This window comes from Carassius auratus, chromosome 27 (assembly GCF_003368295.1).
Source record: "Carassius auratus strain Wakin chromosome 27, ASM336829v1, whole genome shotgun sequence".
Taxonomy (NCBI): domain Eukaryota; kingdom Metazoa; phylum Chordata; class Actinopteri; order Cypriniformes; family Cyprinidae; genus Carassius; species Carassius auratus.
Window position 1 is genome coordinate 5,665,917 of NC_039269.1, and position 72,089 is coordinate 5,738,005.

At 41.8% G+C, this 72,089-nt stretch overlaps 5 protein-coding genes across 6 annotated transcripts in view; all 5 read left to right on the forward strand.

Moving 5' to 3' along the window:
- The first annotated feature begins 500 nt into the window (after window positions 1-500).
- LOC113045199 (GTPase IMAP family member 4-like) lies at window positions 501-10,735 on the forward strand. Of its 2 annotated transcripts, none has more exons than XM_026205414.1 (2): window positions 501-580; window positions 9,139-10,735. In XM_026205414.1, exons 1-2 carry the CDS (start codon window positions 568-570, stop codon window positions 10,539-10,541), a joined length of 1,416 nt encoding a protein of 471 aa, XP_026061199.1. In that variant the 5' UTR covers window positions 501-567; the 3' UTR covers window positions 10,542-10,735. The 2 variants fall into 2 exon arrangements, with proteins under 2 accessions (XP_026061199.1, XP_026061198.1); XM_026205413.1 differs by lacking the exon at window positions 501-580 and adding an exon at window positions 3,750-3,795.
- A 21,313-nt stretch (window positions 10,736-32,048) lies between these two features.
- LOC113045195 (tripartite motif-containing protein 16-like) lies at window positions 32,049-38,134 on the forward strand. The gene is made up of 6 exons (XM_026205408.1): window positions 32,049-33,301; window positions 33,803-33,898; window positions 33,978-34,211; window positions 36,794-36,953; window positions 37,094-37,141; window positions 37,336-38,134. The coding sequence occupies exons 1-6, from the start codon at window positions 32,729-32,731 to the stop codon at window positions 37,854-37,856; spliced, it is 1,632 nt and encodes a 543-aa protein (XP_026061193.1). The 5' UTR covers window positions 32,049-32,728; the 3' UTR covers window positions 37,857-38,134.
- Window positions 38,135-38,967: 833 nt separating this feature from the next.
- On the forward strand, window positions 38,968-44,284 carry LOC113045197 (GTPase IMAP family member 4-like). Its single transcript, XM_026205411.1, has 2 exons — window positions 38,968-39,120; window positions 42,697-44,284. The coding sequence occupies exons 1-2, from the start codon at window positions 39,108-39,110 to the stop codon at window positions 44,097-44,099; spliced, it is 1,416 nt and encodes a 471-aa protein (XP_026061196.1). The 5' UTR covers window positions 38,968-39,107; the 3' UTR covers window positions 44,100-44,284.
- Window positions 44,285-52,157: 7,873 nt separating this feature from the next.
- On the forward strand, window positions 52,158-57,439 carry LOC113045193 (tripartite motif-containing protein 16-like). Its single transcript, XM_026205407.1, has 6 exons — window positions 52,158-52,810; window positions 53,093-53,188; window positions 53,268-53,501; window positions 55,741-55,900; window positions 56,041-56,088; window positions 56,282-57,439. The coding sequence occupies exons 1-6, from the start codon at window positions 52,238-52,240 to the stop codon at window positions 56,803-56,805; spliced, it is 1,635 nt and encodes a 544-aa protein (XP_026061192.1). The 5' UTR covers window positions 52,158-52,237; the 3' UTR covers window positions 56,806-57,439.
- A 13,998-nt stretch (window positions 57,440-71,437) lies between these two features.
- The window catches only part of LOC113045191 (tripartite motif-containing protein 16-like), a 5,646-nt gene continuing 4,994 nt past the window's right edge, over window positions 71,438-72,089 (forward strand). The window contains exon 1 of the mRNA XM_026205405.1: window positions 71,438-72,089. This exon is cut by the window's right edge and continues 1,397 nt beyond it. The gene's annotated coding sequence lies outside the window, so the exon portion shown is untranslated.

The window sequence follows — 72,089 nt, forward strand, 5'->3', positions numbered from 1 at the left end:
ATAGCAGCAGTAATAACAGTAATAATAGTAATACTAAATATGGTGATGATGATAATATTTTGTATTGAATGTACAACTGCAATAGTTATATTAATAATAATATAATAACAACAACAATAGTAATAATAATAATAATAATAACAACAATAGTAAAAAAAAAAAGTATAATAATAGTAATGCTAAACACTTTGCGTTGACGGCGACAGTGATATCAATAATAATTATTGTAGTAATAATGATAATAATGATAATGATATGTCAGTTTATTTCTGAAGCAGGCTCTCTGTATCCCTCTAGTGGATGCATCTAGTGGAGTCAAAGGAAAAAACACGTAATAAACCCGTGTGTGCATATCTTACATGAAGCATGTTTATAAATAAATATAAATGCATTTATTTTTCATTGTTCTTAAGCATCTGATTCTGTTGCATTCCTGTTTGAGCTCGTGCCCAGTTTTGTTTCTGCAGAAGTCCTGCCTCTCACAAAACTAGTCCAACATCATTACAAACGTGTCACACACTCACAGCAAGGCGTTTAATACTGAACTGAGAAACCAAACTACACGACATGATCAACCAAGGTAATGTAACTAACCTATTACATGAGTTTAATCGTTAAAGTGACATTCATTTAGTTATTTAGATGATTATATTTATGTAAACAGATGCAGTTCTTATATTTTGTACAAATTCAACATCTGTTTTTTTTTTGTTTCGGAACCTCTATATCCAGCAGATATAGAGGTTATGTTTATTTCAAGCTATTTGTATGCTATGCATCTGTAACGCGCCCTTCCTTCTCAACACGGGATCCTCTCACTCCATTCGACAGCGGGTGCGACTCCAGTCGAAGTCTTATGAACATAACAGGAACACAACATTCATTGTCGTTCTCCTTTTCAAAAGGTATCATTTAGTCAGTTCACGTAAACTATACTGGCTCGCCGCCAGTGGTTCTCCTGTTCACGTCCGTGACACACTTTAAAATAAAACTTGAACTTCGCGGTCACGCTTAACCAGAATTAACTCAGTTCAAAGTCCACTCTAATATCCTCTAGATAAACTATAAAACACACATTTGTATACACAATTCAAACTTTCGGAAGGTTGTCAAACCCCGCCCTTCCTTCATATCCTTTTACCTAATAGGTTATAAGTAGGCTACCCAATCACATAATAAAGACAATAAAAATGGCAGACCCAGCAGTTTAGGTTATCTCCAAGCATATTTTAGGTTATCTTAAGCATATAACCTAACTTTATACAGATTTACAGCTTTACATAAATAAATAAAAAAAACATAATAGATTCCCATATGGGCTACACTCTCCCCCACTTTAAATGGTCCTCATGCACATATTAGATGGCAATTCAATCTTAACCTATTTTAATAAATATTCCCTCATGCACAATAGTCAGAGGATTATTTGTGGTCTTCCCCATTCATCATAAGTAAGTTTAAGAACAGGTTTTACTTTCCTCTGAGATCTTCTTGGGATATTCATCTCAATTTGTTCTTCTACATCAGATAGTGAACCATCTCTTTCTAAATGTAGGGGTTCTGATATACTCTCTTGCACACCTGTTTTTCTTTCATCCTGAAAGTATTCTACATCATCACACGTATATGCAGTATTGTCTGGAAGAATCACATCTGCATTATGGATTTCTACATGTTCTTCTTCCTCAGAAGTCTCATTCTCATTTGTCTCAGGAACTTGTTTTTCAAGAGTTCCATGATGCTCTTTTCTGTGAAAACATGGTCCAATTATTGTTTCTGCCTCACTATTCTCTTCAACATCTTTCAGACTCTGTGATACTGAATAATGCATGTTATAATCATCATCATAACAGGTACCTCTCTGATGTCGGGTCATAGGCCTATTTATGGAAGGCGGTGGGTCATTCTGTTGGGAGATCCTAACCGTCTGCCCAATAGGCAGTAAGTGATCTCTGTGAATGACTCTTGTGCGACCCATCCCACTTTCCAGCTTGACCATATATCTTGGTATTTCTTTACCACCACATATGGCAAATGATTCCATCTACTTTGCAGCTTATGTTTTGCACGAAGACCAAGATTTTCCTCCTTCAATCCTCCTCCTATGACATCGTCCACATCTTGAGCCCTCTTCAAATCACCTCTAGTGAAATTAGTTGCAAATGAATATAGCTTGGGAATAACTTCTGCAGGCACTCCTAACCTGTCAACTAATCTCTCTGCATTGGCTGAGTTTCCCAACTGGATACAATTGTATATTCATTTTACCTCAAAGTCTGAAAGATGTTTCCACATTTCAAGATGTGAGTCATTCCAGCACCTTGATAGTAGATCCTCATCAATGTTTGTATGACCAGGACGATACTTGACCTCAAAATCATATGACACCAAGGCTGCAAGCCATCTATGCCCAGTGGCATTAAGCTTTCCAGTGCTCAACACATAATTGTTCATAACAGTAAATTTCACATCATACAAATAATGGTGAAATTTCTCTACCACTGCCCACTTAAGGGAGAGAATTCAAGCTGGTGAATATGATACTTCTGTTCAGTGGCACTGAGCCCTCGGGTAGCGAAAGCAACAGGATGTAAGCCCTCAAGATACACCTGATTCAACACAGCCCCCAGCCCTTTCAGGCTGGCATCCACATGCAAGACATATGGCCTTGTGAGATCAGCAAACGCTAATACAGGTGCATGAGTCAAACAGTCAATGATCTTATGGAAGGCTTCAGTACAGGAATCAGTCCATCTAGAGCCAAATGGTTCTGAGTCATCATGGTATGTCTGACCAGAAAGAAACTTTAGTTTCTTTGCTTTCCGAACCACAGTATACCCCTTGGTAAGCTCTGTCAAAGGTTTAACTATAGCGGAGTAGTTTGTCACAAACCTCCTATAAAAACCACAGAACCCCGGAAAAGAGCGAAGGGACTTCTGATCAATTGGCTGTGGCCACTTAGCAATGGCATAAATTTTATCTGGGTCGGTTGATATTCCATCTGCTGAGACTATATGACCAACATATTTTACCTGGTCCCTACATAACTGACACTTGTCTAATGAAACCTTGAGACCTACCTCCTCCAAACGATCTAACACCTTGAGGAGTCTTTCCTCATTCTCCTCCAATGTAACTCCAAATACAATGAGGTCATCAAGATATACTAATACCTGGAGCAAGTTCATGTCTCCAACAGCCTTTTCCATGAGACGTTGAAATGAAACAGGGGCCCCCGTGACCCCCTGCGGCATTCTCTCAAATTGATAAAACCCTAACGGGCAGATAAAGACTGTTTTCTCTTTATCCTGTTCAGACATGGCTATTTGATTAATACCCATTTCAAAGGTCTAATACAGAGAACCAGTTGCTTACAGCTAAACAATCTAGAGCGTCATCAATCCGTGGGGTTGTATAATGATCAGGTATAGTCTTACTGTTGAGGGTTCTGTACTCTAGACACATTCAGATTTTGCAATTCTTCTTCCTAACAATTACTATAGGAGAAGCATATGGGCTCCTAGACTCCTTGATTATCCCTGCCTCTAACAAATCCTTCAAGTGTCTACGTACATCCTCTATATCTGCAGGAGTGATCCTCCTTGATCTTGTATATATCTTGTAGATAAATATATATATTCATTTTTATTAAGCATCTGATCGTGCTCAGTTTCGTTTCTGCAGAAGTCCTGCCTCTCATAAAACTAGTCCAACATCATTACAAAGGTGACACACACTCACAGCAAGGGTTAATACTGAACTGAGAAACCAAACTACACGACATGATCAACCAAGGTACTGTAACTAACCTATTACATGAGTTTAATTGTTAAAGTATCATTCATTTAGTTATTTGGACAATTATATTTATTTAAACAGATGAAGTTCTTGTATTTTGTACAAATTCAACATCTGTTTTTTTTTTGTTTCTGAAAAAAGCTTTGATGTAAAGGTTATGTTTATTTCAAGCTTTTTTTTATGCTATGCATCTGTAATTGCCCTTCCTGTAACTGTGTTTTACTGAATTAAATTTGTAAGTAAAATGAATTACCACAAAACAACAAAAAATTAAATCAGACTTGAATTTACTTGAATGTCTTCAAAGGCAAAAAGAAGAAAATAAAAAAATCTAAAATATAAAATGTATTCTTTTCAATAAAGCTTCTGTCGAAACACAAGTGTGTGATTCCCTTTTTCAAAATGACATTTATGTATAAATCAACAGTATCAAAGGGAAAAAATAAAAACGTTTCTAAGTCGGCAAATAAATAAAATAATTTCACGCTGTCTAGTCTCTGTTTTCCTGGGTGTCCACTAGTGGGCTCACTTCCCCTTAGGCACTTCACCGAAGGCACTAGAATTCCTCTAGTCTTGTCCTGTCATCACAGTAATTGCACTCTTGTTAATTGCATCAGGTGCAGTCACTTTATTGTCATTAGCCTCCCTATCAATTCCAGTCTTTTCCTGTTGTTTGTATGGAGTCCTTACCCTTCATGTATCCAGCATTCTCGTTCCCAGAGATTCTTCCCAGTCTGCTCGTCCTCCGAGTCCTCTCGTTTCCCGAGCTCCTTTTCCTGTTCCTTTCCTTTTGTTTGTTTATTTTGGACTGTCTTTTTGGTGTTGACCTTTGCTTGTTTTTGACTATGATTTGGATTACCTTATAATAAAGACATCTGCAATTGGATCTCTCGCTCTCCCTGTGTCTCTCTGGATACACGATCGTCACAGAAGGACTCCATCACTGAGATCCAGCATTATGTCTGTTCATATTTCCTCCCCAGTCACCGAGCGGGAGAGGAATGGTTTCGAGGGTACCCGCCTGGTCGTGTTTCATGGGACCAGGGGAGATCGCTCAGGAATGAGTGGTCGTGAGGAGGTCCGGAATCTCTCTCCAGTATGGCCCCCCATCGACCCTGGGTTCGGGAGGAACGGATGGGAGCCGCCATCTCACCATTGTGGACGGAGAGGGGAAAGGAGGCGCAAGTCTGCCAAGCCAGCGTCGCTGCACAAGATGGCTGCCGGCCCAGTGCCGCTGCACAAGATGGCCGCCAGCTCAGCTCAGCGCTGCTGCGCAGAATGGCCGCCGACCCAGCGCCATTGCACAGGATGGCCGCCAACCCAGCACCACGAGGCAAGATGGAAGCCAGCCCAACACCACAGCACAAGATGGCCACCAAACCAGCGCCACTAGGCATGATGGACGCCAGCCCAGCGTCACAGCACAAGATGGGCACCAGCCCAGAGCCACTGCGCAGAATGGCCACCGGTCCCGCACCACTGCCCATGATGGCCGCAGGTCCAGTCACACTGCACAAGATGGTCATCAGCCCAGCACCACGAGGCAAGATGGATGCCTGCTCAGCACCAACGCCCAAGATGGCCGCTGAGACGTTTTTGGATTATTTCTCCATGCTGTCAAAAATCCTAGAGATTCCCAGGAGTGTTCACGTCACGTTTGCTGATCCAGAGACTGTTCACGTCACGTCTGCTGAACCAGCACCACAGTACAAGATGGCCACCAACCCAGCGCCACTGCACAAGGTGGCCGCCAGCCCGGAGCCACTGCAGAGGATGGCAGCTACAGTGGGCTTTCCTGAGTTGAGTCAGGTTCCCGTTGACTCTCCAGAGTTGAGTCAGGTTCCGGTTGACCCTCCAGAGCCGAGTCATATTCCCGTTGCCCCTCTAGAGTTGAGTCAGGTTCCAGTTGACCCTCCAGAGTTGAGTCAGTTTCGGTTGACCCTCCAGAGTTGAGTCATATTCCTGTTGACCCTCCAGAGTTGAGTCAGGTTCCAGTTAACCCTCCAAAGTTGAGTCAGGTTCCAGTTGACTATCCAGAGTTGAGTCAGATTCCTGTTGACCATCCAGAGTCAAGTCATGTTCCAGTTGATCCTTTAGAATCAAGTCAGATTCTTGTTGACCTTCCAGATTCGAGTCAGGTGCCAGTTGACTTTCCAAAGTCGAGTCAGGTGCTCGTGGACCCTCCAAAGTCGAGTCAGGTGCTCGTGGACCCTCCAGAGTCGAGTCAGGTGCTCATGGACCCTCAAGAGTCAGGGTTAGTCACCGTTGACCTTCCAGAGTCAGGGTTAGTCACCGTTGACCTTCCAGAGTCAGGGCTAGTTCCTGTTGACCTTCCAGAGTCGAGTCAGGTGCTTGTTGATTTTCCAGAGTTGTGTCAGGTTCCGGTTGACCCTCCAGAGTCGAGTCAGATGCTCGTGGACCCTACAGAGTCGGGTCAGGTGTTCGTGGACCCTCCAGAGTCAGGGTTAGTCACCGTTGACCTTCCAGAGTCAGGGTTAGTCACCGTTGACCTTCCAGAGTCAGGGCTAGTTCCTGTTGACCTTCCAGAGTCGAGTCAGGTGCTTGTTGATTTTCCAGAGTTGTGTCAGGTTCCGGTTGACCCTCCAGAGTCGAGTCAGATGCTCGTGGACCCTACAGAGTCGGGTCAGGTGTTCGTGGACCCTCCAGAGTCAGGGTTAGTCACCGTCGACCTTGCGGAGTCAGGGCTAGTCACCATCGACTTTCCAGAGTCAGGGTCAGTCACTATTGACCTTCCAGAGTCAGGGCTAGCTCCTGTTGATCTTCCAGAGTCGAGTCAGGTGCTCGTGGACCCTCCAGAGTCGAATCAGGTGCTCGTGGACCCTCCAGAGTCGAATCAGTTGCTCACTGACCCTCCAGAGTCAGGGTTAGTCACCGTTGACCTTCCAGAGTCAGGGTTAGTCAACGTTGACCTTCCAGAATCAGGGCTAGTCACCGTTGACCTTCCAGAATCAGGGCTAGTCAACATTGACCTTCCAGAGTCAGGGTTAGTTACCGTGGACTTTCCAGAGTCAAGGCTAGTCACCATTGACCTTCCAAAGTCAGGACTACTCACCATTGACCTTCCAGAGTCAAGGCTAGTCAACGTTGACCTTTCAGAGTCAAGTCAAGTCACTGGTGATCTTCAAGGCCAGAGTCAAGTCACTGGTGATCTTCAAGGACAGAGTCAAGTCACTGGTGATCTTCAAGGACAGAGTCAAATCACCGGTGATCTTCAGGGACAGAGTCAAGTCACCGGTGACCTTCAAGGACCGAGTCAAGTCACCGGGGTTCTTCATGGGAGAATTCAAGTCACCAGTGATCTTCATGAACAAAGGCAAGTCACCATTGATCTTCATGAACAAATGCAAGTCACCAATAATCTTCATGAGCAGATTCAAGTCAGCATTGATCTTCTGGAACCCAGTAGAAACACCATGGCAGTACCAGAGTCTCATAATTTTTCTGTTGAACTATCAGAGCCTCTCCACGCCTCTGCTGAACTACCAGAGCCGTTCCACGGCTCTGCTGAACTACTAGAGTCTCCCCTCAGCTCGGCAGATCTACCAGAGTCTCTCCTCGCCTCTGCAGAACTTCCAGAGTCTCGTCATGTCTCAGTCGAACTCTCTGATCCTCCGCCGGTCCACCACCGTCCTGGACTCCTTGTTTTGTGTTGCACTTCTCTTGTCTCTGTTTTCCCATTGTACCTGGTTCTCTTGTCTCTGTTTTCACCATTTTACCTGGCCCTCCATCCCTCCCCCTGGTCCTCCGCCGCTCCACCTCCCTCCTGGTCTCTTTGTGTTTTTGGTTTTCCCTTGTGTTCGGGTGGAGCATCTGGCAGCTGCTCTGTGGAGGAGGGGGTAATGTCATGCTTCTAGTCTCTGTTTTCCTGGGTGTCCACTAGTGGGCTCACTTCCCCTTAGGCACTTCACCGTAGGCACTAGAATTCCTCTAGTCTTGTCCTGTCATCACAGTAATTGCCCTACTGTTAATTGCATCAGGTGCAGTCACTTTATTGTCATTAGCCTCCCTATAAATTCCACTCTTTTCCTGTTGTTTATATGGAGTCCTTACCCTTCATGTATCCAGCATTCTCGTTCCCAGAGATTCTTCCCAGTCTGCTCGTCCTCCGAGTCCTCTCATTTCCCGAGTCCCCTTTCCTGTTCCTTTCATTTTGTTTGTTTATTTTGGACTGTCATTTTGGTGTTGACCTTTGCTTGTTTCTGACTACGATTTGGATTACCCTATAATAAAGACATCTGCAATTGGATCTCTCGCTCTCCCTGTGTCTCTCTGGATACACAATCGTCACAAATATCCCCCATAGTTTCTGTTGCAGGCCTGTTTTGCTGCTTAGGATCGTAAAGGCCAAAAACACACGGCCACTTCACTCAATTGAGCCACAAATTAAATAAAATAAACAGGTCCTTTTGAGAAAATGTTGTTCTTTGTGATCAGGATCAGTTAAAGTCCGTCAGGTGTCTACACGAAATCCATCGGTCGCGAGACGCGCTCAGCAGCTGTCGGGTATTTTCATCCAGCAGCTCAGCTTCTCAACACGGTATCCTCTCACTCCATTCAACAGCGGGTGCGACTCCAGTCGAAGTCTTATGAACATAACATGAACACAACATCCATTGTCGTTCTCCTTTTCAAACGGTATGATTTAGTCAGTTCACGTAAAATGTAATGGCTCGCCGCCAGTGGTTCTCCTGTTCACATCTGTGACATACTTTAACTTCGCGGTCACACTAAGCCAGCATTAACTCAGTTCAAAGTCCACTCTAATATCCTCGAGATGAACTATAAAACACACATTTGTATACACAATTCACACTTTCAGAGAGTTGTCTTACCCCGCCCTTCCTTCATATCCTTTTACCTGATAGGTTATTCTTCACAAAGTACCCAATCACATAAAGAAAATAAAAATTACAGACCCAGCAGTTAAGGTTATCTCCAAGCACATTTTTCTACAGTACATTTTAACTTGATACAGATTTACAGCTTTACATAAATCAAAAAAGAAAGAAAAAACATAATAGATTCCCATATGGGCTACACATCTTTCACAGTAAACTAAATAAATGTCTCCAATAAGCTGTCCATTATTCTGAGCACGACAGATCGTCTAGACCACTTTTAAAGCATGGCCTGGGTCTGAGTTTTAGTCTTGTCTTATGCACAAATAAGGTTTATTTTATAAAGATAGTTTCCTCAGGCAAGTGCATTATTATAATTCTCTTAAAGATGGGAATTGGATTACTAGAGAAACTTAAAATCTAACTGTATTAAATGATTATCAATGCCATTTCTCTCAACAACAAACACTTTTTTCCTCAGGAGCAGGTCACCGCAGGCAGCGGTCCAACAGAAGCTCAAACGGGGGAAACAGAGACACCCAAAATGTTTGTTCTCCCTCTCAAACTCAGATTCCTCCAAACACGATGATACGAGGTTCACCTGGCAGCGATCCGCTCACAGTAAATCCAGCTCTGAATGAACTGAGACTGGTTCTGCTGGGAAAAACCGGTGCAGGGAAAAGTGCAACGGGAAACAGCATCCTGGGAAACAGATGCTTTAATGATGAACTGAGCATGGGTTCAGTCACGAAAGAGTGCAAGAGAGCGTGTGGAACGGTGGAAGGACGAAATCTCATTCTTGTGGACACACCTGGGTTTTTTGACACGGACTTAACAGAAGAACAATTAAAACAAGAAGCAATTCATTGCCTGGCCATGAGTTCTCCTGGTCCTCATGCATTTCTGCTCATTATTCCAATAGAGCGATATACAGAGGAGCAGCAGCGCACCGTAGACATGATTCTGGAGATGTTTCGTGAGGACATCAGCAATCACAGCATCCTGATATTCTCACACGCCGACAGACTCAGAGGAGAACCCATCGAAAGCTTCGTTTCAAAACAAAATCGAAAAGTTCAAGACCTCGTGAAGAGATTTGGGAGGCGTTTCGTGGCCTTTGACAACACAAACCTTACAAACCCAAAACAAGTGAGTCGACTCCTGCAGAAAGTAGATGAGCTGTTGGTCATGAATCAGAATCGTCACTTCACTAATGAAGTTACAGAAGTAATGCAAAATGCCCAGAAGATAATAAAAGATAGAATACAAGCAGAAATGGCTAAAAGAATGGGGAAAGTAAAGCAGGAAGTCAGAAAAATGGCTGATGCTCGTTGGCATGACTTTTTAGCTTACATTAATGAAGAGAGGCAAGAAACGGAACAAGGAAAGAAACGCATTCAACGCAGGATTGATCAGATTGAGACAGATATAAAGAAGGAACAACAGAATGTGCAACCGATTCCAGAAAGACTGAGACGGTTCATAGAGTCTCTGCAGACGGAGATGGAGAACATGGGACGACTGGAGGAAAGATGGATGGAGGAGGAGAGAGAGAGAAAGGAAAGAGAAGAGCGGGAACATAATGACCTGGAGATCTGGATCCAAGAAGAGGAGCAGAGGAGAATGAGCGAAGGAGGACAGAATAATCTTCCTACTCCAGATTATAATAAAATGCTATTTATGCTGACCATGTTTATGTTGGGGATTGGGGCTTCATTTGCACCCGCTCTCTTACTGTTCCTGTTCCCTGCAGCTCCAGTGGTGGAAACTGGATTTGCAGCAGGGTTATTAACCAAATTGTTGGCTGCAGAAGGATGGAGTTTCGTTTGGGTGGTTACTGGAGTCGCCAAAGCTGTGGTTCTGACCCGCTGCTCCATCCAGTGAAATCAAGATATAGGCCAACCGCGAATAAGTGAAGAGCGAACAACTTCAAGCTTTAAAAACAAGACACAAAAAAAGTATCACATAATGGCCCCATGAAGCGACGGTATATTCTGAAGTGTTATATATACATATACATTCTGTTCCATTAGCCACAGAAGATATCATTCTTTTTTGTTTTGTTTTTTAAATTCCGATTGAAATTAGGATCAAATCCATCTCTTTTATAAATGAGACCCCAGTTTATTTAGTTATTTAGTTTTTTATTATTAATGTCCTCCTTGAGAATGCCAAAGAAGGATTCTTTAAAAAGCATCCATGAAAAACAAAAAACAGATCTGAGATCATTCACAACATTACTAATGTTTAATATGAAGGACATTTTTTTGAAAAAGAATAAAAATAAATAATTGGAAAAAAAAACATTAAAGAACATGCCCATTAAGTCATTAAAAGGTTTCAAACATTTGGTTATGTTAAAAGTTAATGGAACAATTAATTGTATCATTTCGCAAACAAGAATGTTATGTTTAAATGTTCTCTGAACATTCTAACGGGAAACTTTTACAAATTGTTACATGTGACCTGTGCATGTCTGATTTTCTGATATAATTGTTTTTCACTATTGTCTGTTTCAGTCATTTCTAGTTTATTATATAACTATCTATTCCTTGATTTTTGTAATGTACACTTTTCCTTTATGTTTAGACAATTGCATTCACTACAGTATTGAACTATAAGAGATGCAGATCAAAACGTGTTTAGAGTCTTTGGACTTTGAGTTTTCTGATCTGTGTAATCAAACATTTCTTATTGTGTTTATGCATTTGTTATTCATTTGTTTGATATAACTGAGTTACTTTAATTGTGTTAATTTTTATTTTGCTTATTTTAAGTTTAGCAATTTTATCCACCTGTATTCATCTAAATAAAGTGAAATCATATTAATGCTATGTGTTTGTCATCTCTAGACATTATTGTGATTTGTGGCATATTACATCTAATAATTAATATATGCACTTAAGATCATACGCACACACACACACACACACGGTTGTAACGCGATGTCACCGGCGGGTGTCGCTGTGGAGCGGTGGCAGCAGCGAGTCTCGCGCCGAACAAGAGAGATCCAAACCGGAAGTTAACAAGCAATGCTTCAGCTTCAGGGGGGCAGGGTTTCATATTTTATTGAAGCATCCCTGGGTGTCTCCATTGGCTAGCGGTCCCCACCTGCTGTTAGCATTCCATTGACTCCCATTCATTTTGGCGTCACTTTGACAGTGAATAACTTTACATCTGAGTCGTTTAAAGACTCCATTTTTCCATTCATCATTTCTAAAGAAACAAGAAAATGTATAATAGGCTCCATTACCTTGTATCTCACGTTGTGGCCCCTTAGAAGCAGTTTTTGTAAAAATAGGCTAATGATTGCATCATAACCTGCGACTCTCTGTCGCACATTAGAGTAATTACCATATGGACAGGAGGAAAAGCTCGCAGGCAATCTTTTACTGTCTATGAGCCTATGGGGGGGCTTGGAGGCATAAAGTCAAGGGAGAAGCCCATAGAGAATCCATAAATGACGGGACAAAATTGTTCAAAAACGTCTGCAAGATTCGATGGGTGATTCAGATTTCTCTTGGCACAGGGATTAGAAGACTTACAACTGTCAGACAGGTTGCTCATGTGGCATCTACGTCATCAAGCTCAGTTTAAGTCTGTGCAGTTTGCTCGACCCCCAGGAAGTGCGTGCTTCTAATTAACTTCATTTGTGGGGTTGAAGGTTGAGAGGAGGCGCTGAGGAGCTGTCGGCGACTGGTTGGCAAACGGCTGGATTGTGACTGGTGTACGGATGGTAGGAACTGACGTAGATTCTGGAAGCGTTTGGAAATGGAGGATGATAGGATTGAGGAAGATAGTGAGGGAAATTCAAATTTAGGGTGGAACATAGTTAAAACAAAGAAAAGGATAAAAAGTCGTGATTTAATTTCAGACACAGAAAGTGACAAGGGATGTCAACTGGAACAAAGGAAGAAGAAGGAATATAAAGTCATGATAAAGTTTGCTACCGACACTGTGAGTAACATCAACCCTTTGAAACTTACAAAAGCAAATAAAGAAAGTGTTGGGGTTGTAGTGAAGTGAAGTGAAGTGACATTCAGCCAAGTATGGTGACCCATACTCAGAATTTGTGCTCTGCATTTAACCCATCCGAAATGCACACACACAGAGCAGTGAACACACACACACACACACACACTGTGAGCACACACCCGGAGCAGTGGGCAGCCATTTATGCTGTGGCGCCCGGGGAGCAGTTGGGGGTTCGATGCCTTGCTCAAGGGCACCTAAGTCGTGGTATTGAGACTAGAACCCTTCGATTGGGAGTCCAACCCTCTAACTATTAGGCCACGAGAATATATTGTAGAGAATATAAAATCTATGAAGGATGGAACACTGTTGTTGTTTTGTAAAGATAGTAGGCAACAAACAGCAGCTTTGGGAATTAAATCAATGATTAGACATAAAATAGAATGCTCAATTCCAGAAGAGAGAAACTGGAGTAGAGGTGTAATATCTGGATTTCCTTTAGATCTTTCAGATGAGATGATTAAAAGAAGTGTAAAGGGAGCAGCAGTTAAAGGGGGGGTGAAATGCTCGTTTTCACTCAATATCCTGTTAATCTTGAGTACCTACAGAGTAGTACTGCATCCTTCATAACTCCAAAAAGTCTTTAGTTTTATTATATTCATAAGAGAAAGATAGTCTGTACCGATTTTTCCCGGGAAAACACCAGCCGCTGGAGGCGTGACGTGTGGGCGGAGCTAAAGAATCATGAGCGCCAGTAGGCTTTTGAGTTGATAGTGTTCGGAAGCTGACATTACCTTGAGGAAAAAATCATCATCCAAAACAAGCCATGGCTTACAGTCAGATTCAGCCGTTTATTTATGATCCAGAATCAGATCCCGAGGCTGAAACTGAACGAGAGCAGCAGCTGCAACGACTCGCTCCGAGCGGGGCTCGAACCCGGGTCTCCAGCATGGGAGGGGACGCACTAACAAGGAGGCAGAGATATTTGAAGCAGTTTTACTCACCGCCTGCGGTTCCAACACACGATCGTGACCCTTTTTCGTTGGGATTGCATCATCCTTAAGAAATAAACGATACGTAAATCCGTCGTCAAACTATGCCTTGTTTGTAAAACAAGCATCTTTGAAATGCATGGAACAAACACAAACACTTGCACAACTCCGTTGATGCTCTGTAAAAATAAACTCCATCCACTGGTCCCTTAATGCTGTTTCTCTTTTGGTAATCTGTGCAGGGTTGTCTTGCCCTGGCAACCAAAATACACTTCTTTTGTGACATTTGGCGACGCTCTCGCTCTGGTCAGTGAATGTCTGTGCTCTCAGTGCTCTGCTATACGGGAGCGCGCTCTTCCGGCAGAAGTGCCTCAGGACCCATATAAGGAAATTCCGCTCCATCTAACGTCACATAGAGCCATACTCGAAAAAAACTTTCCGAAACTTGTGACAAACCGGAAGGAGTATTTTGGGAACAAAAATACTCCTTCAAACGTACAACTTAATTTTTGAAACTTTGTCCATGTTTAGCATGGGAATCCAACTCTTTAACAGTGTAAAAAACTCAGTATGCATGAAATAGCATCCCCCCCCCCCTTTAAGGAAGTAAGATGATTGAAATGTTTCAGAAACAATGAGAAAACTGAAAGTCTTTCAGTTATATTGGCCTGTGATGATTCCAAATGACCAGAAAGATTATTTTTGGGATTTGTCAGCTATGGAGTCAGATTATACATTCCTCCAACATTAAGGTGTTTCAAATGCCAAAAATATGGACATGTGGCTGCTGTATGTAGAGTCAAACAAAGATGTGCAAGATGTGGAGGCGATCATGAGTATGTTAAATGCGGACAAGGTAAAACCCCAAAATGCTGTAATTGTGGGGGGTGGGGGGGAGCACAGTGCAGCTTATAGAGGTTGTGAAGTAAGGAAAGATGCAATTAAGGTTCAAAACGTAAGAATGGAAGAAGAAATATCATATGCTCAAGCACTTAAAAAAGTAAAATAAACCCCCAAAGCAAGCATAGTAGAGGAGGTCCCTGTTAGGATACAACCACAACCAAGTTGTGGTTGTATCCTAACACAACCACAACCACAACCAGCCATCCTTTACATCGCTGGCGCCGATACAGGATGGCTGCCTCCGTGACGAGCTCCGCATATGTTTTTGTGTTTTTGTTAGTTTGTCCTGTCTTAAGTTATATTCCTGCCATCAGTTTCACCAGGGAAGAACTGCTGAACATTCGGCAGAACGCACCACAAGATGTTTTCCCGGATTTCAATTATTCAGATGTTTTAGTGAACGTTGTTATCGGAGGAGCAGCGGTGCTGATCAAGCGCTTCAGGACGCGCAGACGGGGGAAGCGAGCGGGAGCGCTCGTCAGACTCAGGAAGCGCGGATTTCGAACGCCGTTGCCTAGCATCCATCTGGCAAATCTCCGCTCTCTACCCAACAAAACGGACGAACTCCTTCTGCTTTCTCGGACTAATAAGGATTTCACACACTCTGCAGCTCTGTGTTTCACGGAAACCTGGCTGAATGACACCATACCGGACAGCGCGCTCCATCTGCCGGGCTTTCATCTGTTCAGAGCGGATCGCGAATCAGAATCTACTGGGAAATCGCGCAGCGGCGGGACATGCTTTTACATCAATGAACGGTGGTGTACAGATGTAACTGTGTTAAAGAAGACGTGCTGCTCAAATCTCGAAACACTCTTCATTAACTGCAAGCCGTTCTATTCGCCGCGGGAGTTTCACTCGTTCATTCTGGTCAGTGTTTACATCCATCCGCAAGCGCACGTGAGCTCAGCTTTACAGAAACTCGCTGATCAGATTACAGAGACAGAACAACAACACCCGGACTCTGTTTTAATCATTCTCGGGGACTTTAATAAAGCCAATCTCTCCCGTGAACTGCCAAAATACAGACAGCATGTTACATGTCCCACAAGAGACAGTAATATATTGGATCACTGTTACACCACAATAAAGGATGCATTTCACTCTGTTCCACGAGCAGCTTTGGGACGTTCTGATCACCTTCTGGTTCATCTTATACCGTCCTACAGGCAAAAACTAAAATCAGCTAAACCTGTATCAAGGACTGTAAAAAGATGGACTAATGAAGCAGAGCAGGATTTACAATCTTGTTTTGACCTCACTGATTGGAGTGTTTTTGAAGCTGCTGCCACCGATCTGGATGAACTCACAGAGACAGTAACATCATACATCAGTTTCTGTGAGGATATGTGTATTCCTACAAAGACGCAACTAATTTACAATAATGACAAACCGTGGTTCACTGCAAAACTCAGACAGCTCCGTCAGGCCAAAGAAGATGCTTACGTGAAGGGGGACAATGTCTTGTATAAACAGGCTAAATACACATTGGAAAAGGAGATCAAAGTGGCAAAGAGGAATTATTCTGAAAAAATAAGGACTCAGTTCACTTCCAACGACTCCGCATCAGTGTGGAAAAGTCTAAAGAAGATCACCAATTACAAGACACCACCCCCCAGCACCGTAGAGAATCAACGACTGGCAAACGATCTGAACGAGTTTTACTGCAGGTTTGAAAGAACACCCATCACCTGCCCTGAACGCCTCCCCACAAAACCATTCACACCCTTCACAACTCCTGCAACCAGCCCCAAATGCCTCTCCAAACTACCGTTCACACCATTAACAGCTCCTGCAACCCATCCTGAACACCTCTCCAATCAAGCACTCTCACCATTCTCACCTCCTGCATCCCCCCTCTCCCCCACACCTGCAATTCAGATCAGCGAGGATGCGGTGCGCCAGGTCTTCCGGAAGCAGAAAAGGAAAAAAGCACCAGGCCCAGATTGTGTTACACCAGCCTGTCTGAAATCCTGTGCTGACCAGCTGGCCCCCATCTTCACACAGATCTTCAACAGATCGCTGGAGCTGTGCGAAGTCCCTTCATGCCTCAAACGTTCCACCATCATCCCCATCCCTAAGAAACCCAAAATTACAGGACTAAATGACTACAGGCCTGTGGCTCTAACGTCTGTAGTCATGAAGTCATTTGAAAAACTGGTGCTGGCCCACCTGAAGGACATCACTGGGCCCTTGCTGGATCCTCTTCAGTTTGCCTACAGAGCAAACAGGTCTGTGGACGATGCAGTAAACATTGGACTGCATTATGTTCTGCAACACCTAGACAGACCGGGGACTTATGTGAGGATCCTGTTTGTGGACTTCAGCTCGGCCTTCAACACGATCATCCCAAACCTCCTCCTGCCCAAACTAAATCAGCTCTCCGTGCCCACCTCCGTCTGTCAGTGGATCAACAGCTTCCTGACAGACAGGCAGCAGCTAGTGAGGCTGGGAAAATACACATCCAGCACCCGTTCAATCAGCACCGGAGCTCCCCAGGGCTGTGTCCTCTCCCCACTGCTCTTCTCCCTGTACACCAACGATTGCACATCTAAGGACCCCTCTGTCAAGCTCCTGAAGTTTGCAGATGACACCACACTCATCGGCCTCATTCAGGATGGTGACGAGTCTGCTTACAGACAGGAGGTAAAAGAGCTGGCTGTCTGGTGCAGTCTCAACAACCTGGAGCTTAACACCCTCAAAACAGTGGAGATGATCGTGGACTTCAGGAGAAACCCCCCTGCACTCCCCCCACTCACCATCATGAACAGCCCTGTGACTGCAGTGGAGTCATTCAGGTTCCTGGGAACCACCATCTCTCAGGACCTGAAGTGGGACATTCACATTGACTCCATCGTAAAAAAGGCCCAGCAGAGGTTGTACTTTCTCCGCCAGCTGAGGAAGTTTAACCTGCCACAGGAGCTGCTGAAACAGTTCTACTCCACCATCATTGAATCCATCCTCTGCACTTCAGTAACTGTCTGGTTCAGCTCAGCTTCTAAATCTGACCTCAGAAGACTACAGAGGGTAGTCCGGACTGCTGAGCGAATCATCGGTTCAACCCTCCCATCTATTCAAGAACTGTACTTATCCAGAGTGAGAAAAAGGGCTGTCAAAATCACTTTGGACCCCTCACATCCAGCACACTCCCTCTTTGAACTGTTGCAATCTGGTCGACGCTACAGAGCACTGAGCACTAGAACGACCAGACACAGGACCAGTTTCTTCCCTCAGGCAATCCATCTTACACTCTAAAAACTGCTGGGTTGAAAACAACCCAATTTGGGTTATTTTGACAACCCAGCGCTGGGTCAAAAAGGGACGAACCCAGCGCTGGGTTATTTTAACCCAACCAGTTGGGTTGTCATATTTAACCCAGCCTGCTGGGTTGCCATTTTTTATGGTTTAAAATGACTATATTGCAGGGTTTCAAAAACCAGAGCGGGTGTTTTTTATCACTGTATTTCAGAAGGAAAACTACTGTATTTAGAAAATGTTCGATATAATTTCGCATGTGCTTGATAAGGCAGCGTTTGTGAGCTCAGCACCGCTCTGCAGCCGTTACCGGAGAAACCTACCTCTCCCGCTCTTAGCGCCTCCTGCTGGCAGAAAATGAACTCGCAGAGTGCAGCCATGTGGGGAAACAATGCATTTCTACGTTAAAATTAACCCAAATTGAGCTAGGCATTAAACCTACAAATGTTGTTCATTTTAAATATCACTTTTACACACAAATAATAATTACCAAAAGGAAAATATTTATTAAAAACAAGAGAAAAGTCAAAAAGTAACATGTTAGAAGAAATGCAGAAAAGGATGGCATTAACAGCTACAGAGTTCATAAACAAAGCATTGAACATTTGATGAATATAACTTAAGATCAAATTGGACTTTGTTCATTTGTATATATTGTATAAAAATATACGAAAACACATACAATAAATTTACAATTAGTTAGGTTCTTTACCAACTATTCTGGCATGACAGTACACAAATAAATCACAACATTAACTTTGATATTATAACATTTAACAGACGCGTGTGTGTGTGTGTGAAAGAATGTGAGCAGGTGTATGAATGACAGAGTGTAAACTCTTCTACTAAACAACACAGAAAAAGCATTTAACTTTTTTTTTTTTTTTTTAATTATACACTTACAGTTTGTTTCATAGTCCATTAATACAGATCATGCATCACAGTCAATTTTCATGATCTGTTTAGCATAACTGATGTAATCATGAAGAAGCCCCATCAGCACAGCATGTGACATCTTCTACCTCCATCCAGGGCAGCGTCCTCCTTTAAAACCAACGCTGCATCAGTTTAGGGGAAAGAAGATTCTCCTCTCTGACCAGGATTCATCCCAGTCAACGCCTGTTCTTCATCAGTGGCCTAAGAGAAACACATTTGAAAAAATTAAACATTTAATTAAACTATCGATTTTCAGGTAAAGGTGTATTCACATCCGTAAGGATAGGTAAATAATCGGTTAAAGTTTCAACACTTTGTGTGGTTGTTTAATGTCTGTCTATCACAGCTCTCATGAAGTCTATAATGGCAGCACTAGTGTGAGGACAGGTGATATTGTTTGAATAAATATTGCTTTCAGAAAGCTTCTTTACTGAAACATTAAAACAGACATGACATTCATATACCTCACAATATTCATGTACGTGGAGGGCTGCTCTTCAAACCGTTAGTTCACCAAATAATTAAAATGTTCATAATTTACTCTCCCCATGTTTTTCCAGACTCATACAAAATCTGCTAATTTTTTGGAAAACGTATGAATATATTTAATATTCTCTTTTTGTGTCCTCCATTGCTGGTCTGGGAGACCAGTATTTTATTTTGAACATACATGTTTGCTATCATATAATTTAAGATGTATTCATATATAAATATCAGAATTTACTTCTACAATAACTCTATATTTATGAAGCTTGAAAATACTGATTATCTAAACTATAAATGGATTAACAAATATTATGAGAAAACTAAAAATATATTAATTTATGTTGTAAAGACAGACAAAAGTCTTATAGGTTTGGAATGACTTGAGGGCAAGTAAATGATTTTTTGTGTGAACTTTACCTCTAAGAGCGAAGACCAAGAATGATGACTCTCCAAATCAGACAAGACAACTCCAAACTTGGTTTGATTTCTGCAATAAAAAACACAGACATCAATGGTCTTAATGAAATGAGCAAGTAATCACACTGTTGTTGCATCAAAATGTGAAGTAAACCGGCAGAAGACAACAGAAAAATTTATTTTCTAAAAATAACTTACATAAAATCTCAAAGGAATGATGCTCTCCCATGTCTCTTGCTTTTAACATCTACAAAAACAAAAAACAAACATTATTTTACTCTTAGTAAAACACAACAACAACTGATAACATGAAATTATGAAGTTTACTTGCCTTAAACGATCTTTCCCTCTCTTCAGAAGAAGCTGAGAAAACCTCCTCTTCACACAAGCAGACTTCTGTGTCCTTAACTCCAGTTAGTTTGAGTTCTGCAAAGAGGGGCATCAACGGTTTCAATAAAATATTAACATATACATACATATATATACATACATATATATATATACACACACATACAGACAGACATATATATATATATATATATAAAATCACACTGTTTTTGCATCAAAATGTGAAGTTAACAGGCAGGACACAACATAAACATTAATTTTCTAAAAAAGTAATAATAACTTAACTTACATCAGTCTCAAAAGAATGAAGTTATCTTGTCTCTGGATTGCAACATCTAAAAAAACACACACATTATTTTAGTCTTAGTAAAAATAAAGATAACTTGATGTTATTCTGAAGTTTACTCTCCTTAAACCGTCTGTCCCTCTCTTCAGAAGAACACCTCCTCCTCATCCTCACACAGGTCTGTGACTCCTCACACAAACAGCTTCTGTGTCTTTAACTCTCAGCGCGAGGACAATGAAGACAGGAGCTGGACAAGTCTGAAATATTACATGTAAAACATACTTTTAACAGTTACCACTTCAACAGCCTCAAAATAATTATGCTAGTCTTTACTACACAATGCCGTTTCCTTTAGGAGACAAACACACATTCAGTTTAACCGCGAAAAAAAAAGACAAATTCACATGAGCGTAACCGTGACCATAACCGTCTGTTAACGCCTCAAAAAGTACAGATAATGTAAAATCTTATGTAAATATGACAAAATACATTCACAGACGTTATATTAAAAGTACATCCTCCGTTCAGTACCGTTACATGAGGCAGTTAAGACCTCCGTGTCTGAGGCGAAAACCGCGTCTGTTTTTTTATATATATATATATAACGTTAAGCTCCTTTGTTCCCTATCATAGGTCACTTCGATGCTGCGGTGACGTCACCACGTATGGGAACACCTCTGGTGTGACGAATGTCTGAAGCCCTATACCATCCCGCCAATCCTATTGGCCAAATGGCGCATAGCACCACCCTGCGCATGCGCGCGCATGATATACCTGGGTGCAGCGCGCCATTTCGCTCAGATTTCATTCCTTCAGGAATAGCGAATCATCTGTGCCCTATCGTCTCGCGTTCTCCAGCGATCTCTTCGAGCAGTGTTAACTCCTCTTCGCGGACGCGATGAGCTTTCGAAAATGTAAGGAGCCATGTACCAGGTACATCACGGCGGGGGACACTCATGACAGGTGCGTAGTATGTCTTGGTTTACATCACGCACAGGCGGCGCTTAGCGGCCTTTCTTCCTGTCCCCATTGTGATGGCCTGCGGCTCAGAGTACTGCGCTCCAGGGTGGAAGTTTTCTCTAATGTCGCCCTCGAGTCTAACCCCCGTCAGGTCACCTCTGCGACTGCCGAGGCACCGCACGAGGCGAGGGCCTGGGGTGACACGTGCGACATGGATTTTGTGGACAGCGCAGCGCTGGAATATTCTCCACATCGCTCGCTCTCCCCTACCCTGCTGCAGAATAAAACTTATACTGAGCCCGTCGTCTTCTCTAATGAGGATTTACTTCCCACACCGGAGGCATGCACCGCCATCTCCTTCGGTTGTGGACGCTATGACGACGACGTTTTATCCACCGCGGCCTCGGGGTCTGAGGACTTCGCGACTGACACTAGCCCTCTTCCTCCTAGCGGACAGGAGAGGCGTGTTTCCCCCTCCTACAGTGAGCTGTTGGATGTGGTTTCTCGTGCGGTGGGTAAATTGGGGCTAGACTGGGAGGTTGACAAGGCCGAGGCCCAACCTTCTTCCAAGCTGGACGACCGTTTTCTAACCAGTCGGACACCTACACAGCCCCGGAGGCCTTTGCCTTTTTTCCCGGACCTCCACCAGGAGGTTTCGAGGTCCTGGAAACAGCCGTTTTCGGCGCGGATTACTAACGCCGCGGCCGCGGATTTCGCCACCGTTTCTGATATGGCGAACCATGGCTATACTATGATGCCCCCGGTGGAAGAGACTCTCGCCGAACACCTTGCGCCTAGTTCGGCCGCGGCTTGGAAGTCTCGCCCCCTTCTTCCTTCGAAGGCGTGTCGAGTCACGTCTAGTTTGGTGGGTAAATCCTACATGGCGGCTGGTCAGGCGGCTGCGTCGCTCCACTCTATGGCGGTCCTTCAGGCCTACCAAGCTGAGTTATTGAAGGAATTGGATGAAGGTGAGGGCATCACACCGGAGGCAGTTAAAGAACTGCGTAGAGCTACGGATTTGGCGCTACGCGCTACCAAACATACCGCTCGTGCAGTGGGCCGTACTATGGCCGGTTTGATTTCGGTTGAGCGCCACCTCTGGCTTAATCTCACCGATATTAAGGAGAAGGATAAATCTTTCCTTATGGATGCCCCTGTCTCCAGGGATGGATTGTTCGGTGAGGCTGTCACGTCAGTAGTGGAGAAGTTCAGGGCAGCGAAACAGCAATCAGCCGCTTTCCGCCAGCTGATTCCCCGCAGACCCAGGGAGGTCGAACGCCGGCAAGCGCCCGCGCGTTCTCGCTCAACCTCCTCTCACCGCCAGCGAGCAGCCTCTCGAGAGGAACCCACACCCATGGCGCCTCCTCGTAAGGACTGGGGCCCTAGGGTTTTTGCCTCCGGCGCACCAGCGTCAACGTAAGCGATTGAACCTGACCTCGACGGCTAAAGCCTCTCGTTCTCGGGTGCCGAATAGCAGCTCCTGATCTTTTTGCTGCTTGCCAGGGACTGTGCCCTCCGCTAGAGAGCGCTGTCGGACCGCTTTCGCGCATCCCACACTCTCATTGCAGTCCCCATGCTCAAACATTGATTGTCTCGCCGCTAACAGCGCCTCGAGCAACATTGGATCGAGCCGTAATAATAGACGCTTCCTCAGACACTCTGCGCAATCCTGCTTTTGGAGTTCGAGGGACGACTCAAGGACCCTGCACAAACGGCCCGTTTATGACGGCTCACACAGCCGCCGCTTTTTCACTAGCGGCAGAGCCCGATGTTCCATCTGTTGGCCTAATTCCTGCCGTGGACACGTTTCAGGATTATACTCAACGGAACGCAACGACTCTGGCGCATACGCTTCCCCGGTGCACGAACACCACGGGTTTTTCGTGTCCGGTCGTTTTAACGCGTATGACGGCGTTGCTGGGAGCGGAAGTTTTGGAACCGCTAATATTGTTTCGGGCCGCGTGGGAACGCTTGCCCGGCATTCCTCAATGGGTGTTACGCACGGTTTGTCACGGATACACCATTCAGTTTCGGAAAGGCCCGCCTCCTTTCCGCGGAATTCTTCCCACTACGGTGAAGTCTACGGAAATGGCGGTGCTGCGACAAGAAATGTCAGCTCTGCTGAGCAAAGGGGCTATAGAAGAAGTACACCCCTCTCAGATGGAGACAGGTTTTTACAGCCGTTATTTCGTGGTACCAAAAAAAAAAAAAAAAAAAGACGGCGGGTTACGACCCATTCTGGATTTACGCCGTCTGAATCTTGCACTCAGACCGAGCAAATTCAAGATGTTGACGGTGAAATCTATTCTGTCTCAGATCCGACCAAGCGATTGGTTTATTACGATCGATCTGAAGGATGCGTATTTCCATATTCAGATCGTCAAGAGACACAGGAAGTTCCTCAGATTCGCTTTAGAGGGCAAAGCGTATCAGTACCGCGTTCTTCCCTTTGGCTTGGCTTTAGCGCCCCGTACGTTCTCAAAATGCATGGACGCAGCTCTGGCCCCGTTGCGGCTCCAGGGCGTTCGTGTGTTGAATTATTTGGACGATTGGCTGGTGCTAGCGCAATCGCGGACTCAAGCACACTCTCACCGAGATCTTGTGCTGAAGAGTGTTTTAACTCCCTCTCAACGGATAACTTTTCTTGGAATAGATCTGGACTCTCGCGCGATGACAGCGAAGCTTTCTCTCCCGCGCGCTCAGTCGATTGCGTCATGCGTGCGGCACTTCAAAGCGGGTCGCACGGTGACGGTGAGATTGTGCCTCAGGCTCTTGGGTCTAATGGCAGCAGCATCCCCCGTGATTCGTCTGGGATTGCTTCAAATGCGCCCCTTTCAGTGGTGGACGAAAAGGCGGAATATTTCACCCCGTTGTCTCCCGCATCGCACGATTTCGGTGACACGGCGGTGTGTGATGTCGCTAAAAATTTGGATGTCAACCGAATTTCTCCTGTCAGGAGTTCGATTGGGAATTTATGCTTTCCGAGAGACTGTCACGACGGACGCGTCTTTGACTGGTTGGGGAGCTGTGTGTCGAGGGCGACCAGCCCACGGAGTGTGGACAGCGGCTCAGCGCGGCTGGCATATAAACAGACTGGAATTACTGGCAGTTTTTCTGGCTCTCCAGTATTTCGCGGATCTGCTGATCGGCCGTCATGTGCTGCTCAGATCGGACAACACAGCGGTTGTGTCTTATCTGAACCATCAAGGAGGATTGCGCTCTCGCCCCCTGTGCAGGCTGGCGAGGCGTGTTCTTCTGTGGTCTTGGGACAAGTTTCTCTCGATCCGGGCCATTCATGTCCCCGGACGATTGAATTTCGGAGCGGATCTGCTATCCAGACAGGCTCTGGAACAGGGAGAATGGCGATTACACCCCCAGACGGTGGATCTTTTATGGCGGATATTCGGCAAAGCGAAAGTGGATTTATTCGCATCGAGCATGACTACGCATTGCCCGCTATGGTTCTCCCTACGCTCCCCATCGCCCCTGGGCGTGGATGCGTTAGCTCACAGCTGGCCCAAGACCAGTCTGTATGCTTTTCCTCCGATTCGTTTGATCCCAGCGGTATTATGCAGAATACGCCGGGACAGAGTGGAACAGCTGCTGCTGGTGGCTCCGCGATGGCACACGCAGCCGTGGTTTGCGGATCTGATCAGTCTGCTAGCGGGCTCTCCGTGGGAGATTCCCATCAGACAGGATTTATTATCACAAGCACAGGGGCTGATTTGGCACCCGAGGCCAGATCTGTGGAAACTGTGGGCGTGGCCACTGAGCGGAGTGCGTTAGTATGTCACGGTCTTTCTGTTGAAGCTACTGAGACTATATTGAGTTCTAGAGCAGCTTCTACGAGACGCTTATATGCTTTCAAGTGGAGACTGTTTACAGCCTGGTGTGGTAATCATAATGTGGATCCAGTTTACTGCCCAGTGGCTTCAGTGCTGGAGTTCCTCCAGGAGCGTTTCTCGGATGGCGTTACACCAGCCACTTTAAAGGTTTACGTGGCAGCCATTTCAGCTTACCACGAATGCATAGGCGGTGCCTCTGTGGGGCGTCATCCATTAGTTTCTCGTTTCATACAGGGTGCGCGACGGCTGAGGCCTTTCCGCCCTGTGCGAGTTCCTTCATGGGATTTATCCATTGTGTTGTTAGGTTTGTCAGGGCATCCGTTTGAGCCCTTGGAGACCGTATCGGATAAAATCCTGACACTGAAGACACTTCTTCTCATGGCTTTATCCTCCCTCAAGAGAGTTGGGGATTTACAGGCTCTTTCTGTTTCACCCTCATGCATGGAATTTGCACCAGGCTCTGTGAAGGTGCTGCTGCGGCCCAGGCCTAACTATGTTCCTAAGGTCGCATCTAACCCTTTTCGCTTTCAGCAAGTGGTTCTGGAAGCTTTTTCACCTGCCGAGGCCGGGTCAGGAGATCTAAGTCTTTGCCCTGTGAGAGCTTTAAAGACTTATGTGGATCGCACAGCCCCTTGGCGTGGATCTGACCAGCTGTTTGTCTGCTTTGGACATAAAAGTAAGGGCCATGCAGTTACAAAACAGCGCATGTCCCATTGGCTGGTGGAGGCAATTTCTTTGGCCTATGAGGCGCGCGGACTCGCTTCGCCCTTAGGGGTTAAGGCTCATTCCACTCGAGCTGTAGCTTCTTCTCAAGCTTTTCTCAGTGGCTCTTCTATGGATGATATCTGTGCTGCGGCAGGATGGTCCTCACCGAGCACTTTTATCAAGTCCTACAGTCTGGATGTGAGGATGGCCCCTGGCTCCCGGGTTCTCTCCGCTTGAGCAGTTGCTTCCTCGGATCTCAGTTATCAGGTACGTCAGGCGTTTTGGTATATCGTTCCCATACGTGGTGACGTCACCGCAGCATCGAAGTGACCTATGATAGGGAACATCTCGGTTACGTATGTAACCTTGGTTCCCTGAATAGGGAACGAGATGCTGCGGTTCTGGCCGTTCCGTACCTTGATAACTCTTCATCTTCAGTCATGAAATCTGAGCGAAATGGCGCGCTGCACCCAGGTATATCATGCGCGCGCATGCGCAGGGTGGTGCTATGCGCCATTTGGCCAATAGGATTGGCGGGATGGTATAGGGCTTCAGACATTCGTCACACCAGAGGTGTTCCCATACGTGGTGACGTCACCGCAGCATCTCGTTCCCTATTCAGGGAACCAAGGTTACATACGTAACCGAGATGTTTCCGCCTTTCATAAAACCTTCCGCCTTTCATACAACCGGGTAAACAATAAAAGATAACTTTACATTTTGAATATTTACTTACCATAGTCTTTCACTCGCTTCTCGCTTCTATCACGCTGAGAAAATGGCGGCTGCTCGCACTGGACACGTACGATCTTGACGTGACGTGCGTGCTCTCCTTCACGTCCGCGTCCTCAACCCAGACCCGCTGGGTTAAACATTTTTTTTTTAAACCTTATTTTCAACCCAAACTTGGGTTAAAACATCCCAAAGTCCTATCCAACGGCCTCAACCCAGCAGTTGGGTTGAAAAAACAACCCAGCGTTTTTTAGAGTGTATGAACAGCTGACAATAATGGCGAACACACTACACTTTATATTTATATACACACACACTTTATTTATCTAACACACATACTTAGTATACACTTAAATTTTGCACACAATATATATGTACATACATAACTTCACTTTGTAATATACCTGCCTACAATTGTCATTTGTATATTGTCATTCACTGTCTACATATTTGTATTTTTTATTCTTTTATTATGTGTTTTATGTTCTGTCGCTGTCATTCTGTTGTACTGCGGAGCTTCTGTCACGAAAACAAATTCCTCGTATGTGTAAACATACCTGGCAATAAAGCTCATTCTGATTCTGATTCTGATTCTGTTAGATACCAACACCAAGTAAAGTAATTGAATTGATGGAAGACAAAGTTTCATTCATAGCTTTTGTGGCAGAAGTGGTGAATTGTTCAGCGCAGGCTGAAAGTAGATCTGAAAGGATTAAGATAATCATTAGAGCTGCAGAAAAACATTTGGAACTGAAGAACATAACAGTTGACATGATAAATTAAAGACTCTTGACACAAGCAACAAACAGTCAGACATATTGTGGGGGATCATAATGGCTTTCGTAATCTTGCAGTGGAATGCAAGAAGTTTAATTGCAAATGGGCAAGAATTTAAGCATTTTATAGCAAATTGTGATGTGTCCCCAGATATTATTTGTGTTCAGGAAACATGGCTTAAACCACAGTTAAATTTTCAGATTAGTTGGTATGAGACAATTAGGAAAGACAGGAATAAAGGAAATGGTGGTGGAATAGCAACCTTTATTAAAAAAAGGTATAGGTTTTAGGAAAGTTGAAGACAATGAGTATGAGGCTGTGGTAGTGGAGGTATGGGAAGGAAATCAGAGTATTAAGATAATTAATTTTTATAATCAATGTGACAAGCCAACTAAGGATATGATGGAAAATATTGGAGGAATTTGGGATTTTAAAATGGTGTGGTGTGGTGCTTTTAATGCTCATAGTACTCTATGGGGTAGTTCCAATACTGATTATAATGGATTGATTATAGAAGATGTGCTGGACTGGGGAGAGCTAGTGTGCATTGATGATGAAAGCTACACAAGAGTTAATCTCTCTGAATGCAAATGTTCTGTGCTAGATTTGACAATAGTGTCAGAAAATTTAGCTTGAAGATGTGATTGGGCTATTGGTAGTGATCATTTTCCTATTTGTAGTACAATTGGATTAGACTTAATAAAAACAAGTATGGAAAGACTTCCTTAGTGGAATTTTAAATCAGAGGATTGGGAGTTGTACCGAGAAATATACCATAACAACATGGCTGAAATTAATGGTGATGTTGTTGTTAGATTTTGCTGTATTTGACTGAGCAGTAGTTTGGGTGGCTCGCCAATGTACTAGATTTCTCTAATACATAAAATAAGTAAGCTTGACCAAAGTTCTTGTGGGGAGAATAATGTATTAAACGTAGCAGTGTAGCAGTTCTTCAGAAGTGATGTTAGCATGTCATACTTCAAACAGTCTTAACCCAAAGTACTGTCTGTGAGAACAGACCTTTATATCTGTTAACAAATGTGCTACAAACAATACAATAACACCCCATGGAGAGCCAATGATAGTGAAACCTTTTGTTGACTTGAAAGGATCTCTCCCATGGAGAGCCCATTCACTGACCTGATGTTGACCTAAGATGGTGATTATATGGGCCAGTTGTTTCACACTATTGTGAACAAAGTACAGTTGCCTACAGTTGATTGCAAATACATTCAACCAAAGTTAATAAAAAAACAAATAATCTTTCAATCCCCCCTTTGATCATTTTTGATCACACATATAGAAAGAACTTACAAAACAGTTATAATGTTAGTAGTTATGTACACATGCTGTATTGAGATTGAGGAGTCACGTGCCGATTTGGGTTGATTTGGGAGGGGTCTGAGCCGGTCGGCCCTGATGGCAGGATACGCTATCTGTTGCCACGGGCAATGCCTTCAGAACTTCACAGAGGCGCGACTAAACATTTCAGAGCGCTTTCATTTTCGCGCATTTAATTTGTCGGCGGAACAGATCGAGACGGATCTACGAATACGTGAAAGAAAGTAAAGCAATGCAAAAATATAAGGTGAAAGAAAGGGGACCTTACAGGAACAAGCTCACACCAAGCGCAAAACAGCGGTGTTTGGAGAAGCTCTCATGCATCCTAAATTTACATTTACATTTACATTTAATCATTTAGCAGACGCTTTTATCCAAAGCGACTTACAAATGAGAACAATAGAAGCAGTCAGATCAACAGGAGAACAACAACAGTATACAAGTGCCATGACAAGTCTCAGTTAGTCTAGTATAGAACGCATAGCCAGGATTTTTTTTTTTTTTTTTTTTTTAATTAAATGAACAAAGACAAGAAAATGAAAAGTACTGGTGTGAGTAGGTTAAGTGCAGGTGAAAAAGATGAGTCTTCAGACGTTTCTTGAAAATTAGTAAAGACTCAGCTGTACGAATTGGGATTGGGAGGTCATTCCACCAGCTGGGCACAGTCCAGGAAAAGGTCCGTGAGAGTGATTTTGTGATTTTGAAATATCGACCCATACGAGCTCCCTGCAGCGGCACAGATACCTGGACCATTTACCTCTGTGCACACATATGGACATTGGGAATTATAGTGTTTACAATGTAAGTCACTTTGCATTCACGCTGTTAATGGCTTTAATCTAACCCGGACATCTACATCTCGCAATCACACATTTAACTACCCTAGCTAACCCAGAACTGGTTTGTCCACTTTGCAGCCCCCAACAAAAAAAAAACTGGTACAGTGTGTGTCATTGGGTTAAAATCTAATTATAACTAAACATACACAGCTTTAGCCTACATCAAAACATGTTGGAAACGCTCGTATACATTGAACATCTCGTTACAATCTAGTGTTCAGTCGCAGTTAATTACTTTGTCATTTTGGTCAAGAAGTGCATTCTAAATGCAATGTAATTACAATACGCTAAAACGCATGTGAATAAACTTACTTTGGCCAGTACAACGCTGTTTTCTTCACCTGCTGTAGATGGACCCAGCCACAGCAGAAAGCCTCGTAACTTTCCAAAGACTTGTGGCTTTTAAACTCCTGCATTGTGTAGTAACTTAAACCAAAAACAATATAATTCCCAATGTCCATATGTGTGCATGGAGGTAAATGATCCAGGTCTCTATGCCGCTTGAGAGCATCTCCAAATACTGCTGTTTTGCGCTTGGTGTAACCTAAAAAAAAAAAAATGTATTCCATTGTTCCTATGTTTTCCATATGTATCGTGTGAGGTACTGCAGCAGTTTTTAATGCAGCAGTAACTTCCAGGCATGGTAAAACAGTGCAGAATAGCGAGAACCTCCTCTTAACAACACATGTAAACAATCCTGTTTTGCCGCCGGTATCCTTCCAACATGGCGGAGACCGTGATATTGAGGGAGGGGCTTTGTGCTATGACGACAACTTCTCATTCTCAATACAGGTTCCTTCTTTCAATACTTTTCAATAATCATGAATACAGAATGCTGCATACAGGCTCCCTTACTTAAGATGACAGAATAAGAGTTCATGGTGAGGTTTGCATTATCTTGAATGCCTAAGTTCTTTTTTATTTTAATGTTGCGATCTTGTGGAAGTGACGGATGTTGTTGTGTTCTGTGGATGTTAAGGCATGTTTATCGAGGTGGCCAGTGCAGTTTGGTCCAAGCGTTGGATGTCTTTGCTCGAGCCAGGATGCCGAGGTCACACCTCTACTCTTTTTCGAAAGACATCCTGGGATTTTTAATGTCCACAGAGAGTCAGGACCTCGGTTTAACGTCTCATCCAAAGGACAGTGCTTGTTGACAGTATAGTGTCCCCATCACTACACTGGGGCGCTAGGACCCACACAGACCACAGGGTGAGCGCCCCCTGCTGGCCTCACTAGCACCTCTTCCAGCAGCAACCTCATTTTCTCAGGAGGTCTCCCATCCAGGTACTGACCAGGCTCAGCCCTGCTTAGCTTCAGTGGACAACCGGTCTTGGGCTCCAGGGTGATATGGCTGCCGGCTGGACTCTGAAAAACACTACTGCCATCTATCCCTCATCTCTAGGCAAATTCACATCAATCCACTCATTGTTTCACTGTGTCTTATCTGCTGTGTCAGTTACTAAAATATCCTCAATTGGTCTGTATTCTTGTTGTGACACATCAGTTTTTTTAATCTTTACCTTTAATCTTTTTAATCTTTATGGGTTAGCTGGAATCACCAGGAGTTCTGTCTTCGTAAGGTTAAGCTGAAGGTGATGGTCATTCATCCAGCTAGAAATGTCACTCAGACAGGTTGAAATGCGAGCAGCTACCATCGGGTCATCTGGCTGGAATGAGAAGTAGATTTGAGTGTCATCAGCATAGCAGTGATAAGAAAAGCCATGCTTAAAAATGACAGATCCTAATGATGTCATGTAGATGGAGAAGAGAAGTGGTCCAAGTACTGAGCCTTGAGGAACCCCAGTAGCAGGGTGTTGTGACTTGGAAACATCACCCCTCCAAGACACAGCAGTGATGGTGACCAAGGAGCAGGTTGTGGAGGAGGCCAATGTGGAGATGGAGAGCTGATGAGCCAGGGTGACGAGGAGGGTCTGGAGTGGAACTGATGGCTGCGGATCGAGCTGGAGTGACAGAGGGCTGAGGAGCAGCCAAAGGGAAAGAAGGAGCCTGACGGACCCGGAGGGATGAGGTGCTGCCGGAGAGTTGAGCCCGAGGCGATGGATGGTAGATAACAGACCAAGGTGGAGCCAGCAGGACGAGGGAGCCAGTGGAGCTATCTTTCCTTTGCAAGACAAGTTTCTAGTATTTGTAAAACTGAATTTTTCCATCTCAAAAATATATGTAAGTTGCGACCTATGCTTTCATTCAGGGTTAGATTATTGTAATGCTTTATTGGGTGGTTGTTCTGCATGCTTAATAAACAAACCCCAGCTGATCTAAAATTCAGCAGTTCTTACTAGAACCAAGAAGTATGACCGTATTAGCCCCATTCTGTCAACACTTCATTGGCTCCCTATTAAACACTTTATACATTATAAAATCTTTCAAATTACTTATAAAGCCCTGAATGGTTTAGCACCTCAGTATTTGAATGAGCTCTTGTTACATTAAAATCCTAAAAAATGGTCATTTGATAATACGTAGAATATAGAAATCAACTGCGGGCTGCAGATCCCGAACTACATTTGCTCCCGAAAACATCTATTGTCTATGTTCTGTTCTCAGTTTTTCTGTCTGTTTCCTGCTCCTGTTTGCCTTGTTCCTTGTTTGTCCTCATATTAACCCTTGTTTGTTGCCATAGCTACCCTTTTAGTTTCCATGTCAACCAATCACCTTCACCTGTCCCTTGTAAGCCCCTGGTTTTCCTGTGTTTTCCTGTGTTCTTTGTCTTGTGTTGTCTTTAGTGAAACCTCTTTCTTGTTTCTGAAACACTCAAGCCCCATATATATACATTCTGTGTCCTCCAATGGATGAGTTTGATAATTATGCAGAACCATCGAGTAGACTCATTCTGTTTCAAAATACCCTTCACGCCTGATCGATTGTCCACATACTGTCCACATGGTAAAAAAATAGGGCTGAAACAGACATTGTGAACAGACATCATTTGTCACTTCTTATTTATTTACTTGTGTTCTTTGAGTGTTTGTCTGAGACTGAAATTTAGTATACATTTAATTGTCAAGGTTCCCAATTATAAGTCTAGGAGAATCACGTTTCCAAGTCTAGTTCTTTGCATTTACTCTAATAACAGTCAGGTGTGTTGAAACTAAACTCAGCAGGAATGAAGAAGCTGCTTCACAGACTCACAGACACACCTGTTTTACACACGTCACTCAAACACAGAACCAGGAAACAGAAACACATGAGTTCAGGGAAAGAGAAACTGAAGTGTAGTTGAGCTGTTGTGTGTTTGTGTCTGTGTTCATGCAGTAAAATGGCAGAAGCCAGAGTTTCTCAGGATGAGTTCATGTGTCCGGTGTGTCTGGATCTCCTGAAGGATCCAGTGGCCATTCCCTGTGGACACAGTTACTGTAAGATCTGTATTACAGACTGCTGGGATCAGGAGGATCAGAAGAGAGTCTACAGCTGTCCTCAGTGCAGACAGACCTTCAGTCCAAGACCTGCTTTAGCTAGAAACACCATGCTGGCTGAAGTGGTGGAGAAACTGAAGAAGACCAGACTCTCTGCTGACTGTGAGGCTGGAGCTGGAGATGTGCAGTGTGACGTCTGTACTGGAAGAAAATACAGAGCCGTCAAGTCCTGTCTGATGTGTCTGGAGTCTTACTGTCAAACTCATTTTGAGCGGCACGAGGAGTTTCATTCACGGAAACCACACAAAGTGACTGAAGTCACTGGACGACTGCAGGAGATGATCTGCCAGAAACATGAGAAGATCCTCGAGGTTTTCTGTCGCACTGATCAGAAGTGTATATGTCTGCTGTGTACGATTATTGAACATAAAAATCATGACATTGTTCCAGCTGCAGACCAGAGGACAGAGAAACAGGTATTTAACACTAGACACTGATGAAATATTGGACATTCATTCAATGAAAGCAGCTGCAAGAAGAGTTTCACTTTTTTCTGAAAATGCCCCGTAAACCTTTATTAACACTTTCTTTTAAAAAAAAACATTGAATTTAAGCAACATAAGATAATGAAATGAAATATTCATCCTTTCTTTGATAAAATAAACATCTGTCAGTAATAAAGCAAACTATACTACACAGCAGAAACATTGTCAGTGTGTAGCTCTACGTCTGTGTTAGTTTTGCTTTTCTAATGCTTGGAGCTGCGCTGTGAAATGGTCCTTAATCTTCATGTTGATTCGTGTGAGATGATTGTAACAGATCATCACTTCTGGAGTTTGAACCTACAGCCATTGTTTATCAGTTGAGATACATAACCTTTAAACTGCCTCACCCTGTGTTTACTGGATTGATCTGTTCATGATGATTTAGAGCCAGTAGTTTTCTGTGAGATTGACGATCATCTGTTTGTCCTGCAGAAGCAGCTGAAGGAGACGCAGAAGACGCTCCAGCAGAGAATCCAGCAGAGAGAGAAAGATCTCCAGCAGCTGAGAGAGACTGTGGAGTCTCATAAGGTGAGTCTGGAGAAGAAGAGAAGTTTGTCTCCGTCTCAGTTCAGACTCACTGAAGCTGAATCACTGTGTGTCCTAACAGCGCTCTGCACAGACAGCAGTGGAGGACAGTGAGAGGATCTTTACTGAGCTCATCCGCTCCATTGAGAGAAGCCGCTCTGAGCTGATACGACTGATCAGAGATCAGGAAAAGACTGCAGTGAGTCGAGCTGAAGAACGACTGGAGCGACTGGAGCAGGAGATCAATGATCTGAGGAGGAGAGACGCTGAGCTGGAGCAGCTTTCACACACACAGGATCACATCCAGTTCCTGCAGGTAACACACATCTAGAAGAACAGGATCATAGTGGACTTGAGCAGATCCTGCTGTGACAGAGACTCACAGAGAAACAGTTCATGAGTGTCTTATTATATAATCATCAGTCAGACTCTCATCTGATCATCTTCTTCTGAAAGAGACGACGCTTACAAATGGCTTTCAGCTCTGGAGATCTGTTAGGAATCATTCCTCTCAGCTCTTTCTTCTGGAAGATGTATTTAGCTGCTAAACACCACTAGAACCACCAACAGTTCAAAACTTCACTAACATTTCAGCTTTTTACCTCATTTTTCATTCTGATTTACTACATAATGGTGAAATCAGTGAACTCGATAGTACAGATTAGAGATCGACCGATATGGGTTTTTCTATAGCCGATGCCGATGCCGATGTTTAGAGGTCAGGGTCAGCCGATGGCCGATATGTGCTGCCGATTTTTAGGGCCGATATCTTGGAGTTTTCCCCTTGATTTGCATGCTAAAATGTCACACTAATAATAAGTGGATGCACAACACATTTTTTCTAAACCTATCATAATTTATTGGGCACTGACTTGAACCATCTCTTCATTCATCTTAATTTAGTGCACTAAAATTAATAAACTGACCAAGTATTAAATAAATAAAACAGGTAATATATATATATATATATATATATATATATATATATATATATATATATATATATGTCAATCATTATATATGTCAATCATTTACATAAAAGTTTTAGAGCATTTACATTTATCAAGTAGAATTTTTCAAGTTTGTTGGAACAAAAATGTAAACTTAAATATACATTTAAATAAATACAATTTTATAAATAAAAATCAATTAAACTGAAAAATATAAAAAAATAAATATATCAAAAATAAATAACAGTAGTGCTGCAAAGACACTAGCGACCAGCAACATTTGTGTTTGGTATAAATGACACAGAGCACCTAAAGTGCATTCTAATTTCGAACTTACATCGCAGTGTGTTCATTATTAAAATAAAGTACAGTCAACCAAACATTTAAAAAGTTACACTGGTCAGTTTAAATACACCGTATACCGGACCACTCTGCTGTTATGCAAAGGACGTTTTTGCTCATGTGAAGAGGATGATTTTTCCGTCTAGTTTACATTAAAAATATATTATAGTTTAACATTCAGATACATTGCGAATATGGAAACATTTGGATATGTGCAGAACGAGACGTGAGCAATAACCTCCAAATACATCTAGTCAAACCCGCGCTCGCTCGTCCTCGTATGGACTTAGTGCACATGGCATAATATCTTCTTTTTAACATAATAAGGACTTCTCATCTTCCAGTTAGGGTAACCTCTTTCCTTCATCATTATATCTGACAGGGAAGCCAAAATGCGCGGGGTGTTCAAGCTCCTCCGCTCGGCATTATCACTGAGTGTGGACTGAACATGCGCAACTTTTTTTTTTTCATAAATCAATCCGCGGGTCACGCGTATGCCGAACTGAAGATATTGATCTGAACGGATCACGGATCAATGATGATCCGTTGCACCACTACTATAGTGTCATTTGAAAACATTGCAGTTGCGTTTCAAAATACAACAACGAGCACCACGAAACCATTTAAAGAGGCGCATTCAGCCGCGGTCTCCTTGACAGAAAACATTCAGCAAAGTAAAATGATCTCAAACGTATGGCGCGCTCTCTTCATTTTATCAAACGATCATAATCACATTTATTCATTTTACAGTCCTGCTACTAGCATTTTATTAATACTAAAACCCCTTTAATTCAGGTGAGAAAGCTTTTTTTCCAAGTGGCTTTTGCACATAATAATAATACCGCTGCAGACGCATTTTGCAGCATTAAGGTTATTGCTTGACCGTTCATTTAAACGACGATCGATCATGGAAATTATCAAATATTGACATCCCTAAATACAAACGAGTTGGATGGAAAACTGGTTATTGTCTGCATCAAACCATGCTTCCGAACACATGTGATTCACCGTTCTGGGCAGCTCCAGGACAGTCTCTCAGAGCGCGGTGCTGTCTGTGAGCGGCGGAGTAACGGAGCCCTCAATCACGCTGCAGTGTTTGTTAGAGCTGACAACTTCTCCACCCCATTTACAGAGTGAAATTATCTGACTACCTTTATCTCGCAGGTCTGTTGTTGAATCTTCCAAAAGCTTCACATGCAGTGGCTGCAGCAGCACTTTCCACCGCGCCAATAACACGGGGCTGTCCGCCTACGTGCCTGACTTTAAATCGGCGCTACTAAACACGGATATCGGCCGATGCCGATATATTAAAAAATGACAAATATCGGCCGAGCGATATATCGGTCGACCTCTAGTACAGATTCTGAGTAACATTCATCAAAATTGGATCAGGTGAACTTCAAACTTGATAAAATAGATTTTTACTTCATTTATCAAAACAATGCAGTATAAACAGATTGAATTGTGTTCCCTTATAGTAATCAAATTGATCCCTGTACACTTGTTGAACACTTACCACTTAAACTAACCCATATCACCAAACCTGTCCCTAACCAACAGCAGTATGTTGTGGCTGTGATCTAAAGTGTTTCTGTGTTTTCTGTAGAGTTTCCAGTGTCTCTCAGCTCCTCCTGAATCTACAGACGTAAATGATGATCTCTTCAGTTCTCTCTTCTCTTCTGATGATCTGAGAGAATCTGTCCATCAGCTGAGAGACAAACTGGAGGATTTCTGCAAAGAGCAGCTCAAGAAGATCTCAGACAGAGGTAAAGTCCTGGAGATTCATCTGCTCTCAGAAACCAGTCCATCATCATCTCATATCATGGAGAACATCATATTAGAAATGTGTTAGGAATAGATACAGGATCATGAGAATCACACTGTTCATGTCTGTTGATTTCCACAGTCACATTCACCAACATTGATCTCTGGACCAGGAAGGACTTCCTACAATGTAAGTCAGTAAGAAAACCAGCAGAAAAACTCATGAGTGTGTTCATGTTCCTCCTGTAGAAGGAGAAAGAAGAGTTTATAACTGATGATGTAAATGATGATGTGCACAGATACTGAGACACTGATGATACACTGAACATGAAGAGATCAAACAGATTCATAATTCCTGATTCTGATGTGTTTTATCTCCATCAGATTCCCATCAGTTCACTCTGGATCTGAACACAGCATATAAACACCTCCGTCTGTCTGAGAACAACAGAGTGATTACATACACTAAAACAGTTCAGCCGTATCCTGATCATCCAGACAGATTTGATCTGTGGTGTCAGGTGTTGTGTAGAGAGAGTGTGTGTGGACGCTGTTACTGGGAGATTGAGTGGAGTGGAAGAGGTGTGTATATATCAGTGTCATATAAGAGCATCAGCAGGAAGGGATCGGGTGTTGAGTGTGGGTTTGGATATAATGATCAGTCCTGGAGTTTGTACTGCTCTCCTTCCAGATACTCATTCAGACACAATAACATAGAGACTGATCTCCCTGTGAAGCCCATCATCAGGAGAATAGGAGTGTTTGTGGATCACAGAGCAGGAACTCTGTCCTTCTACAGCGTCTCTGACACAATGAGCCTCACCCACACAGTCCAGACCACATTCACTCAGACGCTCTATCCTGGGTTTAGGGTTTATAAAGGATCATCAGTGAAACTGTGTTGATGAATCAGAATAGATTGACAAGAGATTTTACCCATAATGCTTTGAGCTGCATGATGATTCAGCAACAGTGAGATGTTTAAGAGTATTCTCTCTTCATGACATCAATACTGCAGCTGAACTTCTGTCAGTGAAATTTACATTTATTAATTTAGCAGACGCTTTTAAAGCAGCTTACAACTGCTATATATGTCAGAAGTCATCATATACTTTCTCTTGTACAGTAATTTCTCATACCCTTTTTCCCTATTATTCAATAAAGATATTACTTAATATGAAAACTCTGTTTTTTTATGTGCCTTTAGTTTTAATTTAATTTGTATTTAAGTACCACATGTAATTTAAGTTATAAATAGACCCATCAATAGTCTCTAAATATAAATGTCTTTTATTAACAGCACTTCAAATTTTACAGACCTCAATTACTTTTTAAAATCTCCAAATTAACTCATTTTATTTGGTTACAGTTTTCAATTTTTTTTACAAATATAATCTCAAGTACATATCGTTATTCATGGATGTTTATATATTTGTAACGGGGAAAATACTGAGGAATACTTTTTTTTTTTTTTTTTAATTCAAGCAACATTTTATGTTCTGATTTTATGAATTTAAGACATTCTGCACTGATTTAAGATTTTTAAGGCCTTTGTTTGTGGGAGTGCAATTTAAGAATTTTTAAGACCTGCAGAATCCCTGTAAACATGTCTGGGACAACCAGAGAAACCCAAAAATAATTATAAATGTAAATTTTCCCTGCTGTTTTGAATTAACAAACACTTTTTCTCATACTAATTAATCAATGAAGATATTACTTCATAAGTAATGCTTGTTTGTTTTTATGTGACTTTAGTTTTTAGTTGTTTTATTGCAGTCATAAAGCAACGACAAAGAAATAAATGCAATGGAATTTATCTGTGATGTCAGTTTATTTCTGAAACAGGCTCTCTGTGTCCCTCTAGTGGATGCATCTAGTGAGTCAAAGGAAAAAACACCTAATAAAGTGTATTAATAATTCCGTGTGTGCATATCTTACATGAAGCATTTCTGTAAATAAATAATAATGCATTTATTTTTAATTGTTTTTAAGCAATTGTTAATCTGATTCTGTTGCATCACCGTTTGAGCTCGTGCCCAGTTTCGTTTCTGCAGAAGTCCTGCCTCTCACAGAACTACAGTCCAACATCATTACAAACGTGTCACACACTCACAGCAAGGCGTTTAATACTGAACTGAGAAACCAAACTACACGACATGATCAACCAAGGTACTGTAACTAACCTATTACGAGCATTTAATCATTAAAGTATCATTCGTTTAGTTATTAAGATGATTATATTTATGTAAACAGATGCAGTTCTTGTATTTTGTACAAATTCAACATCTGTTTTTTTGTTTCGGAAAAGGCTTTGATGTATTTATTATGTTTATTTCAAGCTATTTTATGCTATGCATCTTTTACAGTAAACTAAATAAATGTCTCCAATAAACTGTCCGTTAGTCTGAGCACGACAGATCATCTAGAACACATTTAAAGCACGGTCTGGGTCTGAGTTTTAGTCTTGTCTTATGCATAAATAAGGCTTATTTTATTAAGATAGTTTCCTCAAGCAAGTGCATTATTATAACTCTCTTAAAGTCAATCAACATTGTCTGGGATGACTAGAGAAACTTAAAATCTAATGCTGTGTTCACACCAAACGCGAATAGAGCGGCAAATTCGCATCTACTGCGCCTAGTTTGCCGCGTAAACATTTTGGCCCCATTTACACTGCATGGTTCAAGTGACACAAATCCGATTTTTCCTCTCATGTGGCACAGATCGGATATGACCGGTGAACGTGTGACGCCGCCTTGACACTGGCAGTTGAAATCCGCTCCGTAATACGCAATACTCCCCCAGTGGACGTCATAGGCTACTACACCGCTGAAAGCTTCGGAAGCGAGTAGAACAAAAATAGCGGAGATATTAGAATGATTGATATTGTCTGTATCTGAATGTGCATGTCAGGTCAGCTAAATGTGATATAGTGGTATATAGGGCTGCAACAACCCTGCACTGGAGCGAGAGAGACCGATTGTGTCCGAGAGCGGGGGGCACAATATTTAATTATTTATTTTAATTGTAATAACTGCCCTTATAATGTTAGAAAATCATGAAAATAAAAAAATGACATGACAACTTATTGTTATAAAATCATTATTTATTTTATTAAAAGTTATGAATTCAGGTTTGTTTATCAGTACCATAGCAACGCCACTTCTGCTGGAATTGTCGGATAGGAACCGTCCGTAGACTTTCGCAAGAGTTAAATTTTTTGATGACCAACGGACACGATTGTTTTCGCACCGCAGTCGTTCGGACCCAGTTCGTAGCCATTCGCATGCGGTCTGCGAATCTCCATGAAATGAATGGCTTCCGGTCGTTTCGTAGCCCTATCGGAGCTGATTTCAACTGCCAGTGTGAAGTTTCCACTGTTTCCGACGAATGACGAGCGACAGACCGGAAGTCATTCATTTCCAATGGAAAGTAATGCGGGAGCTGCGTGGAGTTCCGATCACATGCGTATGCGGAAATTTCGGATCCGATTTGAGCCTCGGATACGTTCAAATATTTGATTCAAAATATTCAAATGTTCAACTTCTGTGACTAGACCGTATGCGAACGCCCGACCGGATGTGATGTATTCTGATCAAAATTATCGGTGCAAGGTCATAATTACCAATATTTTGTTAACATTAACATTATCCTTTAAACACTATTTCTGTAAAATGGTGGTTTATAATACTTATGGCAGAAATAATTATTTAATAATTATTAAACCATTATTTACGTTGATTAGCCCCATAAAACCTACTGTTTTTATTTAGGGGGTCACCTGATTTGTGACAATGCATTCATAAAGTAACTATGTTCATTAAAATTATTAATTTTACCATGGTGAATATGCCAAGGTAACGGTTGCTGCATGACCAGTTTGAAAGTTCTGGAGCTAGAGGGAGAAATGCCCGGGGAGCAGTTGGGGGTTCGATGCCTTGCTCAAGGGCACCTAAGTCGTGGTATTGAAGGTGGAGAGAGAGCTGTTCATCCACTCCCCCCACCCACAATTCCGTCCGACCCGAGACTAGAACTCACAACCCTTCGATTGGGAGTCCGACTCTCTAACCATTGGGCCACGACTTCCCCATGAATCGGATACGTGCATTTGCGTGTGCCATGTAAGCAGACAAATCGGATATTGCCCAGTAAATGCGAGTCGTACCAACTGAGATCACATGACCTATTATAGGCGCGAAATTCGCCCAGGCTGCAACAAGGGTGTGACGAGTGGGGCGGGGCCGAGAGACGTGGGAACGAGGAGTGAGGCCAGGTGTAGTGATTGGAGATGAGCTGCACCTGCGACCCACCACCGGCCGTGAAGGACGAGAGAGGTTTTTATTTATTTTTTTGTTTTGGTTTTTATTTATTTTTTTGTTTTGGTTTTTATTTATGCGCATCAGTCGTCCGTGAGGGGCTGGTGCGCTGTTTTGTGTTTATTTGGAATTATTAAAATGTTATTTTGAATGTCCGCCGGTTCCCGCCTCCTTCTTCCCGAAGTTATGGAGATTTTATCATTACAAAGGGCTCCTCTTTTTTCTCCACCGTACGAGACCAATGTTTTGCAGATTTTTTTGTTGACTTTTCGAAATATTGTGGAGAGCAAAACACTGTATAATTTTATTCGCATCTGCATCCATTGTATTTCGTGCTGTTTTACTTTCTTTTCCGGGTCAGAACGTCTACGTTTGGTAGTTTCAGCAGTGTATAGTGTAAATGCAAAAATCGGATACGGGACACTTTTAAAAGATGATGTAAGCGGGTCGTCAAAAAAATCGGATATAGTCAGAAAATCGGATTTGGGCATCAAGACCTGCAGTGTAAATGCAGCCTCTGAGATCATTCTTCATTCGCGCGTGAAATTCGCATCAGGGGGCGGTCACACTAGCCTTTGAACGTGCGAAATTATTTTGGACGCCGCTGGGAATATGGGCGGGAGCAAGATATAACGGTTTCCCTCTAGTTATCACAACATGGATTAATCTGTGCTTGTACTGTGTCTTTTGCAACGGCGTTGAATGCGACTTCACGTGATGTGAATTCGCAGGTCAGAGTTCACCAAACTTGAACTTTCAAACGCAGCGAAATGCAAAATTTTTCGCCTAAAGGTGCGGCAGGATTTAGCAGGAAAGCTGCGGATCGATAAACGTGTACGTGACTCAAAAGTTAAATGTGTATTTACAACACACTCTTCCAAGCGAGGTCCTTTTTATTCCTGAAATATGAACATGTGTGTGATACTTGTGTCATAAAGCTCCGGTTGACTGCTTACTGACAACATCAGTCGTTCCTCCATGTTGAATGAGTGACTCCTGAGCAAGCTCCTGATTAGTTAACGCGGTGTGAATTGATGCCAAAGCTCAAATTTTTCAATTCATGTGGCAAACACGAATTCGCGTCAAATACATAAATGCACAAAAGCACCATTCACGGCAGAAGCTCAATTTGCATCATTCGCGCGTCTAGTTCGTGCAAATGACGTGAATTTAGCTTCTGGCGCGATATGCGCATTACGTGTGAATGGTGCTTTTGTTCATTTATGTATTTGATGCGAATTCGCACCACGCTAAATGCCTCATTCGCGCCGCGAGATCTCCAGACACGCGTAAACGCACCTTTGCATTGACTTAACATTAAAATCATTCGCGCCAGATGCTCTATTCGCGTTTGGTGTGAACACAGCATAACTGTGATAAATGATTATCAATGTAATTTCTCTCAACAACAAACACTTTTTTTCCTCAGGAGCAGGTCACCGGAATCAGTGGTCCAATAGAAGCTCAAACGGGGGAAACAGAGACACCCAAAATGTTTGTTTTCCCTCTCAAACTCAGATTCCTCCAAACACGATGATACGAGGTTCACCTGGCAGCGATCCGCTCACAGTAAATCCAGCTCTGAATGAACTGAGACTGGTTCTGCTGGGAAAAACCGGTGCGGGGAAAAGTGCAACGGGAAACAGCATCCTGGGAAACAGATGCTTTAATGATGAACTGAGCATGGGTTCAGTCACGAAAGAGTGCAAGAGAGCGTGCGGAACGGTGGAAGGACGAAATCTCGTTCTTGTGGACACACCTGGGTTTTTTGACACGGACTTAACAGAAGAACAATTAAAACAAGAAGCAATTCATTGCCTGGCCATGAGTTCTCCTGGTCCTCATGCGTTTCTGCTCGTTATTCCAATAGAGCGATATACAGAGGAGCAGCAGCGCACCGTAGACATGATTCTGGAGATGTTTTGTGAGGACATCAGCAATTACAGCATCCTGATATTCTCACACGCCGACAGACTCAGAGGAGAATCCATCGAAAGCTTCGTTTTGAAACAAAATCGAAAAGTTCAAGACCTCGTGAAGAGATTTGGGAGGCGTTTCGTGGCCTTTGACAACACAAACCTTACAAACCCAAAACAAGTGAGTCGACTCCTGCAGAAAGTAGATGAGCTGTTGGTCATGAATGAGAATCGTCCCTTCACTAATGAAGTTACAGAAGTAATGCAAAAAGCCCAGAAGATAATAGAAGATAGAATACAAGCAGAAAAGGCTGAAAGAACGAAGAAAGTAAAGCAGGAGGTCAGAAAACTGGCTGATGCTCGTTGGCGTGAGTTTTTATCTTACATTACAGAAGAGAGGCAAGAAACGGAACGAAGAAGGAAACGCATTCAACGCAGGATTGATCAGATGGAGGCAGATATAAAGAAGGAACAACAGAATGTGCAACCGATTCCAGAAAGACTGAGACGGTTCATAGAGTCTCTGCTGACGGAGATGGAGAACATGGAACGACTGGAGGAAAGATGGATGGAGGAGGAGAGAGAGAGAAAGGAAAGAGAAGAGCGGGAACAGAACAACCTGGAGATCTGGATCCAAGAAGAGGAGCAGAGGAGAATGAGTGAAGGAGGACATAATAATCTTCTTACTCCAGATTATAATAAAATGCTGTTTATGCTGACCATGTTTATGTTGGGGATTGGGGCTTCATTTGCACCCGCTCTCTTACTGTTCCTGTTCCCTGCAGCTCCAGTGGTGGAAACTGGATTTGCAGCAGGGTTATTAACCAACTTGTTGGCTGCAGAAGGATGGAGTTTCGTTTGGGTGGTTACTGGAGTCGCCAAAGCTGTGGTTCTGACCCGCTGCTCCATCCAGTGAAATCAAGATATAGGCCAACCGCGAATAAGTGAAGAGCGAAAAACATTAAGCTTTAAAAACAAGACACGAGAGTATCACATAATGGTCCTATGAAGCGACGGTATATTCCTAAGTGTTATATATTCATCACAACATTACTAATGTTTAATATGAAGGAAAAAAATCTGAAGAAGAATAAAAATAAATAATTAACAAACAAAAAAAACATGCTCATTAAGTCATTAAACGGTTTCAAACTTTTGGTTCTGTTAAAAGTTAATGGAAAAATTTATTGTATAATTTTGCAAACAAGAATGTTATGTTTAAAATTTAACATTTAATGTTCTCTGAACATTCTAACAGGAAACATTTACAAATTGTTACATGTGACCTGTGCATGTCTGATTTTCTGATATAATTATTTTTCACTATTGTCTGTTTCAGTCATTTCTAGTTTATTATATAACTATCTATTCCTTGATTTTTGTAATGTACACTTTTCCTTTATGTTTAGACAATTGCATTCACTACAGTATTGAACTATAAGAGATGCAGATCAAAACGTGTTTAGAGTCTTTGGACTTTGGACTGAGTTTTCTTATTGTGCTTTTGTTATTCATTTGTTTGATATAACTGAGTTACTTTAATTGTGTTACTTTTTATTTTGCTTATTTTTATTCATCTAAATAAAGTGAAATAATATCAATGCTATGTGTTTGTCATCTCTGGACATTATTGACACACACGCATGGTAGTAACGCAGTGTCACCGGCGGGTGTCGCTGTGGAGCGGTGGCAGCAGCGAGTTTCGCGCCGAACGACAGAGATCAGAATCAGAATCAGAAAGAGCTTTATTGCCAAGTATGCTTACGCATACAAGGAATTTGTTTTAGTGACATAAGCTTCCAGTACACAGAGACAACAACACACAGACAAAAAAAAAACAAAAACAAAAAAGGTTTACAAATTGGCAAATAAATACGTGTATAAACAATTGTGCTATAAATGATAATGGAATAGGATTGAGTGAGATGCAGGAATGTTCTAGGATGGAGGGTTAACAAATAAATATAAGGATATTGCACGTTTATAAGCATAAGTAGAGAACATTTAACTGTTCATGAGGTAGATTGCCTGGGGGAAGAAACTGTTCTTGTGCCTTGCTGTTCTGGTATTTACGGCTCTGAGGCGCCGGCCAGATGGCAAAAGTTCAAAGATGGGGTGACTTGGATGTGAGGGGTCCAGAGTGATTTTCTGAGCCCTTTTCCTCACTCTGGATATATACAGTTCTTGAAGGGTGGGCAGGGGAGCACCAATAATCCTTTCAGCAGTCCGAACAGTTCTCTGTAGTCTTCTGACGTCTGATTTTGTTGCTGAACCAAACCAGACAGTTATTGAAGTACACAGTACAGACTCAATGACGGCTGAGTAGAACTGTTTCAGCAGCTCCTGTGGCAAGTTAAACTTCCTCAGCTGGCGAAGGAAGTACAACCTTTGCTGGGCTTTTTTAACAATGGAGTCAATGTGATTGTCCCACTTCAGGTCCTGAGAGATGGTGGTGCCCAGGAATCTGAATGACTCCACTGCAGTCACAGTGCTGTTCATGATGGTGAGTGGGGAAAGTGCAGGGGGGTTTCTCCTAAAGTCCACGATCATCTCCACTGTTTTGAGCGTGTTCAGCTCCAGGTTGTTAAGACTGCACCAGACAGCCAGCTGCTCAACCTCTTGTCTGTAAGCAGACTCATCACCGTCCTGGATTAGGCCGATGACTGTAGTGTCATCTGCAAACTTCAGGAGCTTGACAGAGGGGTCTTTAGAGGTGCAGTCGTTGGTGAACAGGGATAAAAGCAGAGGGGAGAGAACACATCCCTGAGGGGCACCAGTGTTGGTGGAGCAGCTGTTTGACATGAATTTCCCCAGTCTCACTAACTGTTGTCTATCTGTCAGAAAGCTGGTGATCCACTGACAGATAGAGTTAGGAACAGAGAGCTGGGTCAGTTTGGTCTGAAGGGCTGTTGGGATGATGGTGTTGAAAGCCAAACTAAAGTCCACAAATAGGATCCTCACATAAGTCCCTGTTTTGTCCAGATGTTGCAGGATGAAGTGCAATCCCATGTTGATTGCATCATCCACGGACCTGTTTGCTCGGTAAGCAAACTGCAGGGGGTCCAGTAAGGGTCCAGTGATGTCCTTCAGATAACCCAGGACCAGTTTTTCAAACGACTTCATGACGACAGACGTTAGAGCCACAGGTCGTTAAGTTCTGCTATCTTGGGTTTCTTTGGAATGGGGATGATGGTGGAGCGTTTGAAGCAGTCGTTGGAAGTAAACTGGTCTTCCAAATTTTTTGCGTAGGTCTTTTTAGCCGCTCTAATCTCTTTGTTCAGTGTGTTCCTGGCCTGATTGTACAAGACCCTGTCCCCATTTCGGTAGGCATCCTCTTTGGCCTGACGAAGATGTCTGAGTTTTACTGTAAACCATGGCTTATCATTGTTGAATGTTAAATAAGTCCTGGTAGGAATGCATATATCCTCACAGAAACTGATATATGATGTTACGGTCTCTGTAAGTTCATCCAGATCGGTGGCAGCAGCTTCAAAAACACTCCAATCAGTGAGGTCAAAACAAGATTGTAAATCCTGCTCTGTTTCGCTGGTCCATCTCTTCACAGTCCTTACTACAGGTTTAGCAGATTTAAGTTTCTGCTTGTAGGACGGTATAAGATGAATCAGACAGTGATCAGAACGTCCCAAAGCTGCTCATGGAACAGAGTGATATGCGTCCTTTATTGTGGTGTAGCAGTGATCCAATATATTACTGTCTCTTGTGGGACATGTAACATGCTGTCTGTATTTTGGCAGTTCACGGGAGAGATTGGCTTGGTTAAAGTCCCCAAGAATGATTAAAACAGAGTCCAGGTGTTGTTGTTCTGTGTCTGTGATCTGATCAGCGAGTTTCTGTAAAGCTGAGCCCACATGCGCTTGAGGATGGATGTAAACACTAACCAGAATGAACGAGTGAAACTCCCGCGGCGAATAGAACGGCTTGCAGTTGACAAACTGCATTTCTAAATCAGGACAGCACATCTTCTTTAACACAGTTGCATCTCTACACCACCGTTCATTGATGTAAAAGCATGTCCCACCGCCGCGCGATTTCCCCGTTGATTCTGATTCGCGATCCGCTCTGAACAGCTGAAAGTCCGGCAGATGGAGCGCGCTGTCCGGTATGGCGTCATTCAGCCAGGTTTCCGTGAAACACAGAGCAGCAGAGTGAGAGAAATCCTTATTTGTCCGAGAGAGCAGAAGGAGTTCGTCTGTTTTGTTGGGTAGAGAGCGGAGATTTGCCAGATGGATGCTAGGCAACGGCGTTCGAAATCCGCGCTTCCTGAGTCTGACGAGCGCTCCCGCTCGCTTCCCCCGTCTGCGCGTCCTGAAGCGCTTGATCAGCGCCGCTGCTCCTCCGATAAAAACGTTCACTAAAACATCTGAATAATTTAAATCTGGTAAAAGATCTTGTGGTGTGTTCTGCCGAATGTTCAGCAGTTCATCCCTGGTGAAACTGATCGTGTTTGTTAAACAAAAAACAGGAAAAACAAACAAAAACAGCACAAACACTGGAGAGCCAAGCACTGAAGCAGCCATGTGCGGCGCCATCGAGTCTATATATCCAAAATATAAATATATATTATATATTATATATTATAAATATAAAATATAAATCCAAACCGGAAGTAAACAAGCGATGCTTCAGCTTCATACCGCTGATCTGTGAATAAGGAAGATGGGATATTTAATATCAATAAACTGCGTTAAACTTCTGATCACCGCTTTATTATACACATGTGAGTATAAATATGACTGTTTAATGTTAATCGTGTGTTTGTGCTGTCACGAGTTTATGAATATTACTGTATTGCTCAGGCCTGGAATAATAATATATTCCACTATAAATGTAAACATGTCTTATTATTAATTATTATTAATAATTCATTCACATTTAATTACCAGCAACATAATTCCCTAATATTTATTATGTGTGTATTTTGGAAAAAAAAAAATTGAAAAAAGAGCAATTGTATTTGCTTTGTCACTTCAGGAAAGTCAGCCTTTAAAAAAAGATTTAACGTAAATATAAAAGGTTTAACTGAACTGGTTTTGTTATTTTTACATGACAATGAAACTTTTAAAGGCATATTTTATCTAAGTGAGCTAGAACAATGGAGCCAGGGAGGAGAGCACAGGGACCCAGGCCACTGCCATAACTGTGACACACTATAGAGCTGACGGAGGGAGGAGCCATGGTGGAGGAAGGGCTGACCAATGGCAGTGGAGCAGGTGGTGGAGGAGGCCGATGTGGAGATGGAGAGCTGATGAGCCAGGGTGACGAGGAGAGTCCTGAGGGCTGAGTGGAACTGATAGCCTCAGCGACCGATGCGGAGGTGGGAATCTGTAAGGCTGCGGTGGAGCCAGATTGACAGAGGGCCGAGGAGCCTGACGGAGCCGGAGGGATGAGGTAAGTTGTAAGTTGCGACCTATGCTCTCATTCAAGGTTAGATTATTGTAATGCTTTAATGGGTGGTTGTTCTGCTGTGAAGTAGTGTGTTTAGGGAAAACACAAGGAGAGGGTAAGATCCAATAGCAAGGTATGTTTAATTAACAAAAAGGGTAAATACAAAATAAACAGTCCAGGAAGACAAACAAAACAAACAAAAGAGGGAACCGGATGAAACGGAATGGAACTCGTAGGAACGAGAAGGTAAGGGTAAGTCTCGGGAGACGAGAACATAGTACACAGACGGTAAGGACTCCATACAAACAACAGAGAAGGACAGCTATATATAAGGAGACTAATGACAAAGGATTGTCAGCACCTGTGCGATTTAATTGGAGTGCAATTACTGTGAAGACAAGACCAGACTAGAGGAATTAAAGTGCCTATATGTTGAAGTGCCTAAGGAGAAGTGAGCTCACTAGGGAACACCCAGGAAAACAGAGACTGGCAGCGTGACATATGCATGCTCAATAAACAAACCCCAGCTGATCTAAAATTCAGCAGTTCTTACTAGAACCATGAAGTATGACCGTATTAGCCCCATTCTGTCAACACTGCAATGGCTCCCTATTAAACACTTTATACATTATAAAATCTTTCTAATTACTTATAAAGACCTGAATGATTTAGCACCTCAGTATTTGAATGAGCTCTTGTTGCATTATAATCCTCCACATCCTGTCATGATCCAGTCATGATCTTGTTTCTTTCTCTGTCTCCCTCTGCTGGTAACTCTTCTCCTTTTTAAGAACGGTAAGCCGGATGCGTTGTCCCGGCTTTTCAATTCCTCAACCACCCGCACCCCCGGGAGGAGATTTTTCCTCCCGGTCGGGTGGTGGGTACTACGGTTTGGGGAATCGAGAGACAGGATAAGCACGCTCTCTCTCGCGTCACCACTCCCCATAAGTGCCCTAGGGGCAGCCTCTCTGTCCCGTTTCCCACACGCCTAGCTGTGCTTCAGTGGGCTAATTCCTCTAAATTAGCTGCTCATCCTGGTGTTCGGGGTACTATCGCTTTTATCCGCCAGCATTTCTGGTGGCCAACCTTAGACCGTGAGAAGCGTCGTTTTATCGCCACCTGCTCTATTTGTGCCCAGACCCATGCAATTCCCCACCTGCTGGTCTCCTGCGGCCGCTACCTGTCCCCTCTCGCCCGTGGTCCCATATAGCCCTCGATTTTATGACCGTTCTTCCGCCCTCGGCCGGTAATATGGTCATCCTGACTGTGGTCGAACGCTTTTCTAAATCGCCCAGATTATGGTTGATAATGTGTTCAAGTTTCACGGGTTGCCCACCGACGTCATGTCCGATAGGGGTCCGCAATTCGCCTCGCAGTTTTGGAGAGAGTTTTGCCACCTCATAGGTGCCACTGCTAGCCTTTCCTCGGGTTTTCACCCCCAGACTAACGGTCAGGCCAAACGAGCCACTCAGATTGTAGCCTTTCGCAATCCCACGTCTTGGGCCGAACAGCTCCCCTGGGCCGAGTATGCTCATAACTCTCTCCCATCCTCTGCCTCAGGTCTTTCACCCTTCCAGTGTTGCCTCGGTTATCAACCTTCTTTATTTTCGTCTCAGGAGACCGATTCTAACTGTCCGTCCTTTCAAACCTTTATTAGTCGCTGCAAGCGAACCTGGAGGAGGGTTAGATCTGCCCTATGTCGCTCGAGAGGATGCATGTGTGTCGCTGCTAATAGATCGCGTGTCAAGAGCCCTCGTTATGTTTCTGGTCAGAGAGTATGGCTATCTACTTCCAATTTACCTCTCCAATCTGATTCTCGTAAACTGGCTCCCCGCTTTATCGGACCATTCCACATCGTCAAGATCATTAATCCTGTCGCCGTCAAACTTCGTTTGCCACATAGTCTTTGTCGTGTTCACCCGGTGTTTCACGTTTCTTGCATTAAACCAGTCTCCCGCTCACCCCCTCCCGTGTCTTTTTCTGCCGTTCGTATCGAAGGCTCCCCGGTCTACACTGTCCATAAGATCATGGACATGCGCCGCCGGGGGTGTGGGCACCAATATTTGTGGTATGGTCCTGAGGAGAGAAGCTGGGTTTCTCCCAAGGACATCCTAGACCCCTCGCTCATTGATGATTTCCTCCGGTCTCGCCAGATTCCCCCGCTGGAGCGCCAGGAGGCGCTCTTTGAGGGGAGGGTACTGTCATGATCCAGTCATGATCTTGTTTCTTTCTCTGTCTCCCTCTGCTGGTAACTCTTCTCCTTCTTCCCTTCACTCTCCGTTTCTTTACTACAGCTGTCTCCACTCCCATTAGGATAATTTCCCTCCACCTGTTTCTCATCCTGTCTCATTATCTTGGTTACTTCTCCCCTCTCTTTCTCCTGTCTCATTGTCAGATTGTTGTCACCTATGAGTATCGATCATTGGTGTCTGCACATTAGTTTTGTCCTGTCCTGTCATGTCGGGGTTTGGTTAGTAGTTCACTTCCACTGCTGGGATTACTCTGTGCTCACCATTTGCACCCACAGAACCTTACCTGCTGAAAGTTGCTTCGGCCTCCCCGCTCTGCGAGCACCGACCGCCGGCTCCTTCGTGAGTCCCGAGAGCCTCCGCCTCACCAGTCTGCTGGTCACCCCTGCCACAGAGGTCGTCTAAGTTTATTTGTGCTACCCAGTCTACGGGTCATCTTCTGTTAGTCTATTTCTCCTACGCCTTTGTTGGAATACCTGTGGCCAGACTTTGTTTCGTTAAAGGACAATTATCATTGCACTCGCATTTGAGCCCTCCCTTCTCTCTCCATTACCATCACACATCCACTGTGTTCTCAAATCTCTGGCCATTTGATAATACCTAGAATATAGAAATCAACTGCGGGTGGCAGATCCCGAACCACATTAGTTCCCAAAAACTTCTATTGCCTATGTTCTGTTCCCAGCGTTTCTGTCTGTTTCCTGCTCCTGTTTGCTTTGTGCCTTGTTTGTCCTCATATTAACCCGTTTGTTGCCATAGCTACCCTTTTAGTTTCCGCGACAACCAATCACCTTCACCTGTCCCTTGTAAGCCCATGGTTTTCCTGTGTTTTTCCATGTTTTTTGTCTTGTGTTGTGTTTGGTGAAACCTCTTTCTTGTTTCTGAAACACTCAAGCCCCATATATATACATTCCATATACTCCAATGGATGAGTTTGATAATTATGCAGAACCATCGAGTAGACTCATTCTGTTTCAAAATACCCTTCACGCCTGTGCTATTGTCCACATACTGTCCACATGGTAAAAAAAAAATAGGGCTGAAACAGACAGTGTGAACAGACATCATTGGACTCTTCTTATTTATTTACTTGTATTCTTTGAGTGTTTGTCTGAGACTGGAATATATTAGACTTTTATTATCAGGGTTCCCAATTATTAGTCTAGGAGAATCACGTTTCCAAGTCAAGTTCTTTGCTTTTACTTTAATAACAGTCAGGTGTGTTGAAACTAAACTCAGCAGGAATGAGGAAGCTGCTTCACAGACTCACACACAAACCTGTTTTACACACGTCACTCAAACACAGAACCAGGAAACAGAATCACGTGACTTCAGGGAAAGAGAAACTGAAGTGTAGTTGAGCTGTTGTGTGTTTGTGTCTCTGTGTTCATGCAGTAAAATGGCAGAAGCCAGAGTTTCTCAGGATGAGTTCTTGTGTCCAGTGTGTCTGGATCTCCTGAAGGATCCAGTGACCGTTCCCTGTGGACACAGTTACTGTAAGATCTGTATTACAGACTGCTGGGATCAGGAGGATCAGAAGAGAGTCTACAGCTGTCCTCAGTGCAGACAGACCTTCAGTCCAAGACCTGCTTTAGCTAGAAACACCATGCTGGCTGAAGTGGTGGAGAAACTGAAGAAGACCAGACTCTCTGCTGACTGTGAGGCTGGAGCTGGAGATGTGCAGTGTGACGTCTGTACTGGAAGAAAATACAGAGCCGTCAAGTCCTGTCTGGTGTGTCTGGAGTCTTACTGTCAGAATCACCTCGAACAACACGAGAGTTGGTTTAGAGGAAAGAGACACAAAGTGACTGAAGTCACTGGACGACTGCAGGAGATGATCTGCCAGAAACATGAGAAGATCCTCGAGGTTTTCTGTCGCACTGATCAGAAGTGTATATGTCTGCTGTGTACGATTATTGAACATAAAAACCATGACATTGTTCCAGCTGCAGACCAGAGGACAGAGACACAGGTATTCAGTAGTCTTTTTATTTTCTGTGTAGATCCACAGCTTAATTACACAGAAACACAGTCAGTGTGAAGCTCTATGTCTGTGTCAGTTTCACCTTTATAATACTTACACACGCAGCATGAAACAAGCCTTAATCTTCATGTTAATTAATGTATGATTAATGTATCATAACAGATCTTCACTTCTGGAGTTTGAACCTACAGCCATTGTTTATCATCTGTTCATGATGATTTAGAGCCAGTAGTTTTCTGTGAGATTGACGATCATCTGTTTGTCCTGCAGAAGCAGCTGAAGGAGACTCAGAAGACGCTCCAGCAGAGAATCCAGCAGAGAGAGAAAGATCTCCAGCAGCTGAGAGAGACTGTGGAGTCTCATAAGGTGAGTCTGGAGAAGAAGAGAAGTTTGTCTCCGTCTCAGTTCAGACTCACTGAAGCTGAATCACTGTGTGTCCTAACAGCGCTCTGCACAGACAGCAGTGGAGGACAGTGAGAGGATCTTTACTGAGCTCATCCGCTCCATTGAGAGAAGCCGCTCTGAGCTGATACGACTGATCAGAGATCAGGAAAAGACTGCAGTGAGTCGAGCTGAAGAACGACTGGAGCGACTGGAGCAGGAGATCAATGATCTGAGGAGGAGAGACGCTGAGCTGGAGCAGCTTTCACACACACAGGATCACATCCAGTTCCTGCAGGTAACACACATCTAGAAGAACAGGATCATAGTGGACTTGAGCAGATCCTGCTGTGACAGAGACTCACAGAGAAACAGTTCATGAGTGTCTTATTATATAATCATCAGTCAGACTCTCATCTGATCTTCTTCTTCTGAAAGAGACGCTGCTTACAAACAGCTTTCAGCTCTGGAAATCTCTTAGGAATCATTCCTCTCAGCTCTTTCTTCTGGAAGATGTATTTAGCTGCTAAACACCACTAGAACCACCAACAGTTCAAAACTTCACTAACATTTCAGCTTTTTACCTCATTTTTCCTTCTGATTTACTACATAATGGACCAGGTGAACTTCAAACTTGATCAAATAGATTTTTATTGATTTTATTAGACTATATTAATACACTGAAGGAGAGAGAAACACAAGAACTACAAATGACTTCAGCCACAGCCTTAGATGAAATCAACTGAATAAAAGAATACATAAAATCTCTCAAGATCTGATTAAACAACTACTAAAACAGCTTAACCAGATTCACATTACTAACCAGACTGACTTTATTTCTGTCAGATGTCTACAGAAGAACTTATGGAGAGTTAAATAGGTTTAGGTGTTTTTTTCACTACCATGATGGAGATCAGTGTTTACTTTAGTTGGGCTCTTGAACGTGACTTTTCAACAACTAAGGGTTTTTTTTTTCATGCTGTAACAATGCGCCTTTGGAACCTGTTATAGCAAAACAAAAGTACACAGAAGAAAAAAAATCTGATATTGTTGTTTATAGATTGACAAGGACAAACACTATTACTTCTGATCTAATCCCGTGTCTCTTCTCTTATTGAATATTGATACTACAGCATGAGAAGGAACACTGCTGAGCCATAAGTTATGAAAGACTGTTAAGAAAATTTCACTCATAATAAAAAAAAAAAAACCTTTGCTGAACTAAAGACAGAAAAATCAAGAATCAGTGTATGAATCACAACAATGGTGACAATCCACAAAATAAATGAACAGATCAGTTCTGAACATCACAAAACATGCTACTAAAACTTAAGACAAATGCAAAATTATAAGCACATAAGAATTCAAGAAAATAAGTGGACAATTCAGGGGCATAATTTATTCATGCCGCAATGCATGCTGGGAGTCATGGATGAGTTTTATCCTGTGCTGGTACCCAGCATGCATTGCATCATGAACCTTTTGATTGTCACCATTGTTGAGATTCATATGCTGATTGTTGATGTCTCTCTTTCAGTGTTGTGAGGACTGCTGCCCGAAATACTTTTTAACTGAAACTAGTCGTTAAATCCATAAATACTGGTTATCACACTACTTTTCAGTCTTACAAAATTGAAGTGTCATTCACTCAAATATTTCAACACCAAATTAATATTTGATTATTATAGCAACACTTTAAGTCAGTCTAGTAGATCATGCCTATTAGAAACAACCATAATCACTTGACTATCAAAATTAATACTGCTGTAACAGATGCATCATAAAGATACAAATACAGCAATAAAACAAAATTTAAAGTGCAAAAGTCAATGGTCAGGAGCCCAACTAAAGCAAACACTGATCTCCACAATGGTGATGTCAAACGAAACAGTAACATTATCATCTAAATCTCTGTAATTCTCAATAAGATCTTTTGATCTCTGTTCTCTGATCTGACAGAAATAAAGTCAGTCTGGTTAGTAATGAGTGAAGTTGGTAAATCTTCAGTTGATTTCATCTAAGGCTGTGGCTGAAGTCAGTTGTAGTTCTTGTGTGTGTCTTGTTTCTCTTTTCTTCAGTGATTCTACTCGTTAACAGCAGCTGTTGATCAGTGTCTGAATTCACTCATTAATTTTCATTCTCTCTGTCAGGTGGATTATATTAGTAAACTCATGTAGGGAATAGTGAATGAGGGTGTAGTGTGTGATTTGAAACACAGCCGCTGAGTGTCGACTTTGAACGTTGTTAATTTACGATATATAGCAGCAGACTACCTTCTCAAAAATTATGAATATTACCCAGAATGCACTGTTTTAATGAAAAACAGTATGTTCCTGTTGGAATTTGGCCATTTTTTTTTACAGCGATTTTTAACAGTGTATAAACAGATTGAATTGTGTTCCCTTATAGTAATCAAATTGACCCCTGTACACTTGTTGAACACTTACCACTTAAACTAACCCATATCACCAAACCTGTCCCTAACCAACAGCAGTATGTTGCGGCTGTGATCTAAAGTGTTTCTGTGTTTTCTGTAGAGTTTCCAGTCTCTCTCAGCTCCTCCTGAATCTACAGACGTAAATGATGATCTCTTCAGTTCTCTCTTCTCTTCTGATGATCTGAGAGAATCTGTCCATCAGCTGAGAGACAAACTGGAGGATTTCTGTAAAGAGCAGCTCCAGAAGATCTCAGACAGAGGTAAAGTCCTGGAGATTCATCTGCTCTCAGAAACCAGTCCATCATCATCTCATATCATGGAGAACATCATATTAGAAATGTGTTAGGAATAGATACAGGATCATGAGAATCACTCTGTTCATGTCTGTTGATTTCCACAGTCCCATTCACCAGCATTGATCTCTGGACCAGGAAGGACTTCCTACAATGTAAGTCAGTAAGAAAACCAGCAGAAAACTCATGAGTGTGTTCATGTTCCTCCTGTAGAAGGAGAAAGAAGAGTTTATAACTGATGATGTAGATGATGATGTGCACAGATACTGAGACACTGATGATACACTGAACATGAAGAGATCAAACAGATTCATAATTCCTGATTCTGATGTGTTTTATCTCCATCAGATTCCCATCAGTTCACTCTGGATCTGAACACAGCACATAAACGCCTCCGTCTGTCTGAGAACAACAGAGTGATTACATTCACTAAAACAGATCAGTCGTATCCTGATCATCCAGACAGATTTAATGCGTGGCAGCAGGTGTTGTGTAGAGAGAGTGTGTGTGGACGCTGTTACTGGGAGATTGAGTGGAGTGGAGATGATGGTGTGTATATATCAGTGTCATATAAGAGCATCAGCAGGAAGGGAGGGGGTAATGAGTGTGGGTTTGGATTTAATGATCAGTCCTGGAGTTTGATCTGTTCTCCCTCCAGATACTCATTCAGACACAATAACATAGAGACTGATCTCCCTGTAGAGTCCATCATCAGGAGAATAGGAGTGTTTGTGGATCACGGAGCAGGAACTCTGTCCTTCTACAGCGTCTCTGACACAATGAGCCTCATCCACACAGTCCAGACCACATTCACTCAGACGCTCTATCCTGGGTTTTGGGTTTATTACGGATCATCAGTGAAACTGTGTTGATGAATCAGAATAGATTTTTATTTTATTTTATTGAGGATATACATATTATAGAATTTTCAATCAGCAGTATATAAGAGGCTCAAGAATTTTTGTATAAATGTACATACATAAAGCAGAACACTACATAAAAAAAGGACATACAGTGCAAAAGTTGAATACAATTTTGTAGCAAGAAGTACAATAAAAGTTTATATACATAAAATGAAAGAAAATAAGTGTTTATACAGATACTGACTGTAAGAAGTCTATGAAGGGTTGCCAAATATTATAAAAACCTGAGAGATTGTCCTTCAACAAATATCTAATTCTTTCCAAATGTAAAGTGATGGATAAAACTCGAAGCCACATTTTGTCAGTGGGTATCGCTGGTCCTTTCCATGACATCAGAAGTAACTTTTTTGCATTGATAAGAGAGTAGGAAATGAACCGTTGCTGGGCTGAAGTCAATTTTCTAAATAACTCTGATGTGCCGAGGATAATCAGCAATGGTTCCGGTGACAATGTAATTAAAAAAATTCTTGACAGTACATTAAACACATCAGACCAATGACTGGCGACCTTCAGACAAGAAAAAAAAGCATGAAAGAGTGTTGCATTGAGGGACTGACATTTATCACAGTTTGATAAAACGTTCGGAAAAATGTTGTGGATCTTTACTTTGAAAAGTGAAGCCTATGAATAATTTTGAACTGTATAAGACGATGTCTCGTATTATTGGAGCATATTCTTCCCAGATGTCATCAGGAATATGGGTACCCATGTCCTTCTCCCAACTATCTTTATATTTATCGGATTCTGAATGTCCTTTGTCTTGTCCAGTGGCAATGGTGAAAGTTCTAGCGCTGCAGGTAAATATGGATCAGTCTTCCACTTCAATAGTTAACCAAGTGGGGAGTGTGTTAGAAGTGATGATGAAGGAGTTAATAGTTTTAAAAGCACACGCCCAATAATACATCATAAAATTTGGGAGAGATAGACCACCATTCATTTTAGATTTGGTTAAATGTTTTTTGTTACATTTCTTGGAGTTTTGTAATCCCATAGAAAGGGTTGAATAATTGAATCAATTTTCTTGAAAATGGATTTTGTTAAGAAAACAGGAATATTTTGAAACAAGTATAGTATTTGTGGTAGAAGATCATCTTAATGGCTATAACAGGAATGAGTCGAACCAGACAAATGAAAGAGTCTATCAAAGCTGTGTGCATTGAAACATGAGCTGAATTCCTCAGGAAGTCATAAATCAGTTCTAGTGCCACAAGAACCAAGCAAGATGACCAACCAACTTGTTCACACAACAGCTTTCAACATGAACACCACTAGAGCAATTATTTACAATTTCAGTTCGAAGAAGAGATTGTCAAATTTGTTGTTAGTAATTGAAATGCAACGCTGGACATCACATGAAAACCCATGAGAGTACTGCACAACTTCTATTGACTTCCCCCCCACCTAGCAGAACCAGACTGAAATTCCTAAGGGGGAAGGGCTTTAAACCTCTGTCTTCACAGAAAAGTCTTTTGTCATGAGAATGGACTGCTTTGTACATATATATGGACCAGAATGAACTCAAAAAGACTCATAAATGAATCAGTCCATCGCATCACTCCATATTCATTTATGTGTAACCCACACATTTGACTATCATGTTATAATCACTTATTGTGTATGTTTTTTTAATAACTATGGCATAGCTTAACGATTTATAATTGTGTTTGGTATGTGTGTGATCGAATCTTCTTGCTTGAAGTAGCCCTGACAATAATTTATTTGTCCCATGTATTGTATTCGTGTTATAGGAATCATGTCCAAAATTAGACAATGCGAGGCAGGAAGATTCGGACCACATGCTTGGTAAGATAAACAAATGATTTATGATACCCCCTCGAGCCAAGACAATATCTGATTGGTCAAGACAACATTTGAGGTGTGGCCAATAGGCCACTTTAAATACTTTGGACACCATGAAATCATGCTTTTTAGTCTGCTTTTTAGTACTAGCCTTGCTTGTGCCATCAGTCAGGCGGGCTTTTTAGTCTGCTTCTGCTACCTAGCTTTAGCTTTGGTTAGCTTGTAGCATCTAGCCATGCGGTTAGTCATCACTGTTCTTTGAGCGCGGTTCCAGCGTGCCTGCCTGCTGCTACTTAGCCACGATGAGAAGAAACACAACTTGGTCTCGTCAAACTTTATTTCTTTTCTTTTCCGTTTGAGAGTTTCGTGTTCTGAGTTAAGTTTGTAACGTCGCGTTCAACTTCAACCAGCCCACAAGACTTCATCTTCAGCCAACGTCCAACCACGGGCTTCCAAGGACGTCACTTCAGCGACTACTGAACTTCCAGCCAATCAGCGACAGCAAAGGGACACCTTAAGGCAATGTATCCTCTCAGACATTTGTACTGGTGTATCTAATATAATTTTAACCTCATTGAGGAACTCAATGCGAGGGCTAATTACGTGATTGATGGTTGTTCATGTCTATGCAATTTAACGTATTGCTGTAAACTTGGGATTCCATATTTCCATTCTCTTAAACTCATCTTTCCCTAATTTTCGACCTTCCTGCAACTTGTGTGAATGTGTGTGTGCGTGCGTTTATGTGTTAGATTAGTTTATATGTCTTAGATTTATCTAATAAAGCCTTATTCATATTGAAAAGAGAAGTATCTTGTGTTTTGTGCTTACAAGTTAAAGTCTTAAACTGCCGATCTTGTTACTGTGCTAATTGATAGTGTTTCACTATAGTTTGGATATTAGTATCCAGCGCAGATTTGATGTTAAACGGCTAGTTCACTGAATCGCAAGGGCGTCTCAGTGACCAGCCATGAAACAGTGATTCTGTTCAAATTCCCTTTAAAATCTTAAATGATTCCCTTTGAGCTAAATTGACCTGTTTCCCTTACATGGCATTTATCCTCCCAAGTAATGATATTGGTAAGGTTTTCCAAAACTGAATTTTATCTTTAAGTTTTTCCAATAAAGGTGGAAAATTAGATTGCATGAGAGAGGAAAGTTTCTTCGTAACCTCTATACCTAAATATGTGAATTTATCAGTGGTAACCTTAAAGGGAAACCTTGCCAACGTTGTTTGAGGAATGTCATGAACTGGCATTAGTAAACTCTTGAACCAATTTATTCGATATCCTGAAAATTTCCCGAACATTTCAATCTTTTCAAGAATAGAAGGTATAGAGAGGAGAGGTTTGGTCACATATAACAAAACATAATCTGCGTATAGCGAAATTTTATTTGTTGTGGCCTTAGTCTGATAACCATATATTTGGGGGTCTAAACGAATACTTTGTGCAAGTGGTTCAATCGCAAGAGCGAAAATTAGTGCTGACAGGGGGCATCCTTGCCGTGTTCCTCTGAACAAATCAAATGAGGAAGATAAATTGCGATTTGTATAAATTTGTGCTTTAGGATTTGTATAGCAAAGTCTTATCCATTTAATGAATCTCTCACCTAAATTAAGTCGTTTAAGTACTTCGAACAGATATTCCCACTCTGTTTGATCAAACGACTTTTCAGCATCGAGAGTCAATATGGCTAGATCATTGTGAATGTTCCTGTCAGTGTATAAGATATCAAACAGACGTCGTAAATTAGACGTTGAGGATCTATTTGATATAAAGCCAGTTTGATCGCTGTGAACTATTGTATTCATTAAAGGAGTTAGTCTATTGGCAAGGATTTTTGCATATATTTTGTAATCTATGTTTAATAGAGAAGTTGGACGATAAGAGCCAACATTTAGCTCATCTTTACCTTTTTTATGGATAACAGTAATTGTAGCCTGAGTTAATGTTGGTGGTAGGGTGCCGTCTAGTTGGGCTTGGTTGAACATTCTATGAAGAAATGGTGTAAGAATATTACTAAATGTTTTATAAAGTTCGACCGGTATACCATCAGGGCCAGGTGATTTTCCGCTTTTAAGGGAGGCTATTGCCTTTTGTATTTCTGTGGCTTGAATATCTCTATTAAGGATTTTCGAGTCTTCAGGTGAGATTCTTGATAAGTTACAATCGTCTAGAAATGTATTCATAGTATTGAGATCACTATTACATTTTGAAATGTACAAGTCAGAGTAAAACTGTAAGAAACGCATATTTATCTCCTTTGGCTAAAATAGTATGTGTCCCCTGTCATCTCCAATCTTGTGAATAGCTCGATCGGCTTCTATTTCTTTAAGTTGACGGGCTAATAATTTGTGTGGTTTCTCTCCAAACTCAAAGTGTTTTTGTTTAATGAATAAAAAAGCTGATGAAATTTTCCCAGAGAGAAGCCGATTGAGTTGATATTTCAGATTAGTTATTCCTCTATGCAAGTCCAATTGTTGTATCTGTTCTTCAAGATGTTTACATTGAGTTGCTTCTTCTTTCTTTTTGGCAGCTTCATACGAGATTACACATCCTCTCAAATAGGCTTTGAAAGCCTCCCATAGAGTGCATGATGTGACTTCTGGGGTATCGTTCGTTTCAAAATATAGTTTTATTTGAGCTTGAATGAAACCACAAAACTCCTTGTTTGTCAGTAGATAAGGGTTTAGTCTCCAGGATCTACTGGGTGGGTCTAATAATTTAGACACCGTCCAAATATAAATTGAATGTTAATGGGCTGTGGTCTGAAATTGATATGGTAAGATATTTCACATTAGTTTTGAATGAAACTAGTTGAGCGTCAATTAGGAAATAATCAATTCTACTGTGAGAGTTATGAACTGCTGAAAAAAAAGAATAATCTCTGCCAGAAGGGTTGATAAAACGCCATAAATCTATTAGGTTCATACTTTTAAGGAATGAGTTTATAAGAACACTTGAATTGTTTTGGGGTATTTTACGAGATGCTGATCGATCAAGAAATGGGTCTAAAGGCGTGTTAAAATCTCTTCCTATTATTAACATAGTCTGCGATAGATTGGGAAGTAAACTGAAGACTTTCTTAAAAAATGCAGGATTATCATTATACATTGACGAGGGTTAGAGATGTGTTGTATATCTCTCCCGAGACAATGATATAATGACCATCTTTATCTCCTGTAGTGGAATTATGAATAAAGTGTATGCCTTTCTTTATTATAATGGATGCGCCTCTTGCTTTTGTAGAGAAGGACGTGTGATATTTCTCTTTTACCCATTTAGCTTCAGTCTATTATGACGGTTATTTTTTAAATGCGTCTCTTGTAAAAAGGTTATGTCTGAGTGCAATGATTTTAAGTGATTCAACACTTTACCTCTCTTCACCGGGTTGTTTGCACCACGTATAGTCCAGCTTGTAAATGTCAGTCCCTTTTTAACATTCGATGCGTTCGTCATATGTAATAAGAAGGAAGGTTGGCATATGAATGAGATGTGAAAACAAGTATCTATATAAGTTATATTGAATGGAACTTGCTTCTATTACTGCACAAAAATTGTTATTCTGCATATTCGCGAGCACAAACACAGTGAACAACAAAGAAGTGAACAACTTAAACATAGGATGTAGTCGCAGGGAAACGGAAAAGAAACAAAAACAAAACTTCCCTGTATGAGTAACCTAACTTACTAAGACTGTTACTCCTTTTGAGGTAAGCCCCTTAAGCCAAACTATAAAGTCATGGCCATTTGTAACACAGAACAAAGGACGTGATAGTAATGGAGGCGCATTACGAATGGGCGCGGTGGGTCAAAGGGGTTTGGGCGTTGTCTAAGGGTCCTGTGAGCTCTGTCAATAAGCGGAGCTTCGTCCAACGAGAGTACATCTTTCAGAAAGTTGGCAATAAAGTCTCTCGGTTTCGTTGTTTCCGAGCCCTCTCGTACACCTGTAATTCTGATATTGTTTCTACAAGATCTTCCCTCTAAATCTTCATTCTTTTGTTTAAGACTGACAACTTCAGCACTGAGATTAGCCACCTGTTGCTCAAGTTGGCTAATGCTATCAGAGTGTGCGGTGGCGGCCTCTTCTATATCAGTGACTTTAGCTTGTAGCATCTGGGATTTTGCTTCAAGATTAGTAATAGACACTTGGGCGATGTTGTTAGTCGTGACGATCTCCGCTCTCAAATCGTTATATACACATTCAATGCGCCTTTCCAAATTCTCACAGATGTCATCTTTTATTTTCGTCATTTCACCTCTGAGTGCTGTGATGGCAGCTAGTAGTGCTCGATTAGGAGGATCCTCCTCATCACCGCTGGACTCATTGGACAGCGTGCCAGGCAAGGTCGGCGGCTGGTTGAGGCCTAGTTGAGTCGATTTCGGTTTCTTGGGTTTTTGTTTGCTCATGATGAGATATCCAGTCGAATTTGAAGTCTTATTGTTTTAAAAGTAAATGTGTTCTGAAAGCGTAGAACTTACATCGGTGTTGGCCTTTGAAAGTATTTTTTAGCAGATTTGGCTAAGGGAGCTCTTAAAGACGCGTCTTACTCCATCATCGCTCAGTGGCGCCCCCCGAATCAGAATAGATTGACGAGAGATTTTACCCATAATGCTTTGAGCTGCATGATGATTCAGCAACAGTGAGATGTTTTAAGAGTCTCTTCCTCTCTCTTCATGACATTAATACTGCAGCTGAACTTCTGTCAGTGAAATAATATCAGAATAAATATATAATAAATCCTCATACAGAGAATAAGATCAGTGTGTGTGTTCAAGCTTTGGGTTTCTATGATCTGTTTAGATGCAATAAGACGATGATTTTTGAACCTGCAGTTTTCTTGCTTTCACATTTTATTACTGTACTTTTCCCACATCTTCCTGACATAATTACTTGTTTTATGATTTTTGGACAGTGTTGTCTTATTTATACTTTTCCAATTATCATGCCATCATATACTACTTTCTCTTGTTCAGTAATTTCTCATACCCTTTTCCCCATTATTCAATAAAGATATCACTTAATATGAAAACTCTGTTTTGTTTAATTTCTGTTGAAGTCCTTCCTCTCACAATAAAACAGTCCCACATCATTACAAACACTTCATAAACTCACAGCGAGCCGTTTGAAACTGAACTGAGAAACCAAACTACACGACATGTCCAACAAAGGTACTGTAACTAGTGCATGTATTTAATCATTAAAGTATGATTTAGATATTAGATGATTGCATTTTATTAAACATGCTGTTTATGTTATTCTTGCATTTTCTCATAATTCAAGATACGTTTTTTAAAAGCCTTGATTACCATGTGGATAATTTTAAGTTAAATATATGCAACTTACACAGTAAACAAAACAAAGTCGTCTCTTACTTAGTCTTGTGTTAGATTAGTCTTAAATTACTCATGGTTTACATGGTTTGATTTTCTCAACTAATGACTGCATCATTATTTAATTCTCCTTAAGTCACTGAATGCAGGATTGATGAAGGTAAATTTAAGACTTAATACCAAGTAAAGGCAATTTTTTAAATGAATAGAAGGGAACACAATGTGTCAATGGTCTCTATATATAAATGTTTTTTATTAACAGCACTTCAAATTTTACAGACCTCCATTACTTTTTAAAATCTCCAAAATTGTTCTGCTCAAAACACAAGAATATGGAAATAATTTTTACTGTACCTTCTGATCATACTCAGAAAAGTGCTGTTCTTTCTCTGATTTTTTCAGTTTTCCAGTGAAAATGTCTAAAGATCCTTAATTCAAGATATATTTGCTTGAAAAACAATAAATATGAACAAAAATTATTTTATTGCTCATTCAAATTAGATTTTTGTGATCATACACTTTTCCTTTCTGTTTGTAAGATTAGAAAACTGCATTCACTACAATATTTGCCTATACAAGAGAAGGCATATCAAACATGTATGTCGTCTTTGGGCTTTATCCTGTGAAATAATGAAGAATTTAAGGATCTAATCTGACTTTTCTTACAATGTGTGTAGCTTCAAGACTCTAACCATATCTTGATCTTTTGTTTTTGTTTCATACATTTAATGTAATTTATTTAGTTTCAGTTTTATTGCTTCTTATTTTAAGTTTTGTGATTATATCCAACTATATTAAACTAAATAGAGGGAAGGCATGTCAATATGTATTGTGTCTCTGGACCATAAATGATAAAGAAAGTGTAGGGATTGTAGAGAATATAAAATCTATGATGGATGGAACACTGTTGTTGTTTTGTAAAGATAGTAGGCAACAAACAGCAGCTTTGTGAATTAAATCAATGATTAGACATAAAATAGAATGCTCAATTCCAGAAGAGAGAAACTGGAGTAGAGGTGTAATATCTGGATTTCCTTTGGATCTTTCAGATGAGATGATTAAAAGAAGTGTAAAAGGAGCAGCAGTTAAGGAAGTAAAATGCTTGAAATGTTTCAGAAACAATGAGAAAACTGAAAGTCTTTCATTTATATTGGCCTGTGATGATTCCAAATTACCAGAAAGAGTATTTTTGGGATTTGTCAGCTTTGGAGTCAGATTATACATTCCTCCTCCATTAAGGTGTTTTAAATGCCAAAAATATGGACATGTGGCTGCTGTATGTAGAGTCAAACAAAGATGTGCAAGATGTGGAGGCGATCATGAGTATGTTAAATGCGCACAAGGTAAAACCCCAAAATGCTTATGCAGCTTATGGAGTAAAGATGCAATTAAGGTTCAAAACGTGAGAATGTAAGAAGAAATATCACATGCTGAAGCACTTAAAAAAGTAAAATAAACCCCCAAAGCAAGCATAGTAGAGGAGGTCCCTGTTAGGATACAACCACAACCAAGTAAGATGCCAACACCAAGTAAAGTAATTGAATTGATGGAAGACAAAGTTTCATTCATAGCTTTTGTGGCAGAAGTGGTGAATTGTTCAGCGCAGGCTAAAAGTAGATCTGAAAGGATTAAGATAATCATTAGAGCTGCAGAAGAACATTTGGAACTGAAGAACATAACAGTTGACATGATAAATTAAAGACTCTTGACACAAGCAACAAACAGTCAGACATCTTGTGGCATAATGGCTTTTGTAATCTTGCAGTGGAATGCAAGAAGTTTAATTGCAAATGGGCAAGAATTTAAGCATTTTATAGCAAATTGTGATGTGTCCCCAGATATTATTTGTGTTCAGGAAACGTGGCTTAAACCACAGTTAAATTTTCAGATTAGTTGGTATGAGGCAATTAGGAAAGACAGGAATAAAGGAAATGGTGGTGGAATAGCAACCTTTATTAAAAAAGGTATAGGTTTTAGGAAAGTTGAAGACAATGAGTATGAGGCTGTGGTAGTGGAGGTATGGGAAGGAAATCAGAGTATTAGGATAATTAATTTTTATAATCAATGTGACAAGCCAACTAAGGATATGATGGAAAATATTGGAGGAATTTGGGATTTTATAATGGTGTGGTGTGGTGATTTTAATACTCATAGTACTCTATGGGGTAGTTCTAATACTGATTATAATGGATTGATTATAGAAGATATGCTGGACTGGGGAGAGCTAGTGTGCATTGATGATGAAAGCTACACAAGAGTTAATCTTTCTGAATACAAATGTTCTTTGTCAGATTTGACAAAAGTGTCAGAAAATTTAGCTTGAAGATGTGATTGGGCTATTGGTAGTGATCATTTTCCTATTTGTAGTACAATTGGAGTAGACTTAATAAAAACAAGTATGGAAAGACTTCCTAAGTGGAATTTTAAATCAGGGGATTGGGAGTTGTACCGAGAAATATACCATAACAACATCGCTGAAATTAATGATGATGTTGTTGTTAGATTTTGCTGTATCTGACTGAGCAGTAGTTTGGGTGGCTCGCCAATGTACTAGATTTCTCTAATACATAAAATAAGTAAGCTTGACCAAAGTTCTTGTGGGGAGAAGAATGTATTAAAGGTAGCAGTGTAGCAGTTCTTCAGAAGTGATGTTAGCATGTCATCCTTCAAACAGTCTTAACCCAAAGTACTGTCTGTGAGAACAGACCTTTATATCTGTTAACAAATGTGCTACAAACAATACAATAACACCCCATGTAGAGCCAATGATAGTGAAACCTTTTGTTGACTTGAAAGGATTTCTCCCATGGAGAGCCCATTCACTGACCTGATGTTGACCTAAGATGGTGATTATATGGGCCAGTTGTTTCACACTATTGTGAACAAAGTAAAGTTCCCTACAGTTGATTGCAAATACATTCAACCAAAGTTAATAAAAAAAACAAATAATCTTTCAATCCCCGCTTTGATCATTTTTGATCACACATATAGAAAGAACTTACAAAACAGTTATAATGTTAGTAGTTATGTACACACGCTGTATTGAGATTGAGGAGTCACGTGCCGATTTGGGTTGATTTGGGAGGGGTCTGAGCCGGTCGGCCCTGATGGCAGGATACGCTATCTGTTGCCACGGGCAATGCCTTCAGAACTTCACAGAGGCGCCACTAAACATTTCAGAGCGCTTTCATTTTTGCGCATTTATTTTGTCGGCGGAACAGATCGAGACGGGTCTACGAATACGTGAAAGAAAAGGAAGAAAGTAAAGCAATTCAAAAACATAAGGCGAAAGAAAGGGGACCTTACAGGAACAAGCTCACACCAAGCGCAAAACAGCGGTGTTTGGAGAAGCTCTCAGGCATCCTAAATATCGACCCATACGAGCTCCCTGCAGCGGCACAGATACCTGGACCATTTACCTCTGTGCACACATATGGACATTGGGAATTATAGTGTTTACAATGTAAGTCACTTTGCATTCACGCTGTTAATGGCTTTAATCTAACCCGGACATCTACATCTCGCAATCACACATTTAACTACCCTAGCTAACCCAGAACTGGTTTGTCCACTTTGCAGCCCCCAACAAAAAAAAACCTGGTACAGTGTGTGTCACTGGGTTAAAATCTAATTATAACTAAACATACACAGCTTTAGCCTACATCAAAACATGTTGGAAACGTTCGTATACATTGAACATCTCGTTACAATCTAGTGTTCAGTCGCAGCTAATTACTTTGCCATTTTGGTCAAGAAGTGCATTCTAAATGCAATGTAATTACAATACACTAAAACGCATGTGAATAAACTTACTTTGGTCAGTACAACACTGTTTTCTTCACCTGCTGTAAATGGACCCAGCCACAGCAGAAAGCCTCGTAACTTTCCAAAGACTTGTGGCTTTTAAACTCCTGCATTGTGTAGTAACTTAAACCAAAAACAATATAATTCCCAATGTCCATATGTGTGCATGGAGGTAAATGGTCCAGGTCTCTGTGCCGCTTGAGAGCTTCTCCAAATACCGCTGTTTTGCGCTTGGTGTAACCTAAAAAAAACTGTATTCCATTGTTCCTATGTTTTCTATATGTATCGTGTGAGGTACTGGAGCAGTTTTTAACGCAGCAGTAACTTCCAGGCATGGTAAAACGGTGCAGAATTACGAGAACCTCCTCTTAACAACACATGTAAACAATCCTGTTTTGCCGCCGGTATCTTTCCAACATGGCGGAGAGCGTGATATTGAGGGAGGACCCACGCTAGGACCCACACAGACCACAGGGTGAGCGCCCCCTGCTGGCCTCACTAACACCTCTTCCAGCAGCAACCTCGTTTTCTCAGGAGGTCTCCCATCCAGGTACTGACCAGGCTCAGCCCTGCTTAGCTTCAGTGGACAACCGGTCTTGGGCTCCAGGGTAATACGACTGCCGGCTGGACTGTGAAAAAAACTACTGCCATCTATCCCTCATCTCTAGGCAAATTCAATTCAATTCAATTCAATTCTGGGGTCCTCTGAGGGTCAGCATCATCTCTTCTCAGGTGTTCTGGATCCAGACTGGAGCTTGTTTAAATCCTAGTTACCACGGGATGTAAATCCCGTGGCGAAACATAGAAACAAAATACAGACATCATTAGCATAGCTGCTGATTCAACAAAGTAAAATTAGTTTAACCCAAGCTAATGAATAAAAATGCAACTTTGAACAGATGCAACTACACTCACAATTAAAAAGAAACATTATTCGAATGCTTGGCGAAAGAGATGTGTTTTTAATCTAGATTTAAACAGAGAGAGTGTGTCTGAACCCCGAACATTATCAGGAAGGCTATTCCAGAGTTTGGGAGCCAAATGTGAGAAAGCTCTACCTCCTTTAGTGGACTTTGCTATCCTAGGAACGACCAAAAGTCCAGCGTTTTGTGACCTTGCGTGATGGATTGTAGCGTGGTAGAAGGCTAGTTAGGTACGCTGGAGCTAAACCATTTAGGGCCTTATAGGTAAGTAATGATAATTTGTAACTGATACGGAACTTAATAGGTAGCCAGTGCAGAGACTGTAAAATTGGGGTAATATGATCATATTTTCTTGACCTCATAAGGACTCTAGCTGCTGCATTTTGGACGACCTGTAGCTTGTTTATTGAAGAAGCAGGACAACCACCTAGAAGTGCATTACAATAGTCCAGTCTAGAGGTCATGAATGCATGAACTAGCTTTTCTGCATCAGAAACAGATAACATGTTTCGTAGCTTGACAATGTTTCTAAGATGGAAGAATGCAGTTTTTGTAACATTGGAAATATGATTTTCAAAAGACAAATTGCTGTCTAATATAACACCCAGATTTCTGACTGTAGAGGAAGTAACAGTACATCCGTCTAGTTGCAGATTGTAATCTACAAGATTCTGTGTAGTGTTTTTTGGTCCAATAATTAGTATCTCTGTCTTATCCGAATTTAATTGGAGAAAATTGTGTGTCATCCAATCTTTTACATTTTTAACACACTCTGTTAGCTTAGATAATTGGGAAGTTTCATCTGGTCTCGTTGAGATATATAGCTGAGTATCATCAGCATAACAGTGGAAGCTAATTCCGTATTTTCTAATAATATTACCAAGGGGCAACATATATATTGAAAATAGAAGGGGACCTAGGACGGATCCTTGTGGCACTCCATATTTTACTGATGATAAATGAGATGACTCCCCATTTAAGTAAACAAAGTTTTAGCATTTGGACAGGTAGGATCTAAACCATCTTAGAGCCTGCCCTTGAATACCTGTATAGTTTTGTAATCGATCTATGAGTATGTCATGATCTATGGTGTCGAACGCAGCACTAAGATCAAGTAAGACTAGAAATGAGATGCAGCCTTGGTCTGACGCAAGGAGCAGGTCATTTGTAATTTTAACAAGTGCAGTTTCTGTGCTATGGTGGGGCCTAAAACCTGACTGAAATTCTTCATACATATCATTTTTATGCAGGAAGGTGCTCAATTGAGCAGACACAACTTTCTCTAAAATTTTAGACATAAATGGAAGATTTGAAATAGGCCTATAATTTGCCAGTACACTAGGATCTAGTTTTGGTTTCTTAATAAGAGGCTTGATAACCGCCAGCTTGAATGGTTTTGGGATGTGTCCTAAAGTTAACGACGAGTTAATGATATTGAGAAGCGTTTCTTCTGCTACAGGTAACAGCTCTTTCAGTAATTTAGTGCGTACAGGATCTAATAAACATGTTGTTGGTTTAGATACAGTGATAAGTTTATTTAGCTCTTCCTGTCCTATGGTTGTAAAGCGCTGCAGTTTATCTTTGGGTGCGATGGATGAAACTGAAGTGTTAGACGCTGTAGAATCTACATTCGCTATTGTATTTCTAATGTTATCTATTTTATCAGTGAAGAAATTCATAAAGTCATTACTATTTAACGTTGGTGGAATATTTGAATCAGGTGGCATCTGGTAATTTGTTAACTTAGCCACTGTGCTAAATAAAAACTTAGGATTGTTTTGGTTATTTTCAATGAGTTTGTGTATATGCTCTGCCCTAGCAGTTTTTAGAGCCTGTCTATAGCTGGACATACTGTTTTTCCATGCAATTCTAAAAACTTCTAAGTTAGTTTTTCTCCATTTGCGTTCAAGACTACGAGTTAATTTCTTGAGAGAGTGAGTATTACTGTTATACCATGGTACAGTACGTTTTTCTCTAACTTTTTTCAATTTGATTGGGGCAACAGCTTCTAATGTATTAGAGAAAATAGTGCCCATGTTGTCAGTAATTTCGTCTAATTCGTGTGTATTTTTGGGTACAATTAGCAGTTGAGATAGATCAGGCAGGTTATTCACATCAATCACATCAATCAATCCACTCATTGTTTCACTGTGCCTTATCTGCTGTGTCAGTTACTAAAATATCCTCAATTGGTCTGTATTCTTGTTGTGACACATCAGTTTTTTTTATCTTTACCCATTTGTTGGGCACTATACCATCGCTTCCTTTTGAAGGAATACCAGGATAGCATTACCATAGTCCAGTCTGGAGAGAACAAGAGCTTGGACAAGAAGGTGGGTGGCTTGCTCTTCCTCCTAATGTTGTATAAGGCAAACCTGCAGCAGCGGGTCGTTGTAGCAATGTGGTCAGTGAAGCTTAACTGATGATCCATCACAACTCCTTGGTTTCTGGCTGTCCTGGAAGGAGTAATGGTTGATGAACCCAGCCGTATAGAGAAGTTGTGATAAAGCAATGGGTTAGCTGGAATCACCAGGAGTTCTGTCTTTGTAAGGCTAAGCTGAAGGTGATGGTCATTCATCCAGCTAGAAATGTCACTCATACAGGCTGAAATGTGAGCAGCTACCGTCGGGTCATCTGGCTGGAATGAGAAGTAGATTTGAGTGTCATCAGCGTAGCAGTGATAAGAAAATCCATGCTTCTAAATGACAGATCCTAATGACGTCATGTAGATGGAGAAGAGAAGTGGTCCAAGTACTGAGCCTTGAGGAACCCCAGTAGCAGGGTGTTGTGACTTAGAAACATCACCCCTCCAAGACACAGCAGGGATGGTGACCAAGGAGCAGGTGGTGGAGGAGTCCAATGTGGAGATGGAGAGCTGATGAGCCAGGGTGACGAGGAGGGTCTGGAGTGGAACTGATGGCTGCGGATCGAGCCGGAGTGACAGAGGGACGAGGAGCAGCCAAAGGGAAAGGAGGAGCCTGACGGAGCCGAAGGGATGAGGTGCTGCCGGAGGGTTGAGCCCCGAGGCAATGGATGGTAGATAACAGACCAAGGTGGAGCCAGCAGGACGAGGGAGCCAGTGGAGCTATCTTTCCTTTGCAAGACAAGTTTCTAGTATTTGTAAAACTGAATTTTTTCATCTCAAAAATATATGTTCTTGAATGCTCTCATCCAAGGTTAGATTATTGTAATGTTTTATTGGGTGGTTGTTCTGCATGCTTAATAAACAAACCCCAGCTGATCTAAAATTCAGCAGTTCTTACTAGAACCATGAAGTATGACCGTATTAGCCCCATTGTGTCAACACTGCATTGGCTCCCTATTAAACACTTTATACATTATAAAATCTTTCTAATTACTTATAAAATCC

Excerpts from the sequence above, each read along its gene's own strand:
- LOC113045195 (XM_026205408.1), top strand. The coding sequence starts at position 32,729 with ATGGCAGAAGCCAGAGTTTCTCAGGATGAGTTCATGTGTCCGGTGTGT. Across the intron at positions 33,302-33,802 it reads ACCAGAGGACAGAGAAACAG|AAGCAGCTGAAGGAGACGCA; the intron begins GTATTTAACACT and ends TTTGTCCTGCAG. Across the intron at positions 34,212-36,793 it reads ATCACATCCAGTTCCTGCAG|AGTTTCCAGTGTCTCTCAGC; the intron begins GTAACACACATC and ends TGTTTTCTGTAG.
- LOC113045193 (XM_026205407.1), top strand. The coding sequence starts at position 52,238 with ATGGCAGAAGCCAGAGTTTCTCAGGATGAGTTCTTGTGTCCAGTGTGT. Across the intron at positions 55,901-56,040 it reads CCAGAAGATCTCAGACAGAG|TCCCATTCACCAGCATTGAT; the intron begins GTAAAGTCCTGG and ends TGATTTCCACAG. Across the intron at positions 56,089-56,281 it reads CAGGAAGGACTTCCTACAAT|ATTCCCATCAGTTCACTCTG; the intron begins GTAAGTCAGTAA and ends TATCTCCATCAG.